Source organism: Callospermophilus lateralis, chromosome X, assembly GCF_048772815.1.
Source record: "Callospermophilus lateralis isolate mCalLat2 chromosome X, mCalLat2.hap1, whole genome shotgun sequence".
NCBI lineage: Eukaryota > Metazoa > Chordata > Mammalia > Rodentia > Sciuridae > Callospermophilus > Callospermophilus lateralis.
The window spans coordinates 4725859-4786806 of NC_135325.1; the positions used below are offsets into that span (position 1 = coordinate 4725859).

Here is a 60948-nt window from a genome sequence, read left to right on the forward strand (position 1 = left end):
AAAATGCCTCTAGCAGAGGAGCAGCTTGTAAGAGAACAGTGACAGCATGATGTACATAGAGGCCTGATGAAAGTCAGGCTCTTCAATACAGAGGGCTTCCCCTGGGAAATTAGGGCTGGCAAGCTCAGGAGCACACTCCATATGCCTCGTCTACCATCATCAGCCATGGCCACCTGTGACAAAATGTCCCCACCTTCTAATGTGCCTCAGGTCCAGGCTTTCCTCTGCTGTTTACTTCTTTTTTCATGTTTTCTCTCTTGTAATCTCATTTTTCCTTTTGCTTCTCCTGCTCCTTCTTTATTTAATTATTCATTTGATAAACATGTCCGTAGCATTATGTGAGAGCATGTTGTCTCCACTTCTCAAAATAGCTTTCCTGGTCCACCTGCATCATAATCATGTAGGCTAATGATTAAAATGCATATTTCTAGGCCCCTTCTCATCCCTAGTGTGTGGAATCCTCTCATGGATGGAGCTCAAAGGCTTAAATTTGTGACATTCTCTGCTAGTATTGTGACACACAAGCTAGTGTGTCAATTATTCACATAGAAATCCCTAGCCATTGAATTTTCTTCTGTTCTGTCTACCCTTCTCCTATAGCAGAATACCCTCTAAGCATCAACTCCTATATACCACCCAGTCCCTCATACCATCTATTAGACAAGCTAACACAAATTGCTTTAACAGATAAACCTGCAAATTTTTGTGGCTTAACAAAGTAATGGTTTATTTCTTGCTCTTACAGCACTTCATTGCAACATAACCCCTTATACAGCTTTTCTCAAAGTCATGACTCAGAACCCAGACACGTTTCATCTTGGGGCTGCCCTATCTTCATAATGTAGATCCCTAAGTGTCCTTCAAGGGTGCCCTCCATTCCAGCTTGCCAAAAGAGGGAAAAGATTGGGGACTCCAGTGGAAGTTTTCATGATCCAGGACTGGATTTGGCCTTTCCCACTTTTGTTTACATTCTATTGGTCACACTGTGTCACATGGCCACAACGAACCTCAAGGAATGCTGGGAAGTAATATATCCATGTTCCCAGAGAGCAGAGTTTTTAGTTTACTTTTATTTTTAATTGATAAGCCAATTCCATAACCACTTAAACTGTGAAAGTAATAGATACAGAGTTACCAGATAACAAAATCACACTGTGTCTTCCTTGCTTTTGGAAGACTACAATTCTTTTTCTTATGTGATCATGCTATATCTCTTTGCTTTGGAAAGCAGAGGTTTTAAAGAGAATTTGTCAATCTGTACCTCATATAACACATTCAAAAAATCTTTCTTCAGTACCAGATGAGAGTGGCCATAAGCCTACAAATTGGAAGGAGCTATCCACACACTTAAGAACTTCACTAAAATGGGTTGCAATGCCAATGTTGGCATGATCATTGCCACAGAATGGGAAAAAAATCAAGCCATTCTCCTTCTATCCTACCTTCTGCAGAGGGACCCTGCTGGACCACAGAGGTGAGCTACAGCCTTATTTTGATGTTTAGGATCAAAAATCTCAGATATCCTCCAAATGTTTTTTTTTAATTATCAGCTAAAAATCTCACCATAGTCAATCCTATCAGACACAATTTTTTAAAATTTTTTATTTTTAGTTAGAGATGATACAATACCTTTATTTTATGTATTTTTTAATGTGGTGCCGAGGATCAAACCCAGTGCCTCACCCACATGAGGCAAGTGCTCTGACACAGAGCCACAACCCCAGCTCTGTCAGACAGAATTTTATTGACATAAAATAATATTTGAGTGAGACATGGTCACCAAAAAAGTGTACAATCAAGAGTCTGTTACACTGATTGAGATTCTGTAGTAAATCTAAAGCTCAAAACTTTGAGGTTGTGAAAAATGAGCAGATATTGTAACTCAGAAGAGTCCAAATTCATTATCTCAATCCCTTCACTCTGAGACTATAAAAGAATTAGCCCAGAAGTGCAATTTGGGGACTTAAAAGTAAAGGGTAGTTAGTGGCTTACCCCTCATAACACTCAATCATGAAATTGACAGTTGGGAACAATGAGAAGGGTACTAGGGTGCTGTTGCCTGGTGATATTGCAAACTGGAGTCTTCTGAGAGAAGTCTGTTTATATTTTTACTGGACTCAGAAAGATGCTATGGCTCCATTTTGGCAAGAAACAGGGAATAAATGGGCATTATTTAAACCCCAGCTGTACAGATTAACAAATGCTCCACAGCTACACTTTTGCCAGAAATGCAGAAACAGCCAAATATAATTAAATCCCCAGTCACACACAAATCAGCATTGCTAGATACTTAATTTCTTGGTCAATCTCTGGTTCAAGACCTAATAGCCTTTGGTCTTAAAGATACCTGAGCAAAGGAGTGTCTTTGCACCTGCCTCTGTAGTTATACCTTACATTTGTGAAGAGCTCTACTGTTTATATAGCACTTTCATTTTAATTCACAGGATGGTTGTAATAATCAAATCAGAAAGTGTATATGCTGAAGTTTTGTCTTCTTCGTCACCATCTTTATCATCACCAGCATCAGAGTCATTCATAGTAATGTCTTCATTCCACACATGTATTGGTCCTTGCCATTCTTTGCTGGCAATGTCCCCTTCTTATTCTGCACTTTATCCTATACTTTCAAAATTATTCCCATATTTCAAATTCAATTAAAACACTGATTTTCTCTCATAGAGTTTAGATATTATATGGCTATTTGCTTATTCTTTTGTGAACCTTTTTAATTCTTCTATTGGAATAAAATTATTAAGGGTTACATGGGTAGATGTCTGAATCAATGGGTGGCTAGATAGATGGATGAACAGATGGTGGGATAGATGGATAGAAGAGACAGATGCAGAAAGGTGCAAAGGTAGCATAATATTATAGTTACATACTTTGGCTCTAGGGCTACCATTAGTCCACATTTCAGCTCTACCATTAATCTTCATCTGTATAATGAGATCAGTAATATCCTTTTCTTGATTTTTGATTTGGATTAAATGGATTAATTCACTCAGTGTTTGATGTGGTAAGCATTTAATAAACAGTAACTGCTTTTATTTTGATAGCAAGTTTAAAACAAAACCCATACATTGGTTTTTTCCCCATCCACCAGTCTTTAAGCATTGTGAGAATTCATTGTATGACTTCCAAACATACTTATTCGGCTAGGAGTCCCTTGAAGCAGTAACTACAATTCTGTTTGTCTTTTTATAGCCAAAACAGTGTGTTATACAGAGAAGAAACCTAATAAATGTTTTTGAAATATAAATGAGTGATCACTTCTTAGATTTAACTCATAGTAGACCTAAAGCATGCCAAAAAATAAATAAAATTTGCTATCATTATCAATTCTCTTCATTTTCCTTCATGTTCTTCCTTCCTTTCTTCTTTTCTTCCAACTCTCTCCATTTATTTCTCCCTCCTTTTTTAGGAAAAAACACTAAAAACTAGTAGAAAATTTTACTTTTTTCACTCTAAGAACTACTAAAACTGGTTAATATTAACCAAGTATTAATAATCTTATTCTACTTTAAAAATACTTTTATGAAATAACAGATAATTTAAAATACTTTTTATGAAATAACAGATAAATCACTCTGTGTGGAACTCTCTCAAAGTAGGGACACTTGGAACTGATGTTAATTCCCCCGGAGTACCATCACAGGGTGAGGTTTTCAGGAGGAAGGGCTCTGAGGCCAGGTTTTAGTACCGACTACTCCTGCCTCTTCTCATCTGGAGAAGCATGACTTCCTTAACTGGTCATTAGGCAGAGATTTAGATGACCTATAAAGTTGCTCACTGTTCCCTTCCATCTGTATAATGAACCATGTTTCTATAAGATGAATCCTGGATGACCAGCTCTGATAGGATAACATTCAGGTGAATACAGAGTTATCAGGAGTCAAGAAGGGATGTCTCAATTATATTTCTCAAAAATTAGAGTGTGTGTGTGTGTGTGTGTGTGTGTGTGTGTGTGTTCTGCACATGTCACAATTCCAAAGTATAACTTAGTCCTTGGCTGCCTTCTCAACATCATCCCCTACCCTTCTCCAATATATTGCAACTATACCAAGCCATTTTCTTTTTTCTCAATGAAATACAGTGATTCCTACTATATTTTCCTAGGGCAATGCGGTCCCCAATATCTAAAATTTCTTTTCTTCTTCTCTCTACATAGTGAATTTCTACAATAAAAAGGATTCATTCCTCTACACATCACCATTCCTATATATGTTGCTTAAATGAGCAAATTCTGATGTGATAATTCATTTATGTATCTCTCTCTTTTATTAGACTGAGAACTGCTTGGTTGTGGGGTATCTCATTTATCCCCATATCCCTAGTGCCAGCATATTGTGGTCTGCATTCTGATAACACTGCTCAGTGAATAAAAAAGAGGCCACACTTTCTCATGTAGTGGTATCACACACAAGTCCTTCAATTGAACCCAAATATGGTGGCTATTCAGTAAGGGTTTTGATAAAGAGATCAAAGGGCTCTTGCTTGCAATTAGAGCCAACTCAGTTCTGATGACCATTTGACAGCCAAAATTTTCAGAGACAACTGTGCTAAGATGCTTCATAAATGGATCATGTCAGTACTAATATAAACAGTTGGTGCTCTTAAATGAGGAGAAATTGTTTGAATTACAGTGATTGCCTCATTCCTGTGAATTCCCTCAGCAGCAACACAATCTGTTCACCCAAAAGGGGCTTTTGAAAAGCATCCCACATTGCAAGGCAATGCTTGATATGATGAATAAATTCTCTCAGAAACATCTGTTAAGGTACAGTTTCTACAAGGCAAAAATGACTTCTTTAAGAGTAGTGAATTATATGGTAGTGCTTCTCTGTTAACCAAATATTGTATAACATTTGCAAACCTCATGATCTCTGCAAAGAAAGTATAGCAACAGTAAGGGAAAAGGTAAAGGCAGACCAGGGTTAACATTTACTGAATGCCAGATATTGGTGCATAGAGCTATTATTTCATTGGTGCTAAATGCCTTATTTTGTTGCTACTTGTAATTTCTTGTTTGTGCTGTTTTGTTGTCCCTTTATGACACAGATCATATGTCACCTCTTCCAAGAACCCGCTCCAGCTCCCTTCAGGCACCTTGTCTGTGTGCCTTCAGCATCCTGTATATAACTCTATTGTATTGCAATGTGCAGTTTCCCAAATAATCTCTGTTTCTCTTATTGAACTAGATGATCCTTGAAAATAGGATCAATTTTTTTATCCATCAAGTTAAAAAGTAATTTCTCATGATTTGGGGCTTGGAAATGCTTGTCAAGTGAATATATGCATCTGCTCCGGGTGTTCTTAGAAAGCATAAGTTCCCTTTCACAGCATTTTCATGCTGTGATATTTTATTTTATATGTCAACCCGACTGGGCCATGGTGTACCCAGACACTTAGCCAAACATTATTCTGGATGTGTCTGTGAGGGTGTTTCTAGATGAGATTAGCATTCTGATGGGTAGACTGAGTAAAATGGATTACCCTCCTAATATGGGTGGACCTCATCCAATCAGTGGAAGGTCTGAATAGAAAAAAAAGGGAGGCTGAGTAAGTGAGTAAGGTGGGATACCTCCTGTCTGGCTGCCTTTAAGCTGGGACATTGCTGTTTTATTTTTTTTTTCCTGCCATCAGACTCCAACTGAAGCACTGGCATTTCCTTGGTCTTGAACCTCTGGACTAGAACTACACTATTAACTTTGTTGGGTCTCTAGTTTGCTCACTGCAGATTTGTGGACTTGTCAACCTCCACAATTATATAAGCCAATTCCTTTTTTTTTTTTTAAGCCAATTCCTTATAACAAACTTACCTATCTATTTATGTATCATCTATCTATCTATCTATCCATTCATCAATCCATCCATCCATCCATCTATCTTACTGTTTTCAGTGCTCTGAAGAACCCCGACATACACATACATTTTAGTGGGATTAGTTTTCTAACTTTACCCTAAATATTTTACCAAAATCACAGGTCATAGATTACGATCCTTTACAAAAGGATTCTGCCCCAAATCTCTGGGGTAGTAGTGCAAAAAGTATTTTATATAGAGGAAGTCAAACAATTGGCTACATTGGAAACACAATAACTTAAGCATTCATTCTTTTTATGACTCAGGCCTTTGGATTTGTATGACTAGGATAGTAGTTTACTCCAACAGGAGAAAGAAAGCTTTCATGTTTTCCTCCTGCAGATACAAAGAGCTTAACAAATACTATGTTTTATATTGCTATCTTTCTGGTCTGTCAAAGAAACATGATATAATAGATTTAGAAACTCCTGTGGAACCCAGAATTTTTAATAATTTTGCAGTAAATTTTACATTTTATTTCACAGTACCACACAGTACACAATTTCGAGTATCAACACCCACAAGAAGTCAGATAACACAGTCACTCTATGCATATTAATGTTTCCATGGTTTGCTCATCTTTCCTCCTTTATTCACCTTCAAGGACATACTGAGGCTCTAATACATCTACTTTTAAAACTGTGCTGTTTAATATCCATCAAATTCATTCAGGCTGGCATCTCTTGGATGAGAAGAGAATATTCATCATCAAAGATTCCCTCTTCTTGAAATAATTTTCACCTTGACATCCTATATAATGTATTAGCTTCATCTCTCAAAATACTTTTGCTTTGTTACCTAAGCTGGATCATGTTATCTTACCCTCACCTATTAACCATTACTATCTGTAAGTCAAATTCAAGTTTAAAACATTTTATCTCAATAAATTTAGATAATATATGTGTATCAATCATGGCTTAGCCACACACACAAACAAACAACAACAACAAAAAAAAACAGAAACCATTCTAGGTGTGTTAAACAGGAAGGGATTTTCCATAGGGAAATTGGAGGTTTACACAACCCCTGGAAGTGTTGTACAAAAGAAAGTCAGGGAAATTGATTCAAAAAACTACAGGAGTCACATGAATTGCCACCAATGAACTCAGATGCCTGCAGTGTTAAACTGAACAATTTGGGGGTACATCTATAGCCTCTGTCATCTATCTTCAACTACCACTAAAAGATATTAACATTCCAAATTGTGCCCTCATTAACAGAATGAAACTAGAACCCTGATGACAAGGGATCTGGGAGATGTAATGTCCACTCTTTCAGCCTCTGTAAAAAGGCTGGAATGGTACCCAGAATCCACAAAAGATATTTGGTACAATATGTGAACATGCTCAGTAAAACTCTAACATGCCAAGATTGCAAAATCAAGGGTTCACTCAGTACTGGTAATGACAAATTCCAAGCAAAAGCATTTGGCAGTAGCATTGCATCATAAATGAGTGAACAGAAAGAGGGGGACAGGAAAGAAGGAAAAGCCAATCTCATGGTGCATTCCCAAAGTAGCTGATGTAATAGATGGGGGCTCCATTCCACCAGAGAGGCAGAAAAACGGCCACTGTAAAGATGAGATATTGAAATATATAGACATAGATATATTATTAGCTCCCCCCATATTGGGAGGGTAGTTCTTGGAGTTACTTCCCTCATATTTCTGTTCTGGGTTCATACAAAGTTCTAGTTCATGCTTCCAAGGTAGCAGAAGACATCTTGAAACAAAATGGAGAAAGTTGTGTTTGAGGTGGGACCTTGTAAATTCAAATTGAGCCTAAATTTGCAAGGAACTGTCCATCTCAGCTGCAGTTGAAATCAGAGGTAAGCTTCAGCAGGTATGATGCAGTTACCAGAGACATCTTCCTTAAAGGATCAGCCAAGAGTTTCCCTTCCTCTGAAAGTCATCATTGGTTTCTTCTCGAAAGAATTGTCATCTCCACTTCTTCAACTACCATTTGTTTTCAGCTCACCATGATCAAATTTCAAACCCAATTAAGCTGAGTTTCTATTTGATTATTTGTATAGACAAATTAAATGATCATGTCTTAATTTTTATGTTTGAGAGTGTTAATATAAAGGTGGCATTTATCTTGGGCTGGATTAGGAACTTGACACTTTAAGGATTATAAAGTGTGTGCTGCAAGAATAAGTCATATTGCTTAAGCGAACAGAGGCAGGAACATCCTTGGCAGTAGTTGAAGGGATCTTCTAAATACTCATCTGAGCCCTAACATCTGTTCTTCCAACCTATAAAAACATGACATTAGAAGTCATTCCTTTGTGCCTTGAGGACTTCTTGTTTCCCAGAAACTCCAATTACTTTGCTAGGAAATATCTTGGGCTTTCATTAACAAATATCAGAACAGGAACAGTTATCAGCCAGTAGAGCACAAGATGATTAGATAAATGAGCCATGGATTCTGTAGTGGGGAAAAAATGCCACCAGAGGTGATTAAGAACAGCCACTCATTATGGTTTGCCCTACTTCTCAATCTGCTATTTGTCTAGCTTGTATACCATTACCATCTCCCACAACTCTATGAAAATGTGCTTCCTTATTTCCCTGTCATTCATTTTCATGGTCTTTCTTTGGCCTTTCCTTTCCATAGGTAAATCAGAGCACCTCTAGCCCTGACTTTAGGTTGAGGTTGGAGTATTGTTGGAAACCCTTTAATCATCCAGCACTCCACTATACAGATAATAGTTTCACTCAAATTCTGTATTTGAATAAGAGCTCAAAATAATATTAATTAGAAGGAAGAAGACATATATCAGTAAGCACAATGCATTATGACTGATATATACTAAGCCAATATTAGTTGATAACATGTTGATATTTTAATATAAGATTGAGTGAACAAATGATGATGTCCAAAGGTGGGTGATTTCCTGAGTAGTGTCAGACAGAGCCTTGCTATAGCCTTCTCTGTTCTTGGCTGGCTCTTTTAATCCATAGGAAAACTGAAAGTGGGAAAGAAATAAATAGTTTCTATGAAGTCTAGAGCAGAGTTGTGTTTGCAAAATTCATCAGAAGAGACTGAATGTATACCTTTTCCTCCCTCCTCTAAATGGCCATTGCTGCTCCTCATTCAAGGCCCTCATTCATCTCTACAAGTCATTACCAGGCAGTGATATGCACCATCCTCCACACCAGGGTTACTTATCCTTGGCATTACTCATATTCAGGTTAGATGCCTCTTTGCTTTGGGGGATGCCCTGTGCTATTATATTTAGCAGCATCCTGGCCCCTGCACAGTAGATGCCCAGAGACCCCTCAAGTTGTGACAATCAAAAATATAGCCAGTTATTCTCAAATGTTCCCTGGAGAGGAGTTTAATAGCCTTCCATTGAGGACCACTATAGGTCCAAGAAGTCAGTGAGCCCAAAAGGACCCCAAAAGATTCCACTGCATTGTGGAAGGTGGAGAAAGAACTGTTTGGCTAAATGTTGGTTGTCAGCATCAAATTTAGCCCATTGTCAGATGTGATTAGAGCCTAAATCAATTACTGAAACAGAATGAGGGGTTCTTATTTGTCAGTGTAGGGGGGGCATTGTTGAGCAGCCCCCCCTTTTAAAATTTATATAGCTCCTTCAGCCAAAAACATTTCAGAATAGCTGAGCACTATAAACGAATGTCTGGTTACCTGAGAGAGAAAATCAGCATTGATGCTGGTCCCCTGCTGTGTTCACACATCTTCTTAAGCTTTCATTTTACCCTCAGAAATAACAAGCCCATTCCAGTCCACTCATGACCTGCTAATAGGATGCATTTTCATATTTATCTGCTTTCACGTTGTCTGTGGCCTCTTTGGGAACCCTCTCTGATTGCTCTCTAATCATTTCCCACCCCTTTCGAAACATTAGGTATTAATTCAAGCTTGTCAAATCTTATATGATGTATTCCATTCAGGAGCTAATACCTCATCAACCTTACCTGGCACTGGAAAATTCAATTTCTCAAGACCCCAGCTGCTATCCTGGAGATCTTGCATATCTGTTTGGAACGACTAATAGGAAATGTTCTTGCTGAGATCATTTTTTTTCTTTTGGAAACTGGTAAAGTTCTATGAGTTATATATGAAGTATACCTCAATCAATCTCCAAAAAACACAGTAAATTAATAGATTCATAGTATAGTAATATAAGTGCTTCTTTGTTATCACCATAAATAACCACAAATAATATGATAAATATATGCAAGTTACAGAATTTTTAAAAGACATTTTTACGTGACGGCTGTTGTTGCTTAATTTCTTTTTTCTTTTTTCTTTTTTTAGAGAGAGTGAGAGAGGGAGAGAGAGAGAGAATTTTTTAAATATTTATTTATTTATTTATTTATTTATTTATTTTTAGTATTTTGCAGACACAACATCTTTGTTGGTATGTGGTGTTGAGGATCGAACCCGGGCCACACGCATGCCAGGAGAGCATGCTACCGCTTGAGCCACATCCCCAACCCTGTTGTTGCTTAATTTCAAAGGGTACAATCAACTGTGGAGTGATCTTTGATAAGATTGGAGGCATATCATGTTAAATATCCAGTCAATATCAATTTTTTTGTTGTTTGTTTAAATTGCTACCCTGTTAAAAAGCCAATCCCTAGAGAAACATTGTGGCAAATGGAATTAAAATTCCATAGCTCATTTTAGAAGACCAAACTAATCTCTTTGCGACATCAGAATGTTCCAGAGTTTTCTGCATTAAACACCGGTTATGAAAACATTCAACTTCATCATTTGATCTGGAGACAGAAAGACCATGATCACGTATACTGTTGCAGCAGGTTAATAACTACAGTAACTTCAAAGAAGTTATGAGCATAAAAGATATTTCAGAATATTTACAACAACTGCAATCTGATATAAAAATCTCTGTAATATGAATAGCAAAGTTATAAGTAAAGCTAAGACTATTGTGGTTGCCTGCATTCCTAGTGGAAAGAAATGCTTGATTTCAGCTAGAGGTTATTAAAAATAAGATGCTTTAAAATTTATATTTATGGGATTCATATTCTGTCCATAGTCTTCCAGGTTAAAGAATCTCTATTCTGTGACTAATATATTCCAATGCAACACAAAGGGAACTCAAGGCAGAGTTGTAAAACATTTGAAGACCATGGAATTCAGATTTCCACCCAGCATCTGCCAGATCTTTGAGATCATCTTCTAAGTTTCCCCATTATTCATTCGGTCTTGCATTCAGAAACCCCCTTGTTTTTCTCTGAATATGATCAAGCCTAAGGGTCTTTGCACTGGCTGATCTCCATCACTGGGAGGAAAAAACCTGCCCAAAGATTTCTTCATAGCTAAGTCTGTAACCGCCTTGAGATTTTGACCTGCTGTTTAGAATTGTGACTTAGAATTTAGAATTGTTACTTAGAATTGCAATCTGTGCTCTGAGAGTTAATTGCAGGGTGCTTGAAACTGGCCTAAGTTGTTCTGTTGAAATAAGAAATGTAGCTATATGGCAGTGACCCCTGACCAAGGTATGAAGCCTATTGATTAACAATGCTGCTGTGTAACCACGAGTACAAGGAGTTTGGGGGAGGTTTGTATCAACTTGTCAACATTGTTTATTGATAACAGTAAGATTGATGATCTGAACCTGGTCAGAGTGAGACTCTCAGAGGTCTCAACTGTTAAGACTGGTTATGTAGGAGGAATATGGATCAAATAACCAGCAAAATATTTTCTAAAAACTCTAACCAAAACTCCATTTTGAGTTCTCTGGTACAATGTACACATGTATGGTTCCTGGTTGAAAAGCAAGACTGTGTTCTGCTGTGGCCCTTACAGAAGGAAGATAGTACATCCTTCCTCTTAAGCTCTCCAGATTCTCACTTAAGATAGTCTTTGGCAGTGATGAGGTGTGGGAGAAAAACATGGCTGCAGTTGGCAGGCACCACAGATTTTTTCAGTCAGGGACATTAGCAGGGAAATTTGGGGATCCTTTTCTTAAGGCTGTTTCTCAACCATATAATTTTTCTGAAATAAACTCCAGAAGTTTAAGCACTGTTGTTTAGGGTCCAGTGGGTCTCTAGCAATCAGGTCCTTCCTCACTGCCACCATTATTAGGGCAAAATTCCTACCCCCAAATCTTCCTCCTCCTTATCTCCAGTTTACTTTTCTTCAATGTGCTTATCATTATTTGGCATACTATGTATTTTACTTATTTTATTCATTAAATTACATATTTGTTATTACTTTGCTACTTTTTGTCATCCTCCCATTGACAGATTCAATGAGAGTTGGATTTCTGGTTTATTTTATTTTACTGCAGTATCTACATTGTCTGGACCACAGCAGACTTTCTACAAATATTCAATGAATAAATGAATGAATTGAAGAAAGATGCAGAGCAGAAAAATCACTTAAAGTTCAAGGCTGTTTTGGCTCAGCTCTGAGGCTGAAAATCAATACACAGAAGCTTAGAAAGATGGACAATGATAAAGAGTGTGTTCACCTGCTGATTATACTCAAGTCAGTTATCATAAGGGACAGAGATGTTAACTGACAGCCGGCTGCAATAGGAATTGATGCACATAATCTACATTGACTCAAAGACCAAAAAACTGATGTCCATGAAGGACTGCAAGTGGCTAAGAAATTCTCTTTCTGACAGCTATTTCAGCATCCAAAGGCAATCAGAATCAGCCAGGTGTAGCATCTCTCTGAGTTTCCCTAATACTTTCAAAAGGTTTTGTCTTTCAGGGACTTTGCTTGAGGGATAGGAGAAAAACATGGCTGCAGTTTGCAGACACCACAGGGTTTTTCAATCAGGGACATTAGCAGGGAAATTTGGGGATCTAAAAGTTTGATGATGAACTGCTTTGATGGATCACTGACTCAGAGGTTTGGCTTCTCATCATTGGAAACATTAATTTGTAAATGCCTCCATTTGCTGATCTAGAAAATACAGATTAACTTTGAGTGCTGTCCAGTTGAACAATAACAAAGCCCTTCCTTGCTCTAGAGCATGATTTCCAAATGATGATTGTGTCTCAGAATCATCTGAGGAGGTTTTTAAGAGTCTAAGGTCCAGGGTAACTCAGTGGTAGATTGCTTGCCTAGCATGTGTGAGGCCCTGAGTTCAATTAATAGCACTGCAAAAATATTAAACATATATGCTCTTCCTCTCCATTTCCCACCATGACTGGGATTCTAAATCATTAGGTCGGAGATAAGGTTTGGAGAATCAGTATTTTTTGAATTTCTGTGTGTAATTTTACAGTTTGAGAACATCTGCTCTGAACTATATTATAAAGGATTAGTGAATTCAAAAATGATTGGTAATTTCAATGAGCAAATTATATTCATTTCTTTTGAATTATAGGGAAAAAACGTTTTTAACTGTCAAGGCAGTGAAATCCTTTCAGAGGAGACTATGCAATTTGCTCAAGGCTTCGTGATTTTGCTGACATCTTGTTCCTGTCTTCCATTCTTTGTCCTATTGTTTAAACTTCCAGGAGGAAAGTAGAAAAGATGAATAGTAAAATATATAACATTATAGGTTTGCTTTGGAGTTGGTTAGGAAGAAGCTGGCACCTGACTGTTATTCATAAGTTGTTGGGAAGAAGAGAGAATGGTCTGGTGGCATATGATTTGCCCAAAAGTGAAATAGCTAATAACTGGAAGACCTTGAAATAGAAACAAGATCTTTCCCCCAATATGCCACACCCCCACACCAATACAAAGTTTTTTCCACAATTCTGTACTGCCACAATAAAAAAAAGTGAAATAATAGGAGGTTGCACACAATTCAGCTAGAGTGACTAAATACTCATTAAATTAAATAGCCTCATCCTCAGCTTGTGTTTAAGCCATAAAGGTGAGGCACAGTTGAAAGGGACATCATCAAAATATCTCCCTTGCATCCCACCACATTATATTCTTCTAAAACAGTTGACAGGAGCCAACATCATTGTGTATGGCCTAACCATCCCTAGAGAACAGTCATATCTGGAGCCAGCAGATATTATCTTCTAAAATCTGACTGTGCAAATTTTTTCACAAATTCTTCATTCAATGACATCATATTGGTAAGCTTGAAATTGGCCTTTGTGGGCATATTTATACCACAGAAATTGTGAAACACTACAAATCAAATCTTTATATTTTTTGGAATTTTGGATGTTAGATATTTTACCAGCATCAAAGGTTATTGTCTGGGCCAAAGTAGACAAAACTAAAATGTCACTGTGTTGTTATTATGTAGTCTGGTTGAGTATTATTTTTTTTAGTTTTTGTTAAAGTAGGTCTTCTATATTAAGAGCAGCTATATGTCAAATGTTGCCTTGTTATTCCACATTTTGGGGGGGGGGATACAAGCCTCCTTATTAATTTCTGAGTCATTCTTTTTGTGACTAAGAAACTAGTTCAGAGAAACTCATTATTCTATGACTCTCTACTTAAAGAGAGACCTCTGCCCACTAAGACAAGCCTAAGAATATGAAAGCTTACAGAAAAAAAAATATTTGTTTTGATAACTTCTTCCAACATAATACAGCTGGAAGTTTCATGTCAGACTAAAGTTTCCTCTCTCCTAAAGTAGCTGTCTTTAGTACTGACCCAGAATGGAAATCATACGAGACACAGAAATTCACAGCCCAAGGAAAATGATCTTCCAGCTTCATTTAACAATCAATTTGGCATCACCACCACTGGTGGGGATCCATTGTAGAACATCTGCCTTCAATCCACAGATTATTGAACTAAAGATATAAAACTGCTTATTCATTAATCAGGGGGAAAGGAGTCACTATTGGCCAGGCAAGGCAAAGAGAATACATTTAAAGCCTTAGAACCTGAGACATCAGGAATCCTGCTGGTCCATCTTTCCAAATACCTGCTGTAGCATCTTCTCTATAGCTGGCACTGGTATATATTTGGTTCTTCCTTTCTTCTGCTACATCCCCAAACATCAGAGTGCATTTTCATTAAAACAAACCAACAAAGGAAGTGATGGGATCAAAAGAACTTATTAATGAACCAAAGGGCACAACAGGGATTGTTTCCATCACTAACTGTTGTCATCTGTGGGCTGTGCAGGAATTTTTTTAAAATTCCATCATCATTAGTTAGTTCCAAGAGACGGTCATACTCAAAATACACTTCTACAAACACCACAGTTAATGTCCATTCTGGAAAATGCAGAGAGGAAAATGGCCAACGTGATATTTCTAGTTAATAAAATCTTCCAAGAAAACCATTTGTGCCTCAAACTCTCACTCTTAACTTCAAGGAATCCCTAGACATTCCTTGGATGACAGTTGACTCTAGTAACCCTTACTATTCAAACATTGGTCTAGCTAGACAAGTATATCTGTTACAGACTATTTACCTATTGACTGTTTCAGTTGGGTTCATGCCATCAGTGGTCTCCAAAGAGTAAAGACTGACCTGCATTTGTGCTGTTCCTTCCATTTTCTTTTCTTTTTTATGACAAAGGGAATAAAAGACTACTGTCCTTGGGAACACATCCTATGTGAAATCCTGGGGGAGAGAAGCCAATGGATTCACTTATGACCAAGAACATGGCATTCAGAATCCTTTAGTTATCATTTGGTTATAAGGAATAGAATCTACTCCAGCTAGTTTAAATAAAGGATAAAGATCTCATGAAACAAGGATCTGTATAGATTCCAAGTTCCAGGAGAAGTAGGAAAAAAGAACATAGTTTCAGGAAGTTTAATGATACCCATACATAAATACTTACTCTGTGGTCCCACCATTAACTTAACTCAGTTGCCCATTCTCTTGAGTGACTTTATCACTTGATTTAAATCTTCCAGAGAAGGAATGTGAGTTACCACTGGCAGTCCTACAGATTCACTACCCTGGGAATTTTGTCCATGCCAGTCTCATTAGATAGTGGGCAAAGCTATGTAGGACAGTTTCCTATTCTCAAGACTAACAATAGGGAACAAAATAAGGTAGATCAGGAAAATGGAGGTGGAAGACAAATCCACTAGCATTTTTTCTCAGTACTCTAACAAGCCAAAGAGTGCCATAGCCTGAAGTTAATTTTTTTAATGAATAATGATCGGGATTTGCACATTCTGAAATTTATCTCTGTAAATTGATTAACTAAGCTGGCTTGGACTTAAAAGGAAAAATATATCCATCCATGTACAAAGGTAAGCAGTCAGCCATTCTGTCATCTAATAAGTTGATTCACTATGGGGAAAAAAAACTCAATTGAGTGAAAATGGTTGATCTGGTAACCTGGAGCAGACCCAGACTGAAAGGTACAAAGGATCTGACATTTGTGTGGCAAGAAAAATCATCGTAATATTAATTGTGTTTACTTCTCACTATGAGGTTAATATTTCTGTTCTTCATTGCTAATTCAGGAGCAGAGGTCAGAAATCTTTTTTCTGTGAAGGACCCAATAATAAATAACCTAGTTTTTTCAGGCTGTGTTATCTCTGTTCCAATTACAAGACAGCCATAAACAAGATGTATATGATGGCTGTAGCTGTTGTTCTGGTAAAATTTTACTTACAAAACAGAAGGCAAGGTAGATTTGGTCTGCTAACCATAGTTTGTCAACTTGTTTTTTGATCATTTCTCTTCCTCCTTCCTCAAACACCTAACTTCTTTTAAACATATACCATCAGAGACTACGATCCATTATCCCATTTTGTTATGATCATAAAGAAATGTCTGATTTTTATACCTAGCTTTCCATTTTCCTCTTTTTTGTTGGGGAGGAGGGCAGCAGGGATTGAACTCAAGGGTACCCAACCACTGAGCTGTGGCCATATTTTGTACTTTATTTAGAGATAGAGTCTCACTAAGTCATTTAGTGCCTCACTGCTGCTGGGGCTGACTTTGAACCCATGATCCTCCTGTCTCAGCCTCCCAAGCCCCTAAGATTATAGGCATGCAGGCGCTGCCACACTTAGCTCCATTTCTTTTATACTTGTCATTGTTCTTGGCAATTTTTCTACTCGTGGAGAATAAAATTCACCTTGCATCCTAGTTTCTCTGTCCCTTAAAATCTTCAGCTCCAATGACCTTTTCCTCTACTCAATTTGCTCACTTTTCCCTATAGGCTGTCATCAACAATAACTAAACTACTTCTAAAATCTTGCCTTCAATGTTCTCACTAACCATCAATCCTCCTCCTTTAATTATCTTACTCTAGTGTTCCAGATACCAATATTTCCTTGGCTCTCTGAGGCCATTGGGACTTCCAATCTATTGGTCCTACTACTTTTTCACTGTCCACCAGCCTTGCCCTCCCCATTCACCCATCCTATTTGCCCAGTTTAGACAACAATCATACCTTTGTGCAATCCCCTTAATTCCATTATCTCACTTACCCAGTTCTTCACCTATGCCACAGCTGCTCTTGAGCACTGAGTGTGACAGAAGAAAAAAACCAACCATGACTACAGATCTCATGTGAGTGTTAAACATATGTAACAGTCCTAACACAAGTTTTGAGAAAAGTTAATTTTTCCTCCCTTGGAAAAAACTAGTTTGCATTTTTTTCTGTTCTTTAACCCCCCAAAGTCACGTCCCCATACTCACTATTTCTGTTTAGCTGGGAAATAGAAACTATTGAAGTTTGTACTTCCCCGGGCTCAGAAACATTTGTGCTGCAGACTTGCAGGCTGTGGTTGCAGGCGTGGAGTACCCAGTTTCTTGTTTACATTTCTGTGAATCACTGAGGGGATTCTGCTAGATTTTGCCAGAGCTGAAAGGGAGGGAGCACTAACATGGGGAGATACTAATTCCCCAAGACTGAAATGGAACTGGGGTTTGGAGGTGGGTCCCAGAAGCAAGTACTCATGTCTCCTTCAAACACAACACCTTGGAGAGGTGGCATAGGATTGAGAGAGAGTGGTTGCAGGATCTCTCTAGAAAAGCCAAGTCTCATCGTCAACCTGAGCATTAGATTGCATGGCTGCCTCAGAGATTTCTGCCTCCAAGGAGCCATATAAGCCTTAACAACAAATATCTGAGTAACCAGAGATCCTTTTTTTCTTGTCCTGGACAACACAAGGCGCTTGAGATCTCCACTTTACCCTTCAACACAGTCTGTATTTTGACTGAAGTTGGATCTCCAGCCAGGCTGATGATGGTTCAGGACCAAGTAAATTCATTTCAGAGAACTAAAGGAATTAAGGCATTCTTTATATCCTATATTGAAAAGTAAGATATAGACCCAATACATCTGATTCTATACAATGCAACTCAGAGGAATAAATTTTTGCAGGTGGCTTTCTGGTGCATTGTTATTTAAATGAAATGTACAAAATGTGAATTCAGTGAAAAGCAGGCTAATACCATCCTCGGTATTCCTGATCTTAGCCAAATACTTGCAATGCAAATACTTAGGCTCCCAACTATGATACAACAGAGGTGTCTTCTTGAACTTAAGAAGTTCAAACACCTAGGATATCATATTAAAATTCCTGCACAAGCCTGTGGAAACATCTGATTTTATGTTCTCAAAAAAAAGGGAAGAAAAAAGAAAACATCACCCCAAGCTTTTCAAAAAGGGCATAGAAAGTTAGAAAATCTCATATCACCAAGAGTGAGCAAAGAGGCCTTGGGTGGGGAAGAAAGTGAGCGGAAATCAATTTTACTTGCTTCGGTCTCACAATGGATTTTGCAAAGTAAAGGGTAGAAAATCAATCTTGTCAAATCAGTGAGAATTTATACACTTGAAGGAGTCTAAAGGTCTTGGAGGGTATATTAGGCAGTAGAATGTTCTTGTCCTCTATCACATTGTGGAGACTATAGCACAGTGGTTGAACTCTTCTCTGTACTGACAGGACTGTGACAAGGATTTTTGCCATGTCCCTCAAGATAAGCCAAAGGCAGCAGCCAAATGTGAGATTGCCTTCTTTAGTGCCAGCCCAAATATCTTGAAGGGCAGGATGGGAGAAGACAAAGGAAGCTCTCAGTGTGCTTGTTCTTCGCTCACCAGAACAAGTCTCCAGATTGCATCTAACAGAAGGCCCCTTATCCTGCCTCCAAAGTTATGTGCCCCTGGCATTTGAAGTTGTTTGGGGGACCATCTGATAGGACTGGCCTCTCTGGTCATAGAGTAAGTCCATGCCACACTTAATAGGAACTGGTCACTCCCAGTGACATCACCAGGGAATCTGAAAGAAAATCAGGGTGTGGAAGCTAGGCTTTGAACAGAAAGGAAGCCCTATCCCTCTCTGAACTTCACTCTCTCAGGTGTGGAGATGAGCACTGAAGAGATGTCAAGAAATGCAAGGGACTGATGTCCCAAGGAAGATGGTCAAGATCTAGGCAGGAGGTGACCTGTGGCAAACTTAGGTGCATTTTGTAAGCATGTTACTCAGCTTCCCTTCTGGTTTCCAGAAACTATAGAGAATCCTCTAGTAAAATATCTTCCTAGTTGGAACTGACCTACCAAGGTGTACAGAAAAGTCATGAAGGACAACATAAGAGAGAACAGCACTCTACTACCACATCACCCCCTAGGCAGGAATGCCAATGGCCTTAAACTGCTAAGAAGTCCCCAAAAGGAATGGAGTCAAACCTGAGAAGTCTAATTTCCTGTCCCCATGTGCACCTTCATTTTTTAGCACCAAATCTGATGAATTCAGAATGATGTGATTAAGGGAAACATGTTGTCTCTTGACAGAAGTCATATGAACTTGACTTCTCTGTGCCTCAGATTTTTAGGTGTAAAATAGATATAACAGTACCTATCATAGAGTATCATGAGTATTATAGGGGGTTGATGTTTGTGAAATTCTTAGAGCCATGCTGACATAGAGTCATACATTAAGCACTATATATGTTTGATGAAATAACAAAAACAATCATTACTATGTTATTATATATTAAACTTGAGACAAATAAACATAAAAATTGATGACTATGAGCCATTAATAAGTATGGTAGGAAGAGTTCTAAGATGCTCCCAAGATTCTGTGGCTCTGATGTACATACTTCTTCTGCCAGTAATTCAAACACTAATCTAGGTTCTCCTATGAATAAATTTTGTAGATGTAATGAAGGTCTCAAATCACTTGAGGATAATGTCAGAATATTATTCACTAGGCCTGATCTAATCAGGCATGATGTACAGAGGTACAGAGTTTTTTCCACATGGTCATGGAATAGGAAGTCAAGAAGATGCATTCCACCTGGCCTGGAAGAAAGTCAACATTCATGCTAAAACTTCTGATGGAGGCAGTCACATAGCAAGGAATTGGGTGGTCTCTGGATGTTGAGAGCAGCCCCTAGCTAACAGCTAGCAATAAGACTGGGGCCTAAGTCTAACAACCACAAGGAACTGATTTCTGCCTACAACAAGTGAGCTTGGAAAAAGATCTGTGAGCCCCAGATAAAAAACCTTTGCTCTGACCACCACCTTGACGTCAGTGCTGTGAGACTGTGAACAGAGAATCCAGCCACCCTGTGCCTAAAATTCTGACCTAAAGACACTGTGATATGATTAATTTGTGTTAAATCACTAAATGTGTGATAATTTGTTACTCAGCAATAGAAAACTAGTATGGCAGGAAAGAAAGACCAAGAAAGAGACAGACAAAAACAGAAACATACACAAGAACATGAGTATTCTGTGTTGTCCTAAGTCCAGGCAGCTTCTCCTCTGCCCTACCACATTACAGGAAAAGATTTTACCAGCATTACTGACAAAGTTGGTCCAAAATATTCTCAGTTCAGCAAAGAAAAAGTTCATTTGCCATACCAAGTTGAGCTCATGGGAAGGTTCATTCTGTGCCCACCAACATCACTGGCAGCACAAGGCTGACTCATCCTTAGAAGCAGCAAGTTTGGTCTCAGTCTGGCTCAAATGATTAGGGAAAGGTCTGTGTGGTGTCTAGGCCTAAACTTGGCACAGCCTCCCAGTGTCACAATGAGACCCTTGACCTACAGACTTACATCTGGCTCAACTTTTCAAGAACTACTGGGAAATCAGGAAGGGGGCTTTTAGGACCCAGAGGCCAGAGCTTTGGAACTAAATGAAAAAAAAAAAATGGAAGGCAGAGTATGTAATGGTTAAGAGCTCTGGCTTCTGCATTAAACTCTGGCTTTACCATCTACTAATTGTGTGCCTTTTTTCAAGTCCCTTAACCCCTCTTCACCCCCATCTGTGAAATGGGGCTAGGAGTTTTGAGGATGCTTATAATTCACTAATGCATAATGCCTAGCTTTTAGCAAGCCCTCTAAAATGGGAGCTGTTATTTAGTTGCTTTTGATGCTGACCTGGTCTTACACTGAAGCCCTAATGCTGGGCTTTTATCATATTATAAAGGCCCAACCCTGTGCCCCAGAATAGAGAGCCTAAGCACATCTTGATCCCTTGTTCAGGAGCTCCTAGTGTCTGGCTAATGACTGATCATTCTAGCCTGGTACATGGAGTATCAGACCATGTCAATCAGCCCTTTACAAACCCAGAACAAAAAATAGTTATCCTTCCCTGGTCCCTTCCTCTCATTTTCTTCTTTTATCATAGCATGTATTGTGCTAGCAATGTGCACTGTCTAGCCAGTGTTTGTACTGAATAAAACCAAGCAAAATGTAATATAATGACAATATGAGATTAGTCTACAAAATATGTAAGTTTGCAAGCTAAAAAACAGAGAGAATGGTTACCATTTTAAAAAGATGGTTTCATGAAGCTAAGTTTACATCCATCATTCATGAAGGTAGGGTCTATTAAATGTCACTTAACCAGCTTTGATTATACAATTTGAGGTTTTGCCATACTAGGATGACAAAGCATTCAAAGGTGTATGTCACTTACAAATATAACCACATCTAGACTCACAAAAGGATGCTATTTAAATAGAATCTTCTTTCTTAGCATTGCTAAGTAAGGTGACTTGAAATTTCCCTAAATTACAATGAGAGAGGTGATGATGGTATTTTCCCCATTTGTGAGGATGACCATCTATTATATGGATTGGCAAATTGGTTAATTACCTGGAATATTTAAGAATAAAGTGCTGTTCTAGTAATTCTGTTACAATTGTGGATTAAACTCAGTGGATTTAGCTGAGGGAAGATTAACATAAGCCAAGGTCTGTCTGATGTATTCTATATGAAAAAAACAGGCTATTTTTTAAACTGATGTTTTCAAAAAGAAACTACAGCAAAATGCCTACAACTCCTTGTCCCTTGGAAAAAGATTTTTTGGCTACAGGGTAAGATTCAGGAAGTAAAATATCTTCATTGTTGTCACCCCGGTGTGCCTAGAATAGTGTGTGGCAGAGACATAGGCACTCACTAGAAAGTTCCTAAGTAAATGAACTCTAACAAACTAATGAAATGAAATTAATTATCAAGTGGCAGGATAGTGATGTTCATTAGCTGACTGAATTCTGAGCATTAAATGTATACATGGTCAAGTTAAGAAAAAAAAAACAGGAGGAAGTGAGGTTTTGTAGTCACATTTGAATTACTGGGTACTTTGGAAAAGAAGCAAACCTGGTGTTAGTGGAATCTATCACCACAAAGTTCTCATTCCTGAATGGAAATTTCCAGAGCCTCTGTTGTAAACCATTTTATGATGGATCATTTATGAGAAGCAACCCTTCTGCTTGTTATCGTGTAACAACAGCGCCACTTGCTGGGAGAACAAGTTGAGCATTTTAGGATAATATTCTGGAGGTTTTTGGGGGGTTTTGTGTGTGTGTGTGTGTGTGTGTGTGTGTGTGTGTGTGTGTGTTTTTCCACATAGCAAATTAAATTTAGAATCACAGAAAAAAAATGTATTGGAAATATCTTTAAAGATCACCTAGACCACATGTCATCTTATAGATACATATTTTCCTTAAGTAGTTACGGTATTTTCTTTCTTTCTATTGATGTAATAGAACCCTAAATTCATCTCTTAGAGACAGAATTGAAACTACAACCGTCAGTGTTAAACTACATCACAGGTTTCCCATAAATCTGAAACTGTAAAATAGTTAAAATCCATTCATTGAGCATCTAAAGAGCGCTGTCCAGTCGAGATTTCTTCACTGATCTGTGTCTATCTGTTCAGTTTAATATAGTAGTCAGTAGTTGTGGATATTAAAATATTTCTAATAACATTTATTTTACCTAATTTTATCTAATTTGAATTTGTTGACTAGTCACATATAGGTAGTGCAGGGTTTCTCAACCTGGGCACTAGTTACATTTTGAACTGGATAATTCTTTGATATATGAAGGGCTGTCCTATGTATTGTAGGATGTTAGCAGCATCCCTGGCATCTACGTGCTCTATGACCATACCATAATCTCTCAGTTGGGACAACCACAAGTGTCTCCAGACTACCAAATGTCCTCTGGATGGGAAGCAAAAATCACCACAGCTGAGAACTACTGGGTTAGTGACTACTATATTGGACAGGACAAGTCTAGAACATGTTCAACTTGTATATGATGACATTTTGGTTGAGAAAAAGAATTTGCCCCTACACTCTACTAGGGTGTAGTAATTTTTTCGTAATAACAGGAACAATTTTTAAAAAGTAAACAAAGAAATGTTTTATATTCCCATATCACAGAGATGGAGCCAGGACAATAATATTGGAAAATTCTGCCTTGGTCAAAATTCCCCAGGTTCACATCAGAAAACCTATATTTTATTCTGGCTCCGCTCTACTTGATCTCCCTGAGTTTTGGTGCATTACCTTGGAAAGGTAGTATATACTTCCCACATGGTAGGTTTTCTGTAAAGACTAAATTGAATGATGTATAAAATGTTCCTTCCTTAGTACTTATGATGTAGTAGATGTTCAAGAGAGTAGCCATTATTTCAGACACTCTTTCAAGTCAGGGGCAGGGGACATCTTAGTGCCTTCCAACCAAAAATATAAAGTACTCTAATGTGTTTCTATTAAGAATAAAAAAAAAAACTAGCCAAGCACTATAAACCTAACTTTATTTTAAATTCCAGTGGCTACAATATTCAATGTTTATCTGTTGTTTTTGAATCCGTTCCTTTGACTCAATTAAAGGTGTAGAAGGAACCGTTTCAGCTCCTCCGGGAGAAGGAGTCCAGTTATCTTATGATGTTGCTGGATGCCAAAGCACTTCCAGATTCTCAGGCGGCATAACTGCATCAAAGAAGGGGGCCCTGGGGAAAGATCACGAGACAAGTCACACACTGGTTTCATTGATCTAAGACTGCTTTTCCTTTCCTATTTTAAGCATATAAAATTCAATATTGTTGTAAGTAAATAATATGGTACAGTTTAAGACTATTTTTGTGGAAGGCATTTTTAAGCCATGTTGTCTCTTTTGTGGTATCTAACTGAAATAAGCTCATTTGGGTTTTAATTTAGAACAGAGTGCAAGAAATTTAAAACTTAGCCTTACTAACAAAAGCTTAAGAAAACTAATTTAGGAATTACACAGCTACACGAAATTTCTAATAATGAAAACAAAAATCATGTTTAATGGCATTGTTGTCTTTTACTTTCAAAATAAGGTAATATTTCTAGAAGCAAGCATGTCTTTTTTATAATCTTAGCAATTTATAAGATATTCAAATAAAATGAGCGATCAGTGAATCACAAGTGTATGCTATCTTATTAAGTCACATTTGCTTTCATATTCTGTATTCAGAGCTATCCCAAAGCTTCAACTCATAGGTAAAAAGTGAACTAGCATAAACCTTGCCTGAGGAACATTCAAGAGTTTACATTTTAGGATGGTGGCTTTCAACAGAGAACAGGTGGGGAGAAGGAAGAAGTACTTGCTCCCCAGGGGACACTGGGCAATGTCTGAAGCCATGTTTTATTATCACAGCTTGGATAAAGTGCCATTGATATCTAATGGGTAGAGAGTCAGGGATGCTACTAAATATCCTGCAGGATACAGGACAGCTCCCAACTGACCCAAAATGTCAATAATGCCAAGGTTGAAAACCCCTGTTACAGAGTAAAAGGATAGGGAATGATTTTTCACTCCATCCCAACTCCCTGCATCAATTTGTAATGGAAATTCTCTTTGAGTTATTTTAAGGAAAACTATAAACCCTCAAAAATTCCATAAAACAGTAGCCCACAGTCCAGGCTGCACTTTGGAAGTGTCTGGGGATAGGGATCTTTAAACTACATGATGCTGGGCCCCATCCCAGAAATGGTGCTTCAATAATTGTTGACTGGGGCTTGTGCATCTGTATTTTTTAAAGGCATGGGCCCTGGTTCATTTTATTGTGCAGCTAGGGTTGAAGATACAATTGAAAGGAAACTGTAGCCTTCTTCTCTGGAAAAACACCAAATGGCGGATGACGTGGGTGCAACAGGAGGTTCTGGAGGTCCCAGAGGGGCCCCGGAATGGGTGGCCGCGGCGGCTTCTGCGGAGGCTTCAGCAGCCGTCTCCGAGGCCGCCCGGCTCGTGGAGGCAAGGCCGAAGACAAGGAGTGTATCCCGGTCACCAAGCTGGGCCGCCTGGTCAAGGACATGAAGATCAAGTCCCTGGAGGAGATCTGTCTCTTCTCTTTGCCCATCAAGGAGTCTGAGATCATTGACTTTTTCTGGGAGCATCACTCAAGGATGAGGTTTTAAAGATCATGCCTGTACAGAAACAGACTCGTGCTGGCCAGCAGACCAGATTCAAGGCATTTGTAGCTATTGGGGACTACAATGGTCACGTTGGACTGGGAGTAAAATGCTCCAAGGAGGTAGCCACTGCTATCCGAGGGGTCACCATCCTAGCCAAGCTCTCCATCGTTCTTGTGTGGAGAGACTATTGGGGGAACAAGATTGGCAAGCCTCACACTGTCCCTTGCAAGGTGACAGGACGTTGTGGTTCTGTGCTGCTATGGCTCATCCCTGCCCCCAGAGGTACTGGTATTGTCTCAGCTCCTATACCCAAGAAGCTACTGATGATGGCTGGTATTGATGACTGCTACACTTCTGCCAGGGGCTGCACTGCCACCTTGGACAATTTTGCCAAGGCCACCTTTGATGCCATCTCCAAGACATACAGCTATTTGACCCCTGATCTCTAGAAAGAGACTGTGTTCATCAAGTCTCCTTATCAGGAATTCACTGACCATCTTGTGAAAACCCATACCAGAGTCTCTGTACAGAGGACCCAGGCTCCAGCTGTGGCTACGACATAGGGTTTTTATACAAAAATAATAATAAAGTGGATGAAACCCCCCCCCCAAAAAAAGAAAGGAAACTGTAGCCTCTATTTTCCCATATTGCCACAAGCTACAGGGTAAACTGTCATCTCTCAGGTGACATAGAACTAGGAGAGGTAGAAATAGAGAAACATAATTTTTTTAATGAACTCAAGATTTTAAAAGGGCCCTAACAGCACTTTCAGAATGCCTTTGTTGGGATTCAGGGCATCTTTCAGATTATGTCCAGTGTACCCAAAAAATAGACTAACTGATGGCAAAGAGTAGTCTGTCAGGAAATATAACTTAATCTAATCTCATTTAGGATTATCAAAGGATATGATTCATCACGTGTGCTAGATACATTGTCACGGACAACTGTAGGAAATAATGATAGAAGCATTATGAAGAACAAGACCTCAGAAGAAGCCCAATAGAGAATTATGAAAAGCATGACATCAGAATAAGGTCAATATAACTACTGATGACAACAGAATAACTGTTAACTAAAAGATCTAAACAGAAACTACTCATAAGAGAAAAACACAAATATCCAACAAATATCTGAAAAAATGTTCAACATCTCTGGAAATCAGAGAAATGCAAATCAAAACTACACTAAGATTTCATCTCACTTCTGTCAGAATGGCAGTGATAAATAATACAAACAATAGATGCTGGTGAGGTTGTGGGGAGAAAGGAACACTTGTACATTGTTGGTGAAAGGAAGTCTAGTAGAATAGAGGAAGGAGAATGGGGGGGACAGAGGGAAAAGCGGGGACCGTGAACTGAAATCAATTTCTATGCATGTATGAATTTTTTAGGATGAACCCAACTATTATGTATAACTATGAAGCTCTAATTTAAAAAAAAAAAGAATAGCTGCTAACTTTTTACAACTGTAGTTCTAATTCCATATAAACAGAGCTTAAAATTCACTACAGTTTTAGAGCCACTTGCTGGCACCTACTTTGCTCAATAATAAAATCAGTTCACTGTATTTATGAATTGGCATATTCCTTTGGGTCTTGCCTTTTTTGCTCCCAGCAATACTCATAATGCTTCAAGGCCAAAGGGCATTTGGGGTGAAGGTGTTCCTGTCATGCTGGGCTGAGAGTCATGTTTAGTTCTCATTGTGTTCAACAAACACTGGTTTAGCTGCTTATCAAGAATAATGGTATTCTTGAAATCCTTTCCCTTTCCCTCTGAAGAAGGGGAAATCCTGCCTTTTCTAACAACCATGCAAAGACCAATTCAGAACATGGCTGTGTTTCACCTGATGTTCTCCTGTCACTACACCATTGAAAGAGGACAGTAATTTAATTAAGCCGCTTCCCTGAGCACAGAGAAACAGGTGGACTGAATCAACAGGGACATCCAGACAGAAATTGCTGCATTCAATTTGCATGTCCAACTTTCTGCACTTGTCTGGCACCATTTCGGGTGATTTTTCAGCCTGATGGGAAGTGACCTTACCAGAATCCCAAAAGTGGTGCACAGAGGCAAAACACATCATTCTCTCCAGGGGCAAATTATACTTTATCTATTTATCTATTTATTTATGGTGTTGAGGATGAAACTCAGGGTCTTGCGCATATTAGGCTTGTGCTTTAACACTGAGCTAGGGGCCACAGGCCCCTCAATTTATATTTTGTAAATCAGCTATATCCTTGGCTATACTGTCACCATGTGAACTGTGAAGCAAAAGAGTTAAAGGAACCGAAATCTCTAGGAATGGTTTTGGGAAACAAAGTAGAAAGAAAGAGCCAGAAAAGGCCATTTGAAATCTTAAGAGATAAACTATACTACAGAGCAATAGTAACATAAACAGCATGATATTGGCACCAAAACAGACCGGTAGACCAATGGTACAGAATAGAGGACACAGAGACTAACCCACAAAATTACAGTTATCTTATATTAGACAAAGGTGCCAAAAACATGCATTGGAGAAAAGATAGCCTCTTCAACAAATGATGATGGGGAAACTGGAAATCCATACACAACAAAAGGAAATTAAACCCCTATCTCTCACCATGCAGAAAACTCAACTCAAAGTGGATCAAGGACCTAGGAAATTAAACCAGAGACTCTCCGTCTAATAGAAGAAAAAGTAGGCCCTAATCTTCATCATGTGGGATTAGGCCCCAACTTCCTTAATAAGACTCCTATATTGGGCTGGAGTTGTGGCTCAGTGGTAGAGCGCTTGCCTAGCATGTGCGAGATGCTGGGTTGGATCCTCAGCATCACATAAAAATAAATAAAAACAAAATAAAGGTTAAAAAAGACTCCTATAGCACAAGAATTAAAACCAAGAATCAATAAATGGGATGGACTCAAACTAAAAAGTTTCTTCTCAGCAAAAGAAACAATCTGTGAGGTGAATAGAGAGGCTACATCTTGGGAGCAAATTTTACCCCTCACACATCAGATAGAGCACTAATCTCTAGGGTATATAAAGAACTCAAAAAGCTAATCGTGTGTGTGCGCATGCACACACACACACACACACACACACACACACACACACAAATAACCCAATCAATAAATGGGCCAAGGACATGAACAGACACTTCTCAGAAGAGGATATTCAAACCAATCAACAAATATATGAAAAAATGTTCATCATCTCTAGCAATTAGAGAAATGCAAATCAAAATTACTCTAAGATACCATCTCACTCCAGTCAGAATGGCAGTATTATGAATACAAACAACAATAAGTGTTGGTGAGGATGTGGGGGAAAAGGCACACTCATACATTGCTGGTGGGACTGCAAATTGGTGCAATCAATATGGAAAGCAGTATGGAGATTCCTTGGAAAACGAAATAAAACCACCATTTGACCCAGCTATCCCTCTCCTCGGTCTATATCCAAAGGACTTAAAAACAGCATACTACAGGGACACAGCCACATCAATGTTTTTAGCAGCACAATTCACAATAGCTAAATTGTGGAACCAACCTAGATGACCTTCAATAGGTGAATGGATAAAGACACTGTGATATATATACACAATGGAATATTATTCAGTAATAAAAGAGAATAAATGGCATTTGCAGGTAAATGGATGCAGTTGGAGAAGATGATGCTATATGAAGTTAGCCAATCCCAAAAAAACAAATGGTGAATGTTTTCTCTGATATAAGGTGACTGACTCATAGTGGGGTAGGGAGGGGGAGCATGGGAGGAATAGATGGACTCTAGATAGGGCGGAGGGATAGGAGGGGAAGGAAGCAGGCAGGGGGTTAGCAATGATGGTGGAATGTGATGGACATCATTATCCAAAGTACATGTATGAAGACATGAATTGGTGTCAACATACTTTATATACAAACAGAGATATGAAAAATGTGCTGTATATGTGTAATAAGAATTGAAATGCATTCCACTGTCATGTATTTGATCCACTTCTTTTTTTAAAAAAAATAAAATCTTAATAGATTATTTGACAGAGAAGGAGATATATATGTGTGTGTGTGTGTGTGTGTGTGTGTGTGTGTTAAAGTCATAATATAGGATATATATATAATAATATAATATTATATATATATCCTATATTATGACCTTAAGGAGCCCTTAGGTGCTTTTGCATTTGTGGACACCTTTCCCAATAAAAATATATTAAAATTATATTCATCCTTATACTATGTTGGTATAAGGATGAATATAATCCAGATTGAGTTTTATTCGTTTTTCCTTCTGATTTTAAAAGAAATTAAGATATTTCTGTGGGCCTTGAGGCACTAGAGGAGAAACTGGCCCTGTATATATGCATAGCATTATTTGAAAATAAGAAATCACCAAAATGCAGGTAGAATTGCTCAGTAATTATCTTTCTTACTGTTTAACATAAAAATGTCTCTGTTTGATTGTTCCTTCTGCCTGGGTCAGTCTTCCCTAGCCCTACCAGCACCAACAAGGAATACAGGCATATGCCAAGATGGAAGCTTGGCATGGCAAGTACCCTGTGGCCATGGAGAAGGAGGAAGAATTCCTTGGCCTACTTTATATAGTTCTATTCAGAACTGTCCCAAATTTTTAGTATGTGGGGAGAAAAAACAGATTACATGACATAAAAATCCTTGTAGTGGGCAAGTCTGCTTCAAAACTCACAACCCCTAAAACTTGACATAGTCAACCCTCTGGTAATAGAGTAGGTGCTGAGCTGGCTGCTGAATTGCCTCTTGAATAATGACAATTGCAGTGAAGTGTCTCCCCAACCTGAGAGATCTTTGTTTCCCATCCTAGATCCACACCCCAAGAAAGTAACCCTCCTCCTGTACACACCACTCAACCACAATGTTTAGGTCTTTGGGTTAAGAGTGTCAGTTCTTATTTATGAAGGAGTATGAACTTATTGTTGGTTCACTTATAATAGTAAATGTCTATGAATTGGTGTGAATTATTAAAGAGATACCCTAAACTCTCTATTAGCTACATTTTAATCCCATAATTCAAATGTCCAATAGTCTGTCCCCTCTGTGGTACAATAAGACATCATGGAGCATCATGGAACACCAAAAAGGATTCTGCTGCATCATTCTAAAGTATGTTTTAGATAACTTTAATCTTTAAATTCTTAAATAACAACTTAATTCTTTGAAAACTGGACTACTACATATATGAACATTAGAACGTCCCAAACAGCATGTCTCTGACATGCAGAACAATAGGAGGGCCATTCACAACATAATCAATATCGCACCCTGTTAAATACTAACTAGTCATAACTTCCCCACATTTGGGGATGGCAGAGGGTAAACTTATATAGGATTGTTAGTCAGAACTTAGTAAGTACCTGCCTCTTACTAAGGCTGGAAGGAGTCTTTATGGATTAGAGCTTAAGTTCAGGCAAAGGAGAAGCACCTTCTCTCTCCAAGAAGAGCTGAGTCAGAGGGCTCTCTGGAGGCACCAGCTCCACTGGACGTTTGCCTTCAGCATTCTTGGCCCTGGTGTCTGCTCCAAAGTCCATGAGCAGGCACGCCAACTCCTCACTGCATATCCTGGCCACTACGTGGAGAGGGGAATCCAGACCTTTGCCTTTGTTCACACCTGCTCCTAAATAGTCATAAGAACAAAAGAGGGTCAGCCAAGGAGCAGAGTCCAACCATCCCATTTCTCAAAGCACAGAGCCTCAAAATTCTCTAAGAAAGCTGATCCATGGTGAACATGGCAATTTGATCATTTGATTCTATTTAATATTATGAGAAAACCATTTGACAATGTGCCTGAATGTACAGCATGAGCTAGCTACCGTATTAAGTGAAAACTGTGCCACTGAGCATTATGTGTCAGCATGATAGATAAAAGAAAAATCATGGTGGCATGAAAGCTGCACACTCATTATTTAAATAGTCTGAGTACTGGCCAGTATAGGCTCAGAAGGAGGACAGATACTAAAGTCCTAATTATACCAAGTAGCCAAATGCATACACTGAACAATCACCACAGGTTTTTAAACCTGGGACTTCAAACTGTGTGATTTGGACTATAAAAAGCAATCAACTCATAAAGACATCACCTAGGTTGGGAGAACCAATTGCAACATCAGAGGGAAGGTGGCCAAGTCTCCTCTTCATGAGTAAGGTGTATTTGTAAGACCATCTCCACCTAATTCCACACTGATAGTCTTGACAAATCCCCACGTGGTCCAGATCTTGGCTCTTATTGTGACATGTGGGGACACGTGGCTTTGCCTGAGATGCTGTCCCTGCAGCAAAATGAGAATCTATATCCCCTCAACAAATGTGAACTTAATTGAGGAATGAATGACAAATATGGCCCTTTTTTGGGTTGTAGCTTAAAATCTATTTAAGGTGTTAAAGAAAAATTAAATTATAGCATTTGCAGGAAAATAGATGAACCATTTTGTTAAGTAAAATAAGCCAAACCCAGAAAGTCACAGGTTGTATATTTTCCCTCATATGTGGAAGCTTAAAAGGAAAAAGGGAAGGGGGTGAATCTCATGAAAATCAAGAGGAGATCAGTAGAGGAAAAGAAAGGGACCAAGGGGTGGAAGAAGGGAACGTTCAGGGGAGTGATACTGGCCAAATTACATTGTTATATTGTGTGCATGTAACAATAAATCCCACCATTGTGTGCAACCATACTGCACCAAAAAAAAAAAAATGAGAAAAAAAAATCTACCTAGGGTGATGGGAGAGAAAGAGAGAGAAAGAGGAAAGACAGAATGAATGAATCTCCTAATTCATAACAATGGCTGCCAAATGAATGGAAGGCCAAAATATACCTATAAGACCATTCATTTCTAAGACTCCTGGAGTCTTAAAAAATGAATAGAATTAAAATGTGATAAAACGGTGAGAAGGGGGCTAGCTAACAGCAGGGAGATGAAAAGGAAAATGAGGAGTTTTCAATGAAAATGTTTACATCAGGCTAAAAATTGGGCTAGTTCAATTTCAAAATAAAGAGAACTAGTGAAGATGGTCCCAAATTGGAAGACTCAGCCCAAATCCCACAGCACTGCAGTTTATGCAGGGCCTAATCATAGACTGGGCAAAGGAAAGAGAAACTAGTGATCATGGAAGTCCACCCCTGGGAGGAGGTATCATCATCATCATTATCATCATCATCATCATCCTGATTACAAGTCAAACAACTAAAGTTCTAACAAAATAAAATAACTCCCTATAGAAACACACTCAGTACAAACTCTGATCTGGCCCAACTCCACTGCCTGTACTCTTTGCTACAATAGAAAGATTTTTAAAATACATTTAATTTACTTTTCATTTTCTTTCCTTCTTTTGGTTTGTTTTTTGTCCTACCTGACTCCAGAAGCTTCTTGACACAGGCTATCTGCTGGTTTTCACAAGCCAAATAGAGGGGTGTGCCCAGGTGGCTGATGTTATGGTCAATGTCGCCCCCATGAGCTGCAAGGGTCTCAATGCACTCCGCATGGCCTACAGTCCAAAGCAGGAGTAAACAGTTACAGCACATGTTCCCTTGGCTAAGGAAACAACACTGTCCCCATTTTTGCATGTTTAAATTTGTCAGCAGCATATCCAGGGATCAAAAGTGGTTTTCTTCATATAGAATAAGGAATGATTTTAAACACAAGTTGTGATCTGTAACTGTTAAGGGGAACTGCACTAGAGCTTCCCAGCCATAGTAAACAACCAGCAATCATCCACATGTTTCAACTGTTTGTGGTTTTATAACTGGTCTGAGTTGGGGAGAGCTAAGGAGGAACAGGAATTAAAGTGGATCTCAAGAAGAAATAGCATAATGTGGGTCACAAGACAAGAAAGGAAACTTACAACCTCAGCAAGTCTAGGCCTGGGAAAAACAGGCCAGAGTGGGCATAGGCCAGGCTTAGAAGAATCTGGCAAATCCCACAAGAGAGGGTCCAGTCTGGTAAACTAGGTATAGTGAAAGCTGAATCACTCTTCCGTTGTTCAGAATGCCATTGTTTAAACATTGATCCTTTATGTTTCTCAAGTTATACCATTTTAGCTATATGTATCCACTGAATGTGATAAATTAGTGTGTCCCTTAATAAATAAATGTCACCAGGCATGGTGGCACATGTCTGTAATCCCAGCAGCTCTGGAGGCTGAGGCAATAGGATCACGAGTTCAAAGCCAGCCTCAGCAACTTAGCGAGATCCTGTCTCAAAATAAAAGAATAAAAAGGGTTAGGGATGTGACTCAGTGATTAAGTACCCTTGGTTCAATCCCCTGTATGATAAATAAATAAATAAATAAATATCAATGTTTTGGTACGTAATTATCATATCGGTTGGGAAGCTATTCTGTGAAAGCCACTGGGGAAACAGAAAGCCCACGGGCAAAGTATAATCATGATGATAATAATGAAACTAAACATCAGAGAAAAGCAAAATTTGTAATTTTATTTTTTGACTCAGAGTTAAGAATATCAGTGAACCTGTGGCTTTATGAAAAAAAAATTACTCCCCCAAATGTATATACATCTTATAGTTCCCAAAATTGAAAATTTGTTTCACTTGGTAAATTTTGGTGGCCCTGAGATACTATTTCTTGAGGTCCTAAAATAGAAGAATATAATTTGTTTCATAAAACTGCTTGATTTCTATAAGGTCACAGGTTCAACAATATGTTCCACAAATATTGATGGATAGTCTACTAGGTACCAAGTCCTGTTCCAGAAATATAATGGTGAACGTTCCAAGTGCTCTAAAAGGGAGATTCTTAAACTTACTGTACTTCATCATCAGTTGGAGGGCATGTTAAATCAAACACAGATGGTTAGGCCCCACCCCCAGAGTTACTGATTCAATGGGGCTGAGGCTACATTTGCAGGCCCGCTTCTGCTGATGCTTCTAGTATCAGGACCCCACTTTGAGAATTACTGCTTAAAAAAATATACCTTTTCTTCCCTCTTTCAACAGTAAGATGCTTCTTGAAAAACTTGGTGGAAAACCTAAAATTCTCAACAGATTTACCTCTTTTAGCAGCCTCGTGGATGGGCGATGCAAGATCACTCTCAGGATGGGGGCTGGCTCCATGCTGCAGAAGCAAATTCACACAGTCCTGGCTGCCACTGATACAAGCATTAAATAAGGGAGTATGCCAGTCTGTAGTCATGCCATTCACCTAAGGGGACAAAAAGCTCTAGGCTACACACAGCTATAAAATGGGAGGAAAATAACAAATTCTAGAAGGTTGTTATGAAAAACTGAATGAGACATCAAATGCAAAACAGAAAGAATGTTACTGAAGGTTCTTTCTCCTCCATGCCCTTCCCAAGAACATGAACTTTGTTAGAGTGATTTTCAGTTTCCAAACTTATCTTATTTTAAACTTTCATCCTGAACTAATCCAATTTCCTCACAGCGACCACAGTAGTCTTCTAAAATTGTTATAAAGTAATTTTTAATAATGTAAAAACATGATTTTCATATAAATATAGAGTTAACACAGACCAAGGATTTTATTCAACCCATTCATTGACAAGGGAACCAGTAAGATGGTAAGGCTGGTTCAAAGAATTTATATAGTCAGTCAATAGACTGCTGAAACATATTTGCTAATAAATACAAAACTAGCTAATGCTCTAAAAACCATAAAACTATAATCTTTGTGGTGATCTTTTATAATGTTAGAAAAAAGACATAAATTTACAGATTAACGTTTGGGCTACAATCAAAAAGAAAATAGCAAAGCCAAATGCAGACACATTCTTCTATATCACTAAATAATCATTTGATGATTCTGTTAAAAATGACACTGTGAAAGCAATGAATTTATTCTCACATTGTATTTACAAGCAAAGCCAGGATCTTAATGAAGTACAAAAATGCAGAGTACAAATTTTAAGATGTTCACTCTTAGTGTTGCCCAAGACCCTAGAGTGAAAGCTTCTATGAAGGTTGCACCATAGATGCCTCTCTTGCTTCACCTCAGCCCTGGTTCTGTTTCCAAGTTTTGTATAAGTTTCCCTAACCCAGATATAAATCAGATGATGCACTCACCTCTGGCTCTCTATAATTTCAAGACAATAAGGTGGCTTGTGTTTTACTCTCCCACCATTAGGAATGAGTCACAAAAATTTGCTCACTTTCACTTCCAAACCTTTGTATTTGCTGTTCCCAGTAGATGGGAAAGCCCATCATTTCCCCTAAACCATTATTCAGCTGACTAATTCCAACAGGTACTGTAAGTGTCAACTTAGGTATCACTTTCTGTAGGAAGCCTCTTTTGACTCCCTCTCTTCCCAAAAGAAATACATAAGAGAAACACTTCTTTGTGCTCCCAACAACAATCTTAGTGTTAATACTTATTTTATTGTGGTGGTTTGTAAGAATAGCCCCAGATTCTCTCTATCCCACTATGCATATCCCTTTGCAACTCCTCCCATCACAAGATGGAGACTATTTTTCCAATCTTTGAATCTAGGCTTACTCGTGTGAATCACTTTGGCCAATAAGACAGTAGCCAATATTATGTAGAAAGAGCCTGCTCTTCTTTGCTATTCTTGCAATCCCTGCTACCATGTGCAGAAGCTGAGGCTGCTTACTAAAGTATGAGAGACCACACAGAGATTTTTCCATCTCCCCAGCCATCTCAAGCAAACATTTTATGCTTTCTACAATACTTTACTACCCTCCACCCACAGTAATGAAAGCAGAAATATAGCAGCTATTTATTAGTGGTGGGTGATAAGAAAATGCTAGAAACTCTAAGCATGACTTTGCAGCAAACAATTCAGTATTTCACCTTTCACTACAACGAACAAGTTTGATGGACATAATAACTCTTCAAAACACCACTCTTCATATTTCAAACCAGGCTCATCAAAAGTGCTAGAAATTATTCAGAAGGGGTAGAAACTGTCATTTTTCATTCTTAGATAATATTTGTCTCTAAGATATTATTTGACCTGCACTTACCTCAGCCCCATGCTTTATTAAAATACTTGCACAAGGCAGATGACCTCCAAGACAGGCTTCATGGAGTGGAGACACACGATCTGCTGTGGTGAGGTTCACAGGCCACCCCTGGCACAGCAGAAATGAGAAGAGTAAGAAGTGCAAAACAACAATGCCCTGGGGTTGGTTTTCAGCCATGATTCCAGTACTTATATGACAATTTTTCTCAAAAGTTTTGTACTGTCACACACTACATTAAGGTGTTGATAATGATGTAAAAAAAAAAAAAAAAAGAAAGAAAGAAGAAGAAGAAACTGCCCTGCAAGTATAATATGATACTATCGTTAAGGGAAACGGTTTGGCAGTGTCTGTTCCAGTTGATGAGACACATGTCTACAAACCAGCAATTTCACTCTAAGTTATGTCCACTATAGAAATATATACCTAGATAAATATACAAGAAAGTTCACAACAGCATGGTAGCTCAAAACTACAAACAACGAAATGGCCATCAATAGTAAAGTGGGTTAATAAACTTGCATACAATCATTCAATGCAATATTATACTGAACAAATTATAACTGCAAACAACTGCAAGGATGATGCCTATGAAAATAATGTTAAGCAAAAGAAGAAAAGACCCAATATGAGATATACTGAATGACTGCATTAACATAAAATTCAAAATAAGGCACACCTAACGTATATTGTTTCAGAATACACACATGGGAAATAAAACCTTAACAAAGCAAGGAAGTCAGGATATGGTTACTTCTGTGGAAGAGAGAAAGCGCAAGGGGAGCAATGGGGTAGGTGGCCCTTTGGGGGAGCCAGCAATGTGCTATTTTTTTTCCATTTTTTGACCTGGATGGGCAGTCACATGGCAAAATTCTCATTACTATTACTATTTCTTAAATTGCACATATGTGTTTAAGTTAGTTTGCTTGTTCTACTTCTCAAATTAAAAGTTTTCAAGCTAGCATATCCTAAATTGCTAGGTTTAACAAGCAATTATGAAATTCTAACAAGTTAACCAGTGTCTCTTTCTTGTAGGACAATTATAAGGAAACTTCAAGGGAACACAGAATATACTACATGTGCCTTTTAGGAAACATAAATGTGCTTTATTGCTTTAGGAAAGTAAAATGTTCCTATTAACTAATAAAATCTTTCTTGAAAATATAACTACTATATTTAGTAATACACCAGATTCAATAATGTATGTGATAAAAGTACCACTTTTATCCAATTTTTCTTCTCAAAAGAAACCAAAATTCTGTTCCCTGGTGACATTTACTTTTGTTCTTGGCCTTCCTAGCTCTGTCTTGGTTTTAACAAAGGGATGAGCAAAACAACAATTCATGAGTCAAAATAGTCCACAGTCTATTTTTTTGTATAGGGCAGTAACTAAGAATGATTTTTATATTTTAAATGGCTGAAAAGAAATCAAAAGAATACTTTGTGATACATCCAAATTATTTCAGTGTTAAAGTTTTATCAGAACACAGCCCTGCACACTCATTGTCATATTGTCTGTGACAGCTTTTGCACTACAACAGCAGAACAAGGTAGTTGAAACAGAAATTAGTTTGCAAAGTCTAAACTATTACTATCTGGTTCTTTATGGGAAAATTGCCAACTCTGGTCTTGATAAAAGAAAAGAATACATCATTTCTTACTTTGCTATTCATACTTGACTTAACTGCCCAGTTAGGCAGGGAAATTTTTTACAGACTTTTAAAAAGTAGTTTCATCAATGCAACAAAAGAGTGTATAGTGTCCACATGAGGCAAAAATTATGTGAGGGTATCAGATACAAACGGTTGGAAGACAGGTCCAGGCACAAAACTCGGGTAAAGGACAATCACAAGAAGAGTGGCCCATAAGAAAAGGTACACAATGGGTCAGCAAGGCAAAGCAAGCAAGGAGTGACCATGAGAGCCACATCACCTCCAGAACCATGCAGTTGCCACCTTCAATTAGCATGTGGAATTTGAAGGAATTTGAAAGAAGATTCCTTCCAATCCCACCCAGCCAAGTCTGCACAATCTGACATAGGGTTTTCCTAGTTAGTGTTTCTTAATAATGACAAATATATAACTAAGAATAATGAGGGAAAGCATAAAGTGAGCTTCCACTTAGCTGGCTTGCACACCTCTGACCTGTGAGCTCCTCAATGATTATCAGATGTCACCTAATCTCAGCCTATGATCAGAAGGTCTTTTGGGTGGGCTCTTAAATCTATACAATGTCAGGGTACCCAGAGGAAATAAACTGTTTGGGACCTGGCAACTTTCTGTCCAAGCCCCAAAATTCTTATGCTCACCTACACTGAACCAAATGACCACAAAGATGATTAGGATTTTTTCCCCATCCACAGTTACCACAAAAAGGAAGATCATGAATACCTGTCTCAGTCACATGCACAGAAAACATCATTCCCCTCCTTCTGTCCATCCTTAAAATCTCTCCACATTTCTCCTATTTTCTTTTTCTTTGCTCCTTTCTTTGAGGAAGAAATATATGAATTCATCCTGACAGCCAGTGCCTTTTCAATGCTCAAGACCTATGTCCATGACCTTCTGTCATCCACCTTCTCACATGCATTCATTTCCCAGCTCTCTCCCTTCTGGCACACCTTCCTTTCATTTTCAAATTCTTCCCTTCTGTCAGCCCCAACCCTCTGCCAAGCTACCATTCTATGCCTTTCTTCCCTTCACTCTCCCTTTTTTTTTCAAAACTTGCTTATGCCCATTGTCTCTCCTTTTTCCCATTCATTCTCTCATCTTCTACCCATGCAATCCTGTTGAAATGGCTTTTAAATATCTCCAGTGGCTTTTTTTGTTGTTTTTATTTTTTGTTTTGCTTTTGGTACCAGGGATTGAAGCCAAGGGTGCTTAACCACTGACCTGCATCCCCAGTTCTTTTTTATAGTTTGAGACTCTGTGTGGTCTTGCTAAGTTGTTTAGGGCCTAAGTTGCTGAGGCTGGCTTTGAACTCCTGATCCTCCTGCCTCAGCCTCCCAGCTGCTGGGATTATGGGTTTGCACCCCCCATCCCCACACCTGGCCAGTGACTTCTTCTTTATCAAACCCATATGTAATATTCTGTCCTTCTCCTCCTTTCACCTCTGAATTTGCTACATATTCATGTTGACCTCATGAAACCTCTCCTCTGACTTTTAAAATCCAGCTCTATCTGATTTTCAACCTCTGATGACCTTTTTTCTCTCTTTGACTGACTTCGACCTTTCCTTCTTGTGGTAGAACAGAATGGAAACATTAGCAGTTTAAGAGCTAACAGGCTGTGGTTTTGCACACTGACACACAGCAGCTCTGCATACTGACATTTAACCATAGGGCTGGCAGTAACTAACAGGTACCCATAACAGATAACCACTGTAGCAGAAGCAGGAACAATGTAGTGGAGACAGATCAATCCCCCTTTAGGCTTAGTGCAGTCAAGAGTCCCTAAGCTGTATGACCTAAGAGTACCTAGGCTATTGACAAGCTTGTACCCATATAAGGAATGTAGACTGCACCCTCCAATAGAAGTGCACCAACTCTGTTGCCTTGATGTACCCAAAATGTGCTTATGTGTAAAAGCAAGAGCCTGACCATGCTTGGGGCTCAGACTTTGGGAGTCATCCCTCTGGGCCATGGCGCCACTAATAAAATGTTGCTTCCAGATCTCAGTGTCCTGACCCTCATTTCCTGCTACACTCTAATCTTTTTCTTTTCTCTCAGTACTGACTCTCTCCTTCTACCCCTCTCTCCCACAACACCCCACACACACGTACACACAAACTTACCATCAAATCTAAATCTCCACCCATGGTACATTTTCTATTTCCGTGCTAAAACATAACTATCCTGAGACCCAGCTAGCAACAAACTCAGCCTTTGCCAACCTGAATGAAAGCTCCATTTTGCCAACCACGATTCTCTTGCCAGCTCCATCATCTTGTTTAATAACCTAGAACTGAGGCCTCAGGAGGGAGGATGGCAGAATGATTCCCAATTCCCAAGTTCAAATATTAGCACCATCACCAAGCAAGTGGTGTGACCTTAGGTTAGTTACTTATCTCCCTGATCCTCAATTATTTTTCTGTAAAATGGGAAGTGTACTTGTCTTAAAAGATGATTATGAAGACTAAAAATGATGTATGAAAAATTTAGCACTCAGTAACTTCCAGGCATTTATTATCTGAAATTTGTTCTTCTTTGTCACTTAGCCTTCAATCAGCTACCATATCCTAAAGATGTACTGTATCACATTGCCAGTTATCTTTCCTTGTTTCCACCCTGATAGTGACTTAGTCCTTTGAGAATCACAGGGGGCAGGATCAGGAGTTTTATTCTAGTTGCTGAAAAGCCAATCCTCATCATTTGCTTGTGGTGAGACATTACTGAAAAAGGAATCACCTGAGGAGCTTTAGGAACGTCGTGATATCCAGGCTCCATTCCAGAGCAATTGCAATAGAATCAAAAGAGGATGGATTCAGGGGCTGGGGATGTGGCTCAAGCGGTAGCGCACTCGCCTAGCATGCGTGCAGCCCGGGTTCAATCCTCAGCACCACATACAGACAAAGATGTTGTGTCCGCCAAATACTAAACAATAAATATTAAAATTCTCTCTCCCTCTCTCTCCTCTCTCTCACTCTTTCTTTAAAAAAAAAAGAGGATTAATTCAGTCATCAATATTTCTAAGAGCCCCCACAGCCCAAGGGGATTCTAATGTCCAGTCCAGTCTTGAGACAAAAAGGTCACTGATATAGCCAAGTGGTAGCTTGATTGCTTTCTGTTGACCTAACAAATCGCCATTGTTGTTTTTTAAATAATTTTTATTGGCATGCAATACATATAAAAATGTTCACAGATCCTAGGTGTAAATCTCAGTGAATCATCATAAAGAAAACATACCTATATAACCACCAAACAGGTAAAGAAAACAAGCATTACCAGAAGGCTGCATATGCCTCATTCAAATTACTACCTACCTTTCATCCCCAAAGATATTCATGAAACTAACTTCTTAGACCATAAATGAGTTTTCTGTGGGTTTGAACATTATATTAATTAATCCATGAAATATGAATTTTTTTGAGTGTGCTTTTTAATTCAACATGTTGGCTGGATTCACTCATTCATTCATTTTCACTGCTATATACAATTTCATTCAATAACTGCTATAGCTCAGATCTGGAATATCCTCCAAAGGCCCATGTTTTAAAGGATTGATCCCCAGTCTATGGCAGTATTGGAAAGTGGTAGAGCCTTTAAGAGGTCAGGCCTAGTGGAAAGAAACTAAGTCACAAGGGGCTTGCCCTTAGAGGGAATAATGGAACCCTTGTCCCTTCCTCTCTCTTTTTCTGCTTCCTGGTCACCTCGAAATAAGCAGTTTCCTCCACCACAGGCTTCTTCCATGATGTACTTTGCTGCCATAGACCCAAAGCAACAGAGTCAAGTGACTGTGCACTGAAACATCAGAAACTATGAGGCAAAACAAACATCTCCTACTTATAAATTCATTTTTTCAGGTATTTTGTCACAGTCATAGAAAGCTAACAAAATCATATGCCATAATTATTATTTTACATTTGATGGACATTTGGGTTGTTTTCTTTTTTAAAATATCATATTGCTTTTTATTTGTAATTTCTTCTGATGTATTGCCATAGCAACATTGCATTTTCTCATATAAAATAATTTCTTCTGAGCAAACAAATTATATCAAATGCATGCTTCCTAAGTAATGAGACAAAAAATTTTGGTACTGCTTTTGAAAATCTGAGAATTTAGAAACAAATGCTACTCATTCATTCCCATGTTCCAGAGAGAAAATTCATGAGTATGAAAAAAATCAATTGTTACTTTTAGAAAATGGTTAGCAGCTGAACAAACATTTCTATATGTGAAATATCTTTCTTTTTTATTGATTTTAAATAGGGCAGAGGGGAGGGAGAGAAAGGGAGGGGGCAGGGGATTAGCAAGGATGGTGGAATGTGATAGGCATCATCATCCAAAGTACATGTATGAAGACATGGATTGGTGTCAACATACTTTATATACAACCAGAGATATGAAAAATTGTGCTGTATATGTGTAATAAGAATTGTAATGCATTCTACTGTCATTTATTTTTTAAAAAAATCATTTGGATTGTTTTCAACTTTTTTTAACTTGCCATCATGAATAAGGCTGTATGAATATACCTGTACCTGTCTTTTTATATATACACATATCATATCTACTATGTACATACCTAGAAATGGAATTGCTGGGTCAAGAATATGTTTAGCTTTAATAGATATTATGTACTAATCTCCCAAAGTGGTTTGTACAAATTTATACTCCCACTGGTAAAGAAAAAGAGTTCTAGTTGTTCCATATAACAACACTTGGTATGATCAGTCTCTTCAAAGTTAACCCTTCTAGTAAGGACAAAGAGTAATAGTAACTCAAATTTTTAATTTATATTACTCAAAATCTAATAATAAGCACAGGGGCTGGGGGTATGGCTCAGTGGTAGTGCACTTGCCTGGCATGTGAGGCACTGGGTTCAATTCTCAGCACCACATATAAATAGATAAATAAATAAATGTCCATCAACAATTTAAAAAACATTAAAAAAATAATAAGCACAGTTCGACATTTATTGAATATTTGGATATTCCCTATTATGAATTGCCAGCTCAAGTCTCTTTTTCATTTTTTCTGTTGGGATTCCTGCCTTTATTTTTGTTTGTATTGATTTTAGACAGTGAAATCTAATATTGAGTGTGAATTATATTAGGAATTTCAAAGGATTGAAAATATTTTTAGTGGTTTTGATCCCCCACTCCACAAAAGAAAAAAAAAGATTTGTAGATATTTACTCCTAGTCTATGCCTTGTCTCCTCATATTTGATGGGGTAGGGAGTGTTCTGGGGATTGAATCCAGAGGTGCTTTACCACTGAGCCACACCCCTAGTTCTTTTATTTTTCATTTTGAGGCAGGGTCTTGCTTAGTTGCTTAGGGCCTCACTAGATTGTTGAGGCTGACTTTGAACTTGTGATCCTCCCACATCAGCCTCCTGAGTCACTTGGAATTACAGATGTATGCCACTACACCCAGCACCTCCTTGCTTTTTCTTCTTTAATAACAATATACACTTTTAAAAAATATTTTTTAGTTGTAGATAGACACAATACCTTTATTTATTTACCTGTATGTGATGCTGAGGATCAAACCCAGGGCCCCACACATGCTAGGCGAGTGCTCTACCACCGCGCCACAATCCCAGCCCACTCCTTGCTTTTTTAAATATGGCCCTTTCATGAAGTTGTAAATTTTAATGAAATCCAACTTATTGATATTTTTTGTTCTTTTTCTCATGCTATACTCCTTTTGCGTCAAATGCTTCTCCCCCTCTTACAACTATCAAAATAAACTTTCCTTACCCCTTAACCTAGTTGTTCCAGAGAAGCTTTTAAAAGAAAATACCAATGCATGAGGCCTGTCCTAGACTAGCATTTTTATTCTTTTTATTCTTTTAAAAAAATCATCCTGAATCATTTGAATGGTAAGCTATGATACAGAATAACTAACTACAGATTTGGCTTTTTCTTTCTTGGACCTAATGAGAATTTTTTATAATTTTTTCTTTATTTTATACTCATTTGAATGCCTTATCTTATTCCTCTTACTAAAATATCTTTTTTAGTTTGCCAAAAATGCTTTTCAGTATTCTTTGAATATCTAAAATGCCATGTAGATTGTAATAAGAAAATAGATAATATTTGTGATGGCTGTAACTGAAATAAATAATTTACATATATCACCTCAGTAAATTTTGTCAAGCCCATTTAAGTCAGATTTAAGTTAGCATAATAGATTGAATTTTGGTTCTCAGGACATTACTCACCTATGACAGTATAACACATTCACATCCTTCTCATGACCTCATATTAACAAAACATGTACTTTCTAAATCCTTGACTTTGGAGATAGGTCAAGTGATGTTTAAACAATGGGATATTAGCACATTGCCATGAGCAAAGATTGGAAGTAGTGTATTCTTGCAAGGTTGGGCTTGCCCTGCTCTGCTCCAGCCTTTTGCCAAAAAAAGATAATCCCTCAGGTAACCAGTAGTCTGTAAGGGATGAGAGAGAATGTGCAGCAGAGCTATACCCAATCCACAGCTTGGAGCAGAGCCCAGTCAAGCCCAGCTTAGACCTGCTGGCCCAAACACTCATTAGCAAGAAATCATGACTACCACATTATGCCACTGAGTTTTGGGGTGGTTGCTGAGTTTTGAGGTGCACTGATGCAGGTAGTTATCAGAATGTTTACTTTGTGAAGACAAAATTGAGGCTCCAGGATGATAACTCACTCAAATAATGTGCTAGAGCTTAGATAAAAACATTCTTCTGGCTGATGTTCAGTAAACACATAAATAACTGAATATAAATAAATGTCTGTCCAATTTAACAAGTAATATATAAAAGCTGAAATTATCATTTTTCATCCTATCAAAATAGAGTTAATATTTCATTTTATCTGAGAAGCAGACTAACATTTTTGCTAGAGTTATGTTATAATCTATATTTCTACTTATAAATAGGCTGCTGATATGAAAGACAGCTTAAGATAGTGGCTTAGGATAGTATAAAATTTTTCTTTAGAAACTATTTTTCTCATAGGAGGATTTCTTAATCTATTTAGGTCCATGAAATTGAATTTTTTTAAAAAAAGAACTTTTATTTTCACTAACCTCTACCTGAAATTCTACATGTCCTTCAATAAATGAATGTAGATAACAAATCACAATAGTAAAAACAATTTATAGTACTGTCACCAATAGAAATCACTGATATTTTTATGCACTATGATTTTGCATGTATTTTTTATTTAACTTATTTTTTATTAGTTCTAATCAGTCATACATGACAGCAGAAAGCTTTTCAATGCATTGTATACAAATGTAGCACAACTTTTCATTCCTCTGGTTGTACACGATATAGAGTCACACCACGTGTGCAGTCATACATGCTCTTAGGGTAATGATGTTCATCTCATTCCACCATCTTTCCTACCCCCCATGTCCCCTCCCCTTTCTTCCATCCCCTTGGTTCAATCAAAGTTTTTCCATTGTCCCCACACATACACACCCCATTATGGATCAGCGTCCACTTATCAGAGAGAACATTTGGCATTTGTTTTTTGGGGATTGGCTTACTTCACTTAACATGATATTCTCCAACTCCATCCATTTACCTGAAAATGCCATAATTTTATTCTCTTTTAATGCTGAGTAATATTCCATTGTGTACATGTACCACCAGTTTCTTTATCCATTCATCTACTGGAGGGCATCTAGGTTGCTGCCACCATTTAGCTATTATGAATTGTACAGTTATAAACATTGAAGTGGCTGTGTCACTGTAGTATGATGTTTTTAAGTATTTTGAATATAGACCAAGGTGTGAGATAGCTGGGTCAAATGGTGGTTCCATTTCAGGTTTTCTAAGAAATCTCCATACTGCTTTCCAGATTGGTATGTATTTTAAATATCTCTAAGTATAGGCTTATCCTACTTAAAAATTATGATAGTTATTAGAATCACCACTAGATCTTCTTTAATGAATTACTTTAAAGCCTACATGTTATGTCACAAATTTGTTTTAATATTTTTATAGATTTCCTCTGTGTTATGTTTTATGCATTTGAAACTTTACTCAAAGAAGGGGTGCATAGACTTAGATTACCAAAGAGGTCCATAGCACAGAAGGTACTAAGAGTTCCTAACTTAAAAGATACAGTATAATTTTAGAGAACAAAACTTTCTGAACAAAAACGTGATTGGGATTTTGAATGGTGACTTGAACTATTTTCTTAAAAATACCTTTATGTGGGTTTTCATTAGTTTCAAGCCAGCAAAACCCAAATCAGTGTGCACTGGAAATTACAATGGAGAGGCAGAGAATCTAAAATCAAACTGTTCAGAGCCACGGTCAACTGGGGATTTAACAGAACTTAAAATGCATTGTATACAAATGGAGCACAACTTTTCATTCCTCTGGTTGTACACTACATAAAGTTGCACCACATTTGCAGTCATACATATACCTAGGGTAATGATGTTCATCTCATTCCACCATCTTTCCTACCCCCATGTTCCCTCCCCTTTCCTCCCTCCCCTTGGCTACAAGACTACATATTTAAAAAGACATTTTCAAGCATTTACTATATATTAAGCATTTTCAACCTCAGCATTACTGACATTCTGGGCTGTATAATTTTTGAGGGGAAGGGCTGTCTTGTGCACTGTAAAATGGTTAGCAGCATCCTTGGTTTCTACCCCCTAAATGCTATTATCACCACCATCCCAGTGTGACAACCAACAATAGCTCCAGACATTCTCAAATGTCCCCAGAGGGATAAATTTGTCACAATTGAGAATCCCTGTTTGACATGACAGTTTTTAAGAACACAGATTATTGAACAAAGTGAAGGCAACTTGAATGTGCTTACTTGCCAGTTACTCATTTAATAGATATTTAGCACAGTACCTACTGTGTGCTTAACATTGTACTAAACTCTGGTATCATGCCAGCCAACAAAGAAGGAAATGATAAAATAACCAAAAAAAAAAAAAGAACAAGATTCACCTCATGTTGCTCTATAGGAAATTCATATCTTAATATCAGTCTACAGTTTCTTTTTTCTAAGTTTGACATAGCAATAGGATGTGCTTACTATTCACCATTTTTTAAAGAGCTACCTGGCTGATGAGGTTCCTCAGAGACAGCACACGTCCATGGATTGCAGCTTCATGCATAGGAGACCAATCAGACACAACATCTGTATGAAAAGGGAGGAACAGGTCACATCCTACTACTGCACTTAGACTGGGAGGCTCCTTGTTACCCAGCAATTTAGAGCCAAACAGGTCCTGAATGGAGACATAGGAGTCACTCAAGAAAAATCCCCAACAGGTCTTCAGCATTTCTCTATTGATGTTTCTTGCACACATCTGAAATGTCTGGATAACTAAAGAACTATATAGGCCGTGCCCAAACTGGGACCAAAAGAGGCAGATTGGGAGATGATTATGTTAGGTGAAAATAAGCCAGGCATGGAAATACCAGAAAGACAAGTACCACATGAGCTCACTCATGTGGGATCTAAAAACTGATCTCATAGAAGTTTAGAGTAGAGTAGTGGCTACCAGAGGCCAGGGAAAAGTGGGGAGGGAAGGATAAGGAGAAGTTGATCAACATGTACAAAGTTACAGGTAGGTAAGAACAAGAAGTTCTGGTGTGCTACTGCACAGGAGGATAATTGTAGATAACAATTGTATACAGTATATTTCAAAAGCTAGAATAAAGGATTTTGAAAGTTTTCACCATAAATAAATGATGTCTGAGGAGATAGACATATAACCTAATTTAAACATTGCTCAATGTAGATATCAAACCTTCACATGGTTCCTCCATAAATATCTACAACTCTTATTTTTACATATCAGTTAAAATAAAACTAGTTTTAATTCAACAATTTTTCAGAGCTGTTATTGATTGATTGATTGATTGGTGCATTATAATTGTACCTAACACCTAATAGTGGAATCTATTATGCCGTATTGGAACATACAAAAAACCTTATTTGATCAATCTCATTCCCTAGTACCTTCCCTTTCCCTCATCTTCTCTCTCCCCCGATCTACCACCATACAATCCAACCATCCCACTCCTTAATATTTAACAAATTTTTTAAAAGACGCAGACTGGGATGATAGATGACTGTACTTCCATTTCACACTGTCTCAAAGGCAAATGGCCCATTTAGTCAAGTGAGAGCTTCACTAATTACCAGCATTAGTGTGTTAAGCTGTGTTTGCCAGTCTAGTTTCCTGCATGAAATGCAAACTTTGGCATCTCAGCAAACAGTGCCATATACTAATAGTAGTAATCATGTAATTACATACACCATTAGGTTTGGAATCAAATCTAAACAGAACTTTATCTATTTATGGATTACCTCCTGTCCTAATATTAAGCACAAATCAGACCTTGAAACAAGGATATTATTTGCCCTCCAAAAGCAGGGTGCCAGTGTGGTTAAAAGAAAGCTCTGAATCCAGACCCACTTGACCTCTTCTGAAAGTGGGCCCCATGAACAGGTTCTGATCTTCAGTTTCCTTTTTAGTAAAGTAAGGACAGCAATATACATAGCCATGACTCAGTACATATTATCCACAATTATTATCTTTCCCTAACACTAAACAGAGAATCTCAATTACATCCCATAATCATTGCTATTTAAAATAGCAAATTTATAGTCTAATATAGGAGGAACAAATAGCCACATAGGGGAAAAAAAAAAGCCTGTTATCCCTACCCTAACATATTAAATGCTTTCATCTCGCCTTATAATTAAGTGTGGATGTACTTAATGAGGCACAGACCTGATTTTTTTTCTCATCTCAGCTGCATCTGATTTCTAGAACAAACAGATGCAGGAAGTGAGTGTGAAGAGACTTGCCTGAGCTTGTGTAAGCGCCAGCTCTGCCTGATTTGGTAAACATGTGACATACAAACAAGGTGGATGGTCTGATACCAGTTCTGCCTTGCTTGAGAACTCATAGCTTCGTAAAAGCTGAGGAAACCTGGAGAACCAGAGTGGTGACTAATGCCTTGCAAACTGAAAGGCCATGAAGGAGAAGGCAAGAACACTTTGCATTTAACACGTGGTGGTTATGGCCTGCCTGCCACCTGGAGCCATCAGTGCCCCGGAAAATCTGTCCCAGTGAGCAAATTACCATCATTCCAGATGGATTCATTAAGTATCAAGTACATAAGAGGAAGGAAGCGGAATGAGGCCACCTACACATGCCCATCCAGTGCTTTCCTTGTGGGGTCACTAAGATCTTAGGGCAAAGTACCTTAAGTGGATATCTTTTCCCACCCCCAAATCCTCATGCTCATTCAGTGTCTCACAGCATTCTTTTAGATTCCTAATTCAGCAACAATAGTGCTGTTTTTAGGACTTGGAATCTAAATTCCAGTCTACAGATATGGAAATATTTAGCTCCCAATTAAAATTAAAAAGACAACTAAGTGCACTCCATTGGTCCTGATAATGCAAAATATCATTTACACAAAATCTTGAGCCAGAAAGAAAAAAACAAAAATTAAGGAAGGTTTTGAAAAATCAGTTTTAAACAGATTTGCAAGTGCACCCTAATGGATCACTACATGTGATGATTAGTCCAGTTTTTCTTCCAAGTGCTCAGCGGCTAAGAAATAGAGCTGCCACACTCCTCAAACTTCTTAAAGCTCTAAGATTATTAGAGCTGACAGTCTAAACCGTCTAAGCAATTATTTGGGGTCCTAAATTGTAACTGTTCAGATGTCATAAAAATATTACAATTATATTATTAAATGTAGATAAAAATGGGGTTTGCTTTCTACTCATTCATGATTGAACCATTATTTTTCCTATTTAGGGAAAATAGAATTATGTACTTCTCTGAGAGAAAAGCAAAAGCTACCTGATGTTTTGCACACAGAGAGAAGAGAGTATCTGCAGAGCAGACAGCCTGCGTCTTTCTGAGAAGTACAGAGGATTGTCCTGGCACACATAGTAAGGGGCTGACAATACCAATGTCCATATCGAGCTAGCTAGCTAGCTAACAGCTTCATTGAGCTATAATTCACATCCTATACAATTTTCCCATTTCAAGTGTACAATTCACTGCTTTTCATTACATTCACAGAGTTGTGCAACTGATACCACAATCAATTCTAGAACATTTTCATCACTCCAAAATGAAATCCCATGCCTATTAACATTCACTCCACATTTGCACTTCCCCAAACCCTTGCAACCATTGATCTATTTTCTGTCCTTGTAGATTTGCCTATTCTGAACATTTCATGTAAACAGAACCACACAATATGTGTTCCTTTATGACTGGCTTCTTTCATGTAGTCTAACGTTTCAAGGTTCATCCACATTATAGCATACATTAGTCTTCATCCCTTTTTTGCTCAAATATTCATTGTATGGATGGACCACATATTATTTATTTATTCATCAGTTGATGTAATTTTGTGTTGTTCACACTTTGGGTCTATTATTAATAATGCTGCTAAAAACATTCATGTACACTTTTTTGGTGGATGTATGTTTCAATTCTCCTGTGTCTATACCTAAGAGTGGAACTGCTATATGATAATGATGATACAATGTTTAGCCTTTTGATATTATATTCCACTTTATATTCCCATCAGTAATGTATGGGGCAGTTCTTCCCCTCCTAACTTAAAAAGTTGATCTAGGGTTTGTTAAGCCTGTCACACTATCCAAAACTACTGCCCAAAAAGAAAAGCATGGGTTCTTGTGAAGCATCAATCCATCTCATATTTATACAAGATCTTTGCCCTCAGCAGGTCTCAGAACAAATTGAATGATTGTGTAAAAACCTGGAATAGTGACAATGGATACATTAATATTTTTCTAACATTCAGAGCACACAGATTGTGTGTGCATGCACATACATGCATGAGCGTACACAAACACACATATACAGTTTAGCAAACACCATAATTTGCAACACAGATTAGTCCACTTGCTGTTTCGCTCTGGAAAACAGTGAAGAGATTAGCAGAGACTTGCACCTTGTGAAATTCAAATGAGGGTCTGCCTGTGTTTAGATGTGAGGTGTCCCCCAAAAGATCATGTGTGAGACGATGCAAGATTTAGAAGAGAAATGATTAGGATATGAAAGCCTAAACCCAATCAGTGAATCAATCCTCTGATGGGATTAACTGAGTGGTAACTGAAAGCAGGTAGGATGTGGCTGGAGGAGATGAGTCCTGTGGGCATGGCTATAGGTATATATTTTGTATTTGGAGAGGGGAGTGTCTCTCTCTCTCTCTCTCTCTCTCTCTCTCTCTCTCTCTCTCTCTCTCTCTCCTTTCTGATCATCATGTGAGTTGCTTCCCTTCCCCACACTCTTCCACCATGATGTTCAGCTTCACTTCAAGCCCCAAGGAATGGATCTAGCTGTCTATGAACTAAGGCTTCTGAAACCGTGAGCCCCTAAATAAACCTTTCCTCCTTTTACAGTTGTTCTGGTCTGGTCTTTTAGTCACAGCAGTGAAAAAGCTGACTAAAACAACCTGGTAGGACCTGGTGCTCCTCCAGCGTTTTCCAGGGCCTATCCCTCAAGCACGCAATGAGCTGTAGGCTCATCATGTGTCTAGTTAAGACCAGAAGTAGCCCACCTGCCTTCCTGCTAACTGACAGCTAGAAACAGCCAACTATGCAGAAAAGGGGACCTAGTTTTCCTGCCAAAATGTGGATGATGTTCACAGTAGGAGCATCATGGATAAAGGGGAGATTGAAGATTATAATACTCTTTTCTACTGAATCCACCAAAGTCTTTGAAACTCAAGGGTCATTATCTACATGTAACACATTATACAAGCTCTTGACACATACTAAGGATTCTCAGCACTTATTCAGCCCTGATCTATTGGTTTTTCTGCCAAAAAATAGGTGAAAAATGAGGTCAGTGGCAGCACCACAGATCCAGTAGCATATCTCATAGGTAAAATGGGGCAGGGAGCTCTCATAACAAAACCACTCCACAAGTCCTCTAATTGGTGCCAATAAACTTACCATTTTTAAGAAACTCATGTCTCTATCAAACCTACTGCACATTAGGAAGGCTATTTCATTTTTATTGCACTTTCTGGAATGATTTCTAAAACTTCCATTATTTCAGCAGAGATTTTAAATGCACTAATTGGTACATTCTGAAAGAGCTATTAACGAAGCTGAAAGCACTAGTGAAGGCTGGGCAGTGGCATTAATCTATCCATCTCGGGAAACATTTTGCAAGGTCAATAGGAGAAAAGACCTCTCTTTGGGTTGTCCTGAGGGGATAGGCACATTTGCCTCTGGTTTTTGGAACATGATAATGATGGATTCGGTGGCATGATTCAACATCGGAGAGGATCTGGGTATTGTGTTTGCAATTACAGTGGACCTTAATTTGATTCCAGGATAAATGCAAAAGAGAAATGGGAGTCTCAAAGTCAGAAAGAGGCAAAGAGAAAGACCCACTGAGACAACTCTTGGGCAAATTGCACCTGCCCACTGCAATTCTTTTTCCAATTCCATCATCCACCGTTGCTCACTCACTCATTTGCTCTCTCTCCATTTTCCATAGGAATTTTACATTATCACCTATTCTGTTTAACGGACAGATTTCCCTCAGAAAACTTTACCCTGATGAGGTCCACCAATATCTAAGAATTCACCATAAGAGAATGAATTTTTTTCCCATTCAATGCCTGTTCCTATCTGTTTTAAATGTGAAAACTCTACAGGGTGGCTCAATAGAGTGAAAAAAAGAAATTCCTCTTACATGTGTAAGCCTGCAAGGCAAAAATCCAAAGGTCAAATACTAAAAATGGGAAGAGTGGTCATGTATTTGGTTGAGTTGTGGTGGTTAGTTTATCCTCCAATGTATTTTCCAAAGCGTCTATGGACTAGATATGAATTAGTTTCTTAGGGTTGCCATTAAAAAGTGCCACAAACTAAGTGGACCTAAGACAATAAAACCTTATTATCTCACAGTTCCAGAGATTAGAAGTTTGAAATCAAAGTGTCAGCAAGACCATGCTATCTCCAAAGGCTCTAGGGGGATTATCCTTCCTTGCCTCCTCCAGCTTCAGTCAACCAACACTCATCCCTGAAATTCCTTGGCTTGTAGATGCTTCACTCCAACTTCTGCCTCTGTCACTACACAGCATTCTCCCTTTAAGTGTCTTCTCCATTCTTGTAAAAATACCAGTAATGTGAAATTAAGGGCCCACATACTCCAGTATAACTTCATTTAAACAAATGACCCTATTTCCAAATGAGGTCCCATTCTGTGTTGTGGAGGGTTAGTATTTCAATGTATCTTTCTGGGAACACAATTCAACTCATAACAAGGAACTTTCAGGAAAGAGATATTCTTTCCCTGCTCTTGGGACAGGAGCGTCGATCTTTAAAGAAATCTTTCTATAAAGAGTTGGCTGCCCATCCTCACAGCCTTTCCTCCCTCCTTCTGGAGAAGGAGGCAGAGAAAAGAACCTGCAGGTGAAGATGGGAGCAGCAAAATTCCCCAAGATGAACCATCCCTGGGCCCTATTTTCCCTCTGACTTGTCCTTGTGCCAGGGGACATGCTTCAGCAGAACTGAATTTCTCGGGATGGCAATTTGGAAACAGCACTCTGAGTGTTCCACATTCCACACTTCACCAAGGTCAAAACTTGAGAAGCATAAACAAATGCAACCAGCTATAACTGAGGTTTTATCCCAAGTCCAAGACTGGTGCAAAGCAGAGAATGACTCCACTTTAAGTAGGAATTGGGAAAAAGACTAAGAGGGTTTCATGGCAACAGTTGCCCAGCTAGGTGCAGAAGGTGTGAGTAGGAGTGTGTCAATCTGATTCAGAGGAGGAGTTCAAAAAGCAAAGGTGTCCAGGAATCTATCCTTGTATTTTGCAGTTCTCTGAAAACTTTTCTTCCCTTAGTCCGTGCGGAATTACAACATCCAGAGTCTCTTCCTGCTTCCTTGTCCAACTCACTGGTCCCACATCCTTGACCAGAGGTCTGTCCCAGGGCTTAATCCTTGACTCTCAGCTCTTGGCCATCAGAAAATTTGTTCTTTCACTGACTTTGAACCACAGCCCCTGTGCAAAACATTCTGAGGACTGACTCCCAACCTGTACTTTTCCTAGTCTCATTCTTGTATCATCATGCTGTCTAAAAGGCATAGTTATTAGTACTTTTTTCTTTTTTATTTGTTCTTTTTTAGTTATACATGGCAGTACATGTATCTTGACATATATGGAGAATAACCTCCCATTCTTGTGGTTGAACATGATGTGGAGTTACACTGGTCGTATATTCATATTTGAACATAGAAAATTTATGTCCCATTCATTCTACTGTCTTTCCTATTCCCAACCCCCACCCTTCCCTTCATTCCCCTTTGTCTAATCCAATGGACTTCTATTCTTCCCTCCTCCCTGCATTACGTCAGCATCAGAAAGAACATTCAGCCTTTGCTTTTTTTAGGACTGACTTATTTCACTTAGCATGGTAATCTCCAGCTCCATCCATTTACCAGCAAATGCCATAATTTCATACTTCTTTATGGTTAACATCCTCCCTTCCTCACTCATTCCAAAGTCAACTTTCCTTCCCAACTTGCCTTTTATCAGGCTCTCCTATCTGACACTAATTTAGGCTTGACAACTTTACCATTTGGAGCTGACTTCTTTCTTTGAACCCTTATATTTAATCAAGCAGCATTGCCTGATTATTCTTTCCTTTGAAATTGTCACGTTTTCTCTGTTATTTCCAAGGTTTGATCCAAATGTAAACTTCTATGTTTATATTAGTGTAGTGGTTCTCTGATCACCCCCATCAGCATTACCTGGGAGCTTGCTATGAATGAGGGTTCCCAGGCCTCACCACAGACCTACCAATTCATCAGAAGCTACACCACCTGCATTTTAGCAACCTATCCAGTTGAAGTTGAGATTCACAAGTATAAGAACCAGTGCATTAGTGCAGCATCTCCTGTGATGCCACCACAGTCTATCCTAACTATGGCTACACAGTTCATTTACTTACATCCTTGATTACTGCTAGGTCTCTGCTCCAGAACTATCAACACCCACCAACTCCCTGGCTCATGAATGTTAAATTCCTCCACCTAGCTTTCAAAGCCTCATTATATGGTTCCATCTCTCCAAATTTGTCTTCACTAGACTCCCTAAAACATTCTGCATTCTAGCTCTCACAACATGTTCACTTTATAAGCAACACACCTTTGAGTATAACACTTGCCCACTTCCACCCACTCCTCCTGCTACAACCAGCATTGGATTAGGACCTTAAGAAACTTGAACAGTGAAAAGTGGCTAGTTCCTCTTTCCCACGTGGAAATAAAAATAAACATAATACTTAGCTGTAAAATAACTGTGTACAAGTCAACCAAATTACTGATTCTTCCCCATAGTTATTAGTTTGCTACTTAAAACATATATTTAACAAATTCTTTTTAAAATGGTGATTTTTGGTGCCACACTGCTTCCCTAATACTTCAGATCTGTGCTCAATGTATCCACTGACTAATTCAGTTTTGCCTTTGTGGATGAAAAGACTACTCACCATTGAGTATTCCACTTGTTTTGTGAGTAAAATCGGATGAATAAATGAATGAGTGAGCAGATTTCTCTGCTCAGTCAGAGGGAATGCATTTTGTATTTTATTTGTTCCAATGAAGTAGGAGATTAATAACTCTTTGCTGACTTCAGAGTCCCTGTTGTTTGTCCCCTGATTGAAAAATATTGTGAGCAGCCTACCAGTGTCAGGAATGTAATTGCAAAATTGAATGTTATAATCTATCCTCAAATGCCTAGACCCATTTTTCAGAATCCTTTCAACCAGAGAGCACCTGCTGAATGCTCACAACAGAGTGACAGTGCCTGTGTGTGTGGGATTCTATACAGAGGTGAAAACTTCTTCTAACAGATGAAGCTCATGCCTCTCCTTTTAAAGTGAATCAATCAGTGCTCAGTGTTTCAACATCATTTATAAACTCAGCCTTTTATGCCAACTACCCAAGACGTTTTTACTGTTGTTGTGGTTTGTTGTTGTTGTTGTTTGTTTGTTGTTTTTGCAGTACAGGGGATTCAACCGAGGGCCTCGTGCATGCAAAGCACAAACTCTACTATAGCTGAACTACATGCCAAAGCCCACCTAAGATCTTTTAATACAATAATTATTTTAGCATTCAATTTTTTCTTGATTTATAAATTACTTTTAATCCTCTAATCCAATGAGTAATGCATATGATCCACAAAGAATGATTGTTTGGAGCTATAGTTTTTACTGGAGAATAATCTATGATAATTAAATTTGTATCATTAATAGGACACTGCAAGTAGAGGTGTATACATTTTTGAATAACCATGTAAAGGACCTAAACCAGCAAACTGTGGACATCTGTCCAGCAACTGCACCCTGGACACAAGTCAAACATACCCACTGAAATCACCCAGCCCTCTTCCCTCCTAAGCAAGTTAACCACCCTCCCCAGCACACTGATTTCACAGCCCCTAAGACTCACCTCCCATCAATGGGTTTGAAAGTAGCCTAGTATTAGGATAGCCTCCTGGCCCCAAGGGCTTACTGCCATTCTTGCCCCCTTGTTCACCAGCCATGGGGCTCTCCTGGTCCACGTTCCACTTCAGTTGCTTAGGAAAGTCCAAATTCCAGGCTCCTCGTGCTCCTGGGAAATTCCAGTTCTGTGGCTGGCTGGTCAGACTGTCTGCAACAGAGAACAGTACAAGCAGGGTAATGTGAGTACTACCTGTGGTCAGAGAGAAACGGACGAGTGCACACACACACCATACCACCTAGCTGGCTGGAGTCTGGCCAAAGCCTACAACAGCCCCCCAACCCTAAGTCTGCAAAAACTGCTGATGTCACGTCCTTTCCAAAACTGAGACCAATCACTGAAGAAGCCTTGGACTTTATCAGGAAGGAAACTCAGTTTGTAACTTTTGGAGAATGAAGGGAGTAGGGTGAGGGAGTGAAGGAAACAGCTCCCTTCCTGCAAAGTTGCTCACTGTGCTGAGATCTGTTTGCTACTTAGGGGCTTCTTGGTGTTGAGACAAGCTCCAGCACCCAAGAGCTGAGAAAGCTAGTTTTGCAGCAGCCCTGTGAATTGCTTGCACGGTAATATGCACAGCACGCCCTGGCCATCTGCACATGTGGTTTCAATTTTGCTGGGAGTGTCTTATGGAAAAATGTGTCTATATGTTACAAAAATGCAGGATTTGGAAAGAGCTTCTGTTTTCTTCCTTTCAGCTGCAAGAACTTCATTAAATGTCCTATTTCACCCTTCCTCCACACATTTTAACTTCTAGATAAACAATGAAAATTTTCCATTGGAATAATGGATTCCTGGGTGGCATGGGGTGTGGAAGAGACCCCCCATCTTTCAGTGGTTAATTATAAAAATATTATTTTGTTAAGATTTTATCAATTTACCTATACAAAATACATGAACTTTCTGTGTATGTGACTTTTCAATTTCCATTTTTTACCACACCCTTGGGTGATGGTTCAGGCTGATGGCCACTCCTAGATTCCTATTTCCTCTCTTCCATGTGGAAGAGGATTTTTTCATCCCAGTTGGGGAAAGCTTTGAGTTACTATCAAACATCCTCTGTCTGTGAAATGATTGTAGACTTGTTTTAATTCCAAAAATGAAGCCTTACTGTTTTAGATATATGGATCCTCAGTTGAAACATTTGGTAAACATCATGAATAGTTTGAAGCACATCCTCCATGCACTTCTGTGCTTGTATAGATATATATCCTATGCATCTACACACATGCACATGTGTGCGTACACACACACACACACATCTATCCCTTCACATTTGCACTTAAAATTATATTATTAAACTGTTTTATGCTTTTCACACTTATTTTGTCTGGTAAATATTTACATTTCAGTTTATATAGCTATTTCCTTTCTTTATTCACTACTGCATTCCATATTGTGCCAAAATATGTATTTATTCTCCTAGCAAAGTAAGCAGAATGTTACCATTTCTTTTACTCCTACAAAAATAACTGCAGTTCATATTTTTGTACACATCGCTTTGTGCACACATGAAAATATTTTCGAAGAGATTCCCAAGAGTGGAAATACTAAGTCAAAGGTGTGCTCATACACATGGGATAAATTATATAGAACTATAGGCACATGTACACACACACACACACACACACAGGAATGAGCACAAGTAAAACTGGGGAATTCTGAAAAAGATCAGTAGATTATATGAATGCTTATTTCTGATTCTGATATTGTACTGTAATTTTGCAAAAAGTTACCATTGGGGCAAAGTGATCTAAGTGTACAAGGAGAGCTCCTCTATATTATTTCTTAGAACTGCCTGTGAATCTATAATTATCTCAATACCAATTTTAATTGTTTTTTAAAAAGCTGCTCACATAAAATTGGGATAAACACTGCCAAATTGCCCTCCATCTCTATTTGCAGAATTAACTGAGAAGGCCATAAACATACAAATTCCTCAGTACTCTATCTGGAAAGATTGAAGAACTATAAACTTAAACTTGTATTTGGCAAAGAGTGAGAATATTACTCCCAGCATAGACCAGTTGAGAAGTTAAACAGAGGAGCATGGAGGGGAAGCTGGATACTATCACCATTTTTTCCTAATAAAATCTTCACAGTTCAGCTTCTTTATTTACCTTTAATTAAATTCCAAGGAGATAAGTTTTCCCATATTCAAATTTAAGTTCCAAAATGACAATAGAGAAAATTTCCAGGTTGTTGCCCTAGTACCTGGGAGGGAATTCACCAGCTTTTAAAGTCTTCATTACATTTATAATGTTGATCACCATAGTGAATAGGAGGTTGGAAACATTTTTTAACCATTTAAACATAGTTACAAGAGGAGTCCATGCATTTTTAAAAATTAATATAGGATAAAATATATAAGCTGTGATTATAAGGTGGCTTACCACAAACCATAAGAGAATAGCAATCTTACTAATTTCTAGTTGGCCCTTATTCTTGTCAGTGTGGGTCTGAATGTTCAGTGAAATTCATGCAGGTTAGGAAAGGGAAAAGAATGACAGGCTGCAGAAGACAGCAAGGCCACAATCATTCCTTACCAGGAGCAGTGTTCACATGAGCCAATACCTCTTTCCCACCCTCACTTAGCTATCCAAGGCACACGTCACTCACAGATTACAACTTCCTCCCTCCCACAGCCTTGGGGAACCTTGAAAGTCACTTCCAATGAGTTCAAGTTGATCCAGCTGGCAATTTTTCTAGGACAAGCCCTTTAAAACCTACACATCTTCTCTGATAACTGAGAACTCTCTGCTTCTCAGGCAAAACTCCTATTTATTTCCACTGTTCTTGCAAAACTGCCTGTGCATGCTCAGTATCTAATGCTGCTTTCACTCCCAGGAACAGTACAGTGAAATTCAAACAAAGAAGTGTTTTTTAAAAAAAGAAAAAAAAATCTGGAATAATGTGATGTTGTTGAGGAAACAAACAGGGAAATTAAAAAGGAGAGAGTCTACATAATGATGGGACTGGGCTCTACAAAAATGCCAACAGTGGGAAAGACAAAAGTGGGGTAGAGGGACTGGGGTTGGGGCTCAGTGGTAGCGCACTTGCCTAGCATGTGTGAGATGCTGGGTTCGATTCTCAGCACCACATACAAATAAATAAATAAACATATTGTGTCCATCTACAACTAAATAAAATATATTTTTAAAAAGTGGGGAGGGGAAAGCTTTATAGATTACAGGATAATAAGGAGATTTGAGAACTCAAATCAATGGATGATGCTTGATCTGACCCTTGACCAGATCCTGATGGTGGCAAGAGACAGAAAGGACATGAATGACACAGTTGTGGAAGTGTACAGACAGATGGATGTTGGATAGCTGTGGAGCACTAGATAATCACCACACAGTGGTTCTGTGGGAGAATCTCTGAACATGCTCTTAGGAGATGAACAATAAAATACTTGGTGCAGAGAGCCATAATGGATTGTGAGGCCAAGGGGAAATGGATCCCTGTTCACACATTCTGCACCAGATAGAAAAAGTCAATGCAAGTTCTATAGTTGAAACAAATGAGTAGGGCTGGGGCTGTAGCTCGCAGCAGAGCATTTGCCTAGTATGTGTGAAGCACTGGGTTCAATCCTTAGCACCACATAAAAATAAACAAATAAAATAAAGGCATTCTGTCCAGCTTCAACTACAAAAACAATTTTTTTTTAACACATGAGTAGATACAAAACATGGAGTACTCAATCTGTTTGCATGCCATTGTCATTCCTAATGAACTCAAAGGCCCCATATCCCAGAAACATGGGAAACTTCCCATTGCACAACAATGCAGGGTCATAAAACAAACAACACTCTGTCTTTATTAAAAATTTCGATATCTTGGTTATCTTGTACGCTTTTTGCCTTAAGAAAATACTTACCTTGAATGCCCTTCAATAGATGAATGGATTAAAAAATGTGGCATATATACACAATGGAATATTATTCACCAATAAAAGAGAATAAAATCATGGCATTTGCAGGTAAATGGATGCAGTTGGAGAAGATAATGCTAAGTAAAGTTAACCAATCCAAAAAAAATAAATGTCTAATGTTTTCTCTGATATAAGGTGACTGATTCATAGTGGGTTAGGGAGAGGGAGCATGGGAGGAATAGATGAACTCTAGATAGGGCAGAGAGGTGGGAGGGAAAGGGAGGAGGCAGGGGATTAGCAAGGATCCTGGAATGTGATGGACATCATTATCCAAAGTACATGTATGAAGACTCAAATTGGTTTGAACCTACTTTATATACAAAGACATGAAAAAATGTGTTCTATATGTGTAATAAGAATTGTGATGCATTCCACTGTCATGTATTTAAAAAATAAAAGCGATTAAAAGAAAAAAGGAAAAGAAAATACTTCAATGCCTGCTAAAATG

The 60948-nt window shown here is 38.4% G+C and overlaps 1 protein-coding gene and 1 pseudogene across 1 annotated transcript; one reads left to right on the plus strand and one right to left on the minus strand.

Annotated features, from left to right (window-relative positions):
* Window positions 1-23836: 23836 nt before the first annotated feature.
* Window positions 23837-56615, minus strand: Asb9 (ankyrin repeat and SOCS box containing 9). Its single transcript, XM_077107419.1, has 7 exons — window positions 56522-56615; window positions 47100-47179; window positions 36357-36464; window positions 34410-34560; window positions 32752-32886; window positions 30830-31021; window positions 23837-23961 (listed from the first exon to the last, which is right to left on the minus strand). Exons 1-7 carry the CDS (start codon window positions 56613-56615, stop codon window positions 23837-23839), a joined length of 885 nt encoding a protein of 294 aa, XP_076963534.1.
* Window positions 25110-25956, plus strand: LOC143639266 (small ribosomal subunit protein uS5 pseudogene; annotated as a pseudogene).
* Window positions 56616-60948: the final 4333 nt, after the last annotated feature.

Bases quoted from the DNA above. Each gene is read 5' to 3' on its own strand.
- Asb9 (XM_077107419.1), bottom strand. From the start codon at position 56,615: ATGGCTGGTGAACAAGGGGGCAAGAATGGCAGTAAGCCCTTGGGGCCA. The intron at 47,180-56,521 runs GTGAGTCTTAGG...CTTTTCATACAG, and splicing joins TTCAAACCCATTGATGGGAG to ATGTTGTGTCTGATTGGTCT. The intron at 32,887-34,409 runs GTAAATCTGTTG...TTTGGACTGTAG, and splicing joins CCACGAGGCTGCTAAAAGAG to GCCATGCGGAGTGCATTGAG.